General features: G+C 42.7%; 1 protein-coding gene across 1 annotated transcript; it reads left to right on the plus strand.

Annotated features, from left to right (window-relative positions):
• The first annotated feature begins 2,189 nt into the window (after window positions 1-2,189).
• On the plus strand, window positions 2,190-52,819 carry LOC124277538 (protein flp-like). Its single transcript, XM_046713247.1, has 5 exons — window positions 2,190-3,665; window positions 43,926-44,105; window positions 45,805-46,062; window positions 50,904-51,130; window positions 51,712-52,819. Exons 1-5 carry the CDS (start codon window positions 3,340-3,342, stop codon window positions 52,440-52,442), a joined length of 1,722 nt encoding a protein of 573 aa, XP_046569203.1. The 5' UTR covers window positions 2,190-3,339; the 3' UTR covers window positions 52,443-52,819.
• The last annotated feature ends 9,419 nt before the right edge of the window (window positions 52,820-62,238 follow it).

The following is a 62,238-nucleotide window of genomic DNA, read 5'->3' on the forward strand; positions in this document are numbered from 1 at the left end:
ACTCCTGTGGTATAACTGACACACTCACAAATTTTCTAACGTTCAATGATCCTACTGACACACTAATAAATTCTCCAACGTTATATTATCTCACCCCTGTGATATAACTGGCATAGTCCCTGAGCTATAACTGACACTCTCATAAATTCTCCAACGTTATAAAATCCTACCCCTGTGGTATAACTGACATACTCACAAATTATCTAGAGTTATATATTCCTGCCCCTGTAATATAACTGACACACTCACACATTCTCTAGCGTTATATAATCCTACCCCTGTGATATAACTGACACACTCACAAATTCTCTAGCGTTATATAATCCTACCCCTGTGATATAACTGACTCACTGACAAATTCTCTAGCCCCTGTGATATAACTGACACACTCACAAATTCTCTAGATTAATAATCCCCTGTGGTATAACTGAGCTACACTCACTATCTAACGTTAATAATACACTGTGGTATAACTGACACACTCACAAATTCTCTAACGTTAAATAATCCTACCCCTGTAGTATAACTGACATTCTACCACATTCTCTCAACGATAAAAAACCTTACCTTCTTCATATTACACCAACATACTTCACATTCGTCAAACGTTATAGAGTCCTACTCCTGTGGTATAACTGACACACTCACAAATTCTCTAACGTTCAATGATCCTACTGACACACTAATAAATTCTCCAACGTTATATTATCTCACCCCTGTGATATAACTGACATAGTCCCTGGGCTATAACCGACACTCTCATAAATTCTACATTGTTAAAAACCCCCACCCCTGTGGTATAACTGACACTCTCATAAATTCTACAACGTTAAAAACTCCTACCCCTGTGGTATAACTGACACTCTCATAAATTCTACATCGTTATAAAATCCTACCCATGTGGTATAACTGACACACTAACAAATTCTCCAACGTTAAAAAATCATACCCTATGGCATAACTCACATTCGTATACATTCCTCGAACGTTACAAAAGCTGTCCCTTGCAAAAACGTGGACTTACTTTAAAAAGGGCTCGTAATGAGACGTTCAAAGAACATAATGCCTTAATTAATACAGCAATAAACATCTCCCCTGTGATATAACTGAAACACTCCTCAAATTTAACGTTACATAATCCCGCCCCTGAAGGTATAACTGACACACTCACAAATTCTCCAACGTTATAAACTCCTACCCCTGTGGTATAACTGACACACTCACAAATTATCTAGAGTTATATAATCCCACCCTGTAATATAACTGACACACTCACACATTCTCTAGCGTTATACTAATCCTACCTTCTGTGATATAACTGACACACTCACAAATTCTCTAGCGTTATAAAATATTACCCCTGTGGGGTATAACTGACACACTCACAAATTCTCTAACGTTATATAATCCTACCCCTGTGATATAACTGACACACTCCTCACAAATTCTCTTAACGTTAAATAATCCTACCCTGTGGTATAACTGACACACTCTATAACCGTATAACTTCTCTAACGTTATAAAGTCCCTACTCCTGTGGTATAACTGACACACTCACAAATTCCTCTAACGTTAAATAATCCTACCCCTGTGATATAACTGACACACCTGTCACAAATTGTCTCAACGTTAAAAACCTTTACCTTCTTGGTATATTACACCAACATACTTCTACATCTGTAATATAACGTTATAGAAAGTCCTGCTCATCTGTGGTAGCAATCTGATACACTCCTACAAATTATCTAACGTTCAATGATCCTACTGACACACTAATAAATTCTCCAACGTTATATTATCTCACCCCTGTGATATAACTGATATAGTCCCTGGGCTATAACCGATACTTTCATAAATTCTACAACGTTAAAAACTCCTACCCCTGTGGTATAACTGACTCTCACAAAGTATTCTCCAACGTTAAAAATCCTACCCCTGTGATGCATAACGACACTCACAAATTCTCCAACGTTTAAAAAGTCGGCGCTACCCTCATGGCATAACTCACATTCTGCATACATTCCTCGAACGTTACAAAGTCTTGCATTAAAACGTGGACTTTTTAAAGGGCTCGTAATGAGACGTCTAAAGAACATAATGCCTTAATTAATACAGCAATAAACATCTCCGTTAGAACGTTTTAACGCATGCGTGGACTAAGTTTAACAGCAAGACAGGACACCAGAACAGGGGAGAGTCATGTCTTTACGATTGAACTACATGGCTTAATGACCTTGCCTTGAATGAAGCTAGTGTAGAGGATATGTCACTCCAAACTGAGGCTTCGTGGACCATGAGATCTCCCAGTTGACGTGTGTGGGGATGTGAAGTGCGAATATTGATTTGTGTCCTGTGTGGCGAACGGTATGGACACGAAGACGCAGAGCGATTGGACTTCACGGGTGTAGTATGGGTGGATCGCCCACTCAGCCGATTCCGCGCGTATGTCGTCCTGGAACCCCCACCTCTGTGTTTCTTTCTGTTCGTTTTTGCGGAAACAGGCGACGTTGATTACGCATTTATGTCATGCTCCTGACGTTCATTCACTCGCTATGGAGATAAATGGATTATTTTATGGGACAGTGCAGTTAAGTGTCTGATAGAGAGCTGATTGAAATATACAGTGTTGTGAAGAGTTCTGGTAGTGTTGTGTGTACCTCCACATGCAGTTGCCAGGTCTGTACAAGCTCCGGGCGTCGCGCGATGCAAGTCTGGCGGAGGAGACTTCAGCCAAACGTCCCTCATGTCGGAGGTGCAAGGCTGGTTGTGAAGCAGACGATACCAAGCGTATACAGGAAGCGTCTGAGCGGCTCGGGGATAGATATATTAGATGCGTTGCCCGCGACAGACAAGTATTGACTGTAGTAGAGGCTGAATTAACTGTAAACTCCCTCAGAGACAGACATATCCCACAGGCTTTTATATTCACCACAAATGCATTGTTTTCTTCTGTGGTGTAGCGTCGCGTTTACCCGTAGCATTGATCACCACGCGAGGGTAGTCAACCCAGGCTCTTCGACGGAGCCGGGGCTACAGAGAAGAGGCTCGGGACTGAATCGATTGGGGGAGGTGATTTGACTCAGGTGCGTGAAAATTGGAGAGGCCTGTTGTGTTAGCATGAAAACAGTGCATTGATTAGACGGGAAGATGAACAGATGAAATACGAGTGGTCATACCAAGTCAATGTCCCAGGGATAGGCATTTTTCATTGACTTGTGTCTGCCGGACTACGCTTCCCGCCCGTGATTGGAAGTAGCTCATCCGTCACACGAACAGGTAAGCGGACGGACAAAAAGCCCGCGAGTGTGTCGTCTGCTATCAGCTGTAGCAGCCGACGACATGGGCAGAAGCAGACGAGCGTTGGTTCAGCACATGTTTTTCTTGCACGTGTGTGTGGTCGTCCTGTTATCCCAGTGTGCATGTCTCTCAGAGAGAAAGTTGTCCGAGTTTGAGGAAGTTGTGAAGACGGTCCTCCATTGTAGAAATGTACCTGCTGCGTCGATATCACTTGTGCAAGATGGGAAAGTGCTGATGAAGAGATCATTTGGAAAGGCCGATCCGGAGAAGAATATTCATGCCAAGGATGACACCCAGTTTTGCATTGGATCATTAACGAAAGCATTTACTTCAACGATTTTGGCCAAGCTTGTAACGGAGCGAAAAAAGTAAGTATCTAAATTCAATGCATACTGACATCATGCTACTTTAAATCTGAATGCCTGTTAACATCATGAACATCATACGCAACTGGGATACGATGACATGTGTCAACCAAGTCAGCGAGCCTGACCACCCAATCCCGTTAGTCTTCTCTTAAGATAACTCAGTCGCCTCTTAACTTGCTGAAGACCAATTTCAACCACATCGTACTAGGTGTTTTGGGTGACTTGCTTGCTTGTGTGTGATCGTACCTGATGGCGTTTGATGCTGCTCATTATATCATTCACTGGTTTATCCGGTAATGGGTCAATAATTTAAATGCCTCCGTCATATAGCTGGTGTAGTATTTGCTATGGCGTGATAAAAAAGCATGAACATAATACAAAATGCAAATGCAAACCGTATGCTCGTCGGAACCCATACGTACGAATGTTAACAGCGAAACACACACATGGACACAAACAGGTATATGTGTTATGTGTTATGTAGGACCCATGTGGATGTGTTATTCCGATATCGCAAATGAAGCAAGACACACGTGCATGTGGCATTCAAATATAACAGATGGGGTAAAACACACGGGCAGGTGTCATTTTGATGTCACAGATGGATTAGAACGTACGTGCACGTGTCATGTTGATATAAAAGATAAAGTTCATGAGTCGCTGATATCAAAGATGTGGTAAAACGTACGTGTATGTCATTGTTTTGTGACAGATGAAGACAAAACATACGCCCATGTGTCATTTCCTTATCGTAGTTAAAGTAAAGCACACATCAACATGTGTCATTTTAATGTCACAGATGAATTAGAACGTACGTTCACGTGTCATGTTGATATAAAAGATAAAGTTCATGAGTCGCTGATATCAAAGATGTGGTAAAACGTACGTGTATGTCATTGTTTTGTGACAGATGAAGACAAAACATACGCCCATGTGTCATTTCCTTATCGTAGTTAAAGTAAAGCACACGTCAACATGTGTCATTTTAATGTCACAGATGAATTAGAACGTACGTTCACGTGTCATTATGTTATAACAGATTATAATAGATGAAGCTCATGTGTCACTGATATCAAAGACAAAGTAAAGCATACATGCACGTGTCAATCCAGTGACACAAATATATCAGAACACATACTATACTATGATTATGTTCCTTGAAACCAATAAACGCACACGTGTAATACCAATCTGCTGACGACAGCATACACCCATGCAAATGTCATTCCAGGTGTGTTGTAAACCATATTACCGAGTAGTGACAATAAAAACATAAAGCAAAGCACACGCGTGGGACGTTTCAATACAAATATTTATAGCACACCACAGAATATATCAATACTAAAATATTAATCAGTAATTCTTAATACCACTCATATATATGTCTTCCTTTGTGTCAAGGAATCTGAACTGTGGAGGAGTCCGTGGACGTCGGACACCTGCCATTCGTGCTGGAGTCATTCTATTACCATGCAGTATATAGTATTTGTAGTCTCAACCCCAGAATGTACTTTAGGCCCACGTCAATATTACTAACTTCAGCAATCAAGCGTGTGATCCCTGGAGCTATTAAGGTACCACATGTGCAGATGTTAAGTTAGACTAACAACTAGTCTCTGAAATGAACATATTTTACTGAAAAAGTCCTAACTAAAAATATACATGGAAAAGGAACGCTGAGACTTTCTTCATTTTCAGAAGCAATCACTTGCCACATTTTCGGACTTGCGTGGGCTTTCTTAGATATATTTGCTTCAGGGTCTGAGGACAGAAAATGTTCAGTATATGCTGCAGTTGAGGAAGAAAACCATACTCACACAGACCATACACATTTAATAGGCGTGCGCCATCCCTACGCTAACGGGTTTCCCCATGTTAAACGCTCCAACCTACTCCACATACGAATTTCCTACCGCATTAAGCTGGAATGCCGTAATAGAACTGTTAAAAGCGTCGTTTAACCCAGTTCAGTCACCCTACACTTGACGGATACAACGGATGCATTTGTTTGCCTCCAACACTAGATAACGCGCATCTTCGTACAAGGCTTCAAAGTGTTAACCGCGAGGTCTGCGAGACCTGCTCGAGCCCTCCCGTACGCTTGGTCTGGACAAGTCATTCGTCTCGGAACAATCCACGGAGATATAACACATGCACTGATGAGATAAAACCCTTCCTTCCTCGGAACTCTCGAGTGGGATCGCGCCTGTGATTATATCGGAGTTGTTGTGAATGGGCGAAGTAAGTCATCTGGTAGTCCAAATATTAGGGTCTGCTTATCATCTGTATCTGCTACTCTGGAGATCTGACTAGTTCTACATAGTTCGGCATGAGAATAATCAGGCAGATGGTCTGATGTAAAAGAAAGTTATTCAACAACGCTGTTGAACCTATGTAGTCGAGCGAACATAGCGTTCACTTTTCGTCACTTCTGTTATAATGAAACAACCAAATCATTTTACTGTATCATTCGTGCATGCAGCGATACTACAGACTGTAACCGCTGATGTACTGATTACTGCTTTTCTGAGTATATTCAGAATTGATGACGAGTAAGTAAGTGAGTGAGTTTAGTTTTACACCGCCTTTAGCACTAGTCTGCCCCACCGCCCCAAGGTTTCAGACTTCTGAACCGAAACTTTATATGTTTATCATCTCTATTAAGACAATATGCATAATAACCTCTTTGATACAGCTGTCACACTTGTACATCTGTATCAAAGGTGTCGAACATTCGTCATGTTACTTTGTCATCAGTCATATATACAGAATCTGAACATCTTCCAAAGATTTATGTTGTGACTACAGAACTGTAGATAAATCTACTCACTATGACGAATGTGCACGTGTTTAGTATAGACGACTACAGGTTCAAGGGTGTGTGTAGAATAGACGACTACAGGTTCAAGGGTGTGTTTAGTATAGACGACTACAGGTTCAAGGGTGTGTGTAGAATAACTACTACAGGTTCAAGGGTGTGTGTAGAATAACGACTACAGGTTCAAGGGTGTGAGTAGAATAACGACTACAGGTTCAAGGGTGTGTGTAGAATAACTACTACAGGTTCAAGGGTGTGTTAGTATAGCTACTACAGGTTCAAGGGTGTATGTAGAATAACTACTACAGGTTCAAGGGTGTGTTAGTATAGCTACTACAGGTTCAAGGGTGTGTGTAGAATAACTACTACAGGTTCAAGGGTGTGTTAGTATAGCTACTACAGGTTCAAGGGTGTGTGTAGAATAACTACTACAGGTTCAAGGGTGTGTTAGTATAGCTACTACAGGTTCAAGGGTGTGTGTAGAATAACTACTACAGGTTCAAGGGTGTGTTAGTATAGCTACTACAGGTTCAAGGGTGTGTGTAGAATAACTACTATAGGTTCAAGGGTGTGTGTAGAATAACGACTACAGGTTCAAGGGTGTGTGTAGAATAACTACTACAGGTTCAAGGGTGTGTGTAGAATAACTACTACAGGTTCAAGGGTGTGTTTAGTATAAACGACTACAGGTTCAAGGATGTGTGTAGAATAACTACTACACGTTCAAGGGTGTGTTTAGTATAAACGACTACAGGTTCAAGGGTGTGTGTAGAATAACTACTACAGGTTCAAGGGTGTGTTTAGTATAAACGACTACAGGTTCAAGGGTGTGTGTAGAATAACTACTACAGGTTCAAGAATGTGTTTAGTATAGACGACTACAGGTTCAAGGGTGTGTTTAGTATAGACGACTACAGGTTCAAGGGTGTGTGTAGAATAACTACTACAGGTTCAAGAATGTGTTTAGTATAGACGACTACAGGTTCAAGGGTGTGTTTAGTAAAGACGACTTCAGGTTCAAGGATGTGTTTAGTATAAACTAACCAAGGTTCAAGAGTATGTGTAGTATAAACTAATCAAGGTTCAAGGGTGTGTTAAGTATAGACGACTACAGGTTCAAGGGTGTGTTTAGTATAGACGACTACTGGTTCAAGGGTGTGCTTAGTATAAACTAATCAAGGTTCAAGGGTGTGTTAAGTATAGACGACTACAGGTTCAAGGATGTGTTTAGTATAGACGACTACAGGTTCAAGGGTGTGTTTAGTATAGACGACTACAGGTTCAAGGATGTGTTTAGTATAGACGACTACAGGTTCAAGGATGTGTTTAGTAAAGACGACTACAGGTTCAAGGATGTGTTTAGTAAAGACGACTACAGGTTCAAGGGTGTGTTTAGTATAGACGACTACAGGTTCAAGGATGTGTTTAGTAAAGACGACTACAGGTTCAAGGATGTGTTTAGTAAAGACGACTACAGGTTCAAGGATGTGTTTAGTAAAGACGACTACAGGTTCAAGGATGTGTTTAGTAAAGACGACTACAGGTTCAAGGGTGTGTTTAGTATAGACGACTACAGGTTCAAGGATGTGTTTAGTATAGACGACTACAGGTTCAAGGATGTGTTTAGTAAATAACGACTACAGGTTCAAGGATGTGTTTAGTATAGACGACTACAGGTTCAAGGATGTGTTTAGTAAAGACGACTACAGGTTCAAGTTGTGTTTAGTATAGACGACTACAGGTTTAAGGATGTGTTTAGTATAAACTACTTCAGGTTCAAGAGTATGTGTTTAGTAAAGACGACTACAGGTTCAAGGGTGTGTTTAGTATAGACGACTACAGGTTCAAGGGTACAGGTTTGTAGTATAAACTACTACAGGTTCAAGGGTGTGTTTAGTATAAACTACTACAGGTTCAAGGGTGTGTGTATAGAATAACTACTACAGGTTATACACTGTTCACAGGTTCAGGTTCAAATTTGTGTGCTACATTAATTGTTACAGGTGTAAGGTTGTGTGCACCATAAACTGTTACAGGTAAAACGAGTGTGTAATATAAATTGTAGCATATTCAGGTACGTGTGCAGTAAAACCGATATAGGTTAACGCGCGCGTGTACATTAAAGTGTTAGAGATTTAACTTTATGTAAAAACTGTTAAAGGTTAAATCGTTTTGGTAAATAACACCAATCTACTGAGTTACACATCCACAAGTATATCAGCTCATCTTACCGTCATTATGATTATATAGATACCTTTCCCATAAAAATACAGCCTTTTTAATTAGGGGCAAGAACATAAATATTGTGAGTCGAGAACGGTGCCAACTAAGTACTCGTATATTATTCATAATAGCCCCTTGATAATTACTGGTACCACGTGTGGTTTAAAGTCGCGTTTAGGTTTATTGCACTTTCATGTGGATGTGTGTGTGTGTGTGTGTGTGTGTGTGTGTGTGTGTGTGTGTGTGTGTGTGTGTGTGTGTGTGTGTGTGTGTGTGTGTGTGTGTGTGTGTGTGTGTGTGTGTGTGTGTGTGTGTGTGTGTGTGTGTGTGTGTGTGTGTGTGTGCACATTGTGACCCACAGACCGACTCATCGCTATCCCATACCCCTCCTTCAGGGTACAATTGGTACCATGTTATAATGTCTTTGGTATGACGTGACCTGACTTTCCGCTCTCTCGTCAGACGCTCTATCCACTGTCCATTTGACCACTGGGGCGGTCGGATTGCTTATCTACCTGTGTTCCCTTATACACAGCAACCTTACGCCTGTCGTAGCTAAGATTATGCTGAGGAATTACGATCACCTTAGTGCTAAGTCTGCTTTGTACAACGGCACACAGGTAGATAAGAGTTGAGAGACACCCCTTGTTTATACATAAGTCGAATGTGACCATAGACAATTGTTCTTGTCTTCTATTCGTGCATTGCTGTCGTGTCTTAGCATCTTGCTGTTCTTGCGTACTATTGCACAAAACATTTTGACAGGTTTATTGTTATTCTTAGGTTAGTTTATCATTCTGACAATACTTGTACTGTACGAATCTGTTATTAATACATTTCAAGTCTAGTTCAGGTATTGTACAAGTTTATTTTTCAAACATCAAACATTAACTAGTTTTGTACTTGTCTACTGGGCGATGGGGAAGCCTAGTGGTTAAAGCGTTCGCTCGTCACGCCGAAGACCCGGGTTCGATTCCCCACATGGATACAATGTGTGAAGCCCATTTCTGGTGTCCCCCCGCCGTGATGTTGCTGGAATATTGCTTAAAGGGGCGTAAAACCATACTTACTTACTCAGTCACTCACTTACTACTTGTCTATTATTAATACATTAAGATTATATTACTATTATATTCATAAATTTACAGACTTGCACTCGCAATACATATACCTAACACTATTACATTTAAACACTCACACGGCGACCCCCCTTCTCTTCATTAACGGCAGTAACAGATAACGATATACTATTAACATCGAGCCCTCGTTACAACGCTGAGACTCTATTACATCTAACCATATTTCCACTCAACAATCTTAGTGTTTTACGGGTCACGCACGTCATACTAGAAATCCGTTAACATAGTGAATCCAGCTTCCGGCGAGAGAAAAACCGATACCTACGTTGAAAGCTCCGTGTCGTTCACTTCTCCACGAGTTAAAGACATCTTGTTCGACACTTACAACACGTCCTTTCTATTAGACTACACCCTAATGTAAAGCTAATTTGATAAAGAGTCACATACGCATACGACCTATTCACACAGTCCTTTAGCTCTGCGGATGAAGTACATGTGTTCTGACAAACATTAAAACGCCTTTACAGCTATACGTCGAAGCTAATTTTCAAGTTCCTTGTCAGACTTTATGATGCAAAGGTTTTCCTGTGTGGTTAAGACATAAAATGTCCATCATTTTGTGAGAGGTTTAGGCTTGTTTACTTTACTACTGGGAATTGACTCGAATGACGTGACGTGATGACGTTGTAAGACAAGACGTGAAACAGCAATGACTCTCTGATGGAGAAGAAGGCACGGTTGGGTTGATATTATTCCCAGTTTGGGGATAAATGAGTAGCCTGGTGGTTAGAAAACACGTTTTGAAACAAAGTAATCAGTTTTACTTGTTTTAGGGGGAGTTAATGGTTTTAGACTAAATAGGGTTTGTAGGCTGACAAATCCTCACTCGGTTTTATATAAAAATGTAGGCCAGGTAACCAGGTATATGGATTAAATTAGGGTTGGGGATATGAATGCTTAGTTGCGGTGACAGTACTGACTGACTGACTGAGTTTGGTTTTACGCCACTTTTAGCAATATTCCAGCAACATCACGGCAGGGGGACACAAGAAATGGGCTTCACACATTGTGCCCATGTGGGGATTCGAACCCGGGTCTTCGGCGTGACGAGCCAACGCTTTAACCATTAGGCTACCCCACCGCCCCGGTGACAATACTGATGTCCATGGGTTATCATAATGGGTTATCACTTCGGGGTGATCGGTTTACAGATTATTCGGACCTTGGGGTCGAGGAGTATTATTGCTCCCAAAGTGTTTTGGTTTTGCTGGTTTTACAGAACACATATAAACGCATTTCTGATGTTGACCGTAGTGTGTTCGTGATGTAAGGGTGAGTGAGTTTAGTTTTACGCCGTTTTTAGCAATAATCCAGCAATATCACAGCAGGGGACACTAGAAATGGGCTTCAACATTGTACACATGTGGGAATAGAACCCTGGTCGTTGGCGTGACGAGCGAACGCTTTAACCACTAGGCTACCCCACCGCCCCGTGATGTAAGGGGTCAGTCCCTGAATCCCTCACGCACGAGTTCTCGAAGAACCTGGAAACCAAACTGTGTAGAATCTAAGATTTTAACCACAGACATAGGATTCTCACATATCTTTGCCAAGTGAATTTGAGAGCTCTGGGCGACTTGGCAAATTCATCCTCATCTGTTTTATCTGCCGAGTGTGTTCGGAAGCACCTTATCAATTAGTGGTGAAATTCGAGAGCGGTTTAACCCTTTAACGTAGCAATATCACGGCGGGGGACACCAGAAATGGGCTCCACACATTGTACCCATGTGGGGAATCGAACCCGGGTCGTCGGCGTGACGAGCGGACGCTTTAACCATTAGGCTACCCCACCGCCCCTGTTGTTGGATGAAGAAATTACAAATACAATTACAAGTACAAGTAGTTATCTAGTACAATCAAATTGATTCAATGCACTCTGTGTAGTGGTGTACCGTAGACAGGAGTCGGGCTACTTTGATTATGTGAACAGAGCCCAGTTTCGCCCTGTTAAAAATGATCTGTTTGTCAGTACAACCACATACAGTGTTTCGCTCGTATACTAATTACAATACCTGGACTAAATCAGGCGTGGGCAGCAGACAATAGCGAAAACAGACCCCCTCCGATTTAATCATGACCCCTCCCCCTGTACCCTTTATCCCCCTTCATGACGTTATCATGTTTCGATGATAACAATAGTCTATTTCTGTGTCTTCATCACGGGTGATGGGCCACGTGAAGGTAAAATAGGACATTAGTGTTACTGAGTAACCACAGACACGTTACTGTTATACGGCACCGTCACAAGTGAAGCATAGTTGTATACTAGCGTAAAACCAGTCCTTAAAATCACTTTCGAGTTTATGTCTGTCAGTTGCATTTACTTTTAAACGCTTTCATGTTTTAAGCTTATCAAAACAAGTCAAAGGGCATGTATAACTGTCTGAAAACACAAGGCAGTTTAAGAGCGTTGTGCGTTCTAGGTTAATGCTTTTAACATGAACATAGCCTTAATATTTTCAGATGTACCTGGGGTGTAATAAAGCTTTTAGCAATATTCCAGCAATATCAGGGCGGGGGACACCAGAAATGGGCTTCACACATTGTACCCATGTGGGAATCGAACCCGGGTCTTCAGCGTGACGAGCGGATGCTTTAACCACTAGGCTACTCCACCGCCCCGGGTGTAACACAGTTATAGCTTGTTCACAGACTTGCTATTGGGTTTTATCCACACTTGTATTTGGTACTGTTTTCTGTCCGTATCCTTTCAAACAGACTTGGTGGTGGTCAATATCTTTATGTTCTTATTAAAGGAAACAATCCAGCTGTTGGCGATGTGAAGGCTAGAGTCTTAAATCTGCATTATTCAACCCGACACAGCCAGTGCCAACCGTAACATATGTTATATTTGGGATTACGCTTTCTCAGTTAAGTACAGGTTCCTGTACCTTCACTGGTTGACTCCCATCCGGGATTCGAACCCACACTCTCAGAGTCGGTCGATAACCGCCAGCGCACAAAGTCAGACATCTAACCCACTCAGCCCTCGCAGCTTCCACAAAAGACGTCGGACAACTGGTAGTCGAGATCAAGTATTTTGTGTACCCCCTGACAGTGTAAAGCGGTCACGAAACCTTGCAATAACATTTTAAACGTATACATAATAATACTGCGTTGAATATGCAGCAAGAAAAAAAATTGTCCTTAAATTAAAAGCAAACAAACACGTTCACCTGACTAGATTTTTGCCTGGTTTTGTCTCAATCAAGAGATTTGAACTATACACCGTTATGATGACCTCTCGTTATTACTCACTGGTCGTTCTAGACGTGCATCCACTAAGTAAAACTGACTCAACTGTAGGCTATCATACAAAATTAAAGAAATCATATAATCGACCATTTTGTTTTTTGTCAGAAAAATATCACTTGAATGTGTTGATTCAGAAAGTAAATTCATTTTGTCATTAGATCCTTTAATTCTAGTTTTTGGTCGGTGGGGTAGCCTAGTGGTTAAAGCGTTTCGCTCGTCCCGCCAAAGAACCAGATTGGATCCCCACATGGGTACAATGTGTGAAGCCCATTTCTGGTGTCCCTCGCCGTGATATTGCTGGAATATTGCGAAAAGCGGCGTAAAACTAAACTCACTCGCTGATTCTTTCTCTGGATTGAGGGGGATCTCTCCATTACGTACGAACACTCAGTAACCTCCCCAAGTAAAAGTTCAAGCCCTAATTCTACTCTACGCCTCCGATGGAAACGATTATACTCAGTTAACAGGTCTAAACAGACAGAAAACTCATTCATGTGTCGAGATGCGCTATATGATTACGGATAAATGATACTGTTAAATTGGATTGGTCAGTTTCCAATCAAGTAATGCTTTAGATGTTGTCAGAAGCGTACTAATATCTGATAATGTAATGGTGAAATCTATAAGTGAGAACTATTTTGTTTCAGTGCTGTGGCACCAGTGATAAGAGGAGTGGTTAGGTCAACAGTCCTTGTGACCTTGACCTTCCCCATGGTCGCTTTATGAGGAGTACTACAGGTTTTCATGTGTGTTGATTCCTCCTAAAATATTTCTTCATTAAGGACAAGACTATTAAAGAAGCTTTTATTTAATATAAAATTTATACTCCTCAGTAAACCTCGGGGAACATGACAATTATTTCACAAGGGTCGTAAAGGAGCCATAATATCGAAGCTCGTTTGTAATATTCCATTACAAGATCGTCAATCCGATTCGCGTTACACCGCAGGAAGTATTGAACTGTCTTTAAGGCCAAACATCCATCGGCATAAATGAGAAATTATCCCCACAGATGTGCTTTCAATTTGTTATCGCGATTCGAAAGACCATCCCACTGCTTTTGTAATGAATTTGTGTTTTCAAACCCAACAACCTTATCTGATGCCGAAACGTTGAGTTCTCAATATGTATGGTCAAATACATAAAGAAACCTAGTCTTCTATACATGTAATTGGATTAAAGCAATCGATCTTGGCGGAAAGGCGGATTTGATAAAAACAACAAGATCTCTTCCAATCAAGGCCCAGCCTGACACCATGTACTTCATCTCTCAAGGACAATTTAAGTGTAGTAAAATCTCTTGCAAATGTGTCACATTATCCAAGAACATAAAAAAGATAAATGTAGTTCTTTTTACCACTGTCTGGAAGTCTTGAATTCCTTACAATCAGCATTTGGGGGTATTGTTTAACTTTGCTGATTGATCCGTGCTTTGTCTGCAGATAGTTGCAATCCTCTTGTAGAACGCACGTCTGACTGATCGCCAAGTCAAAGGTCCACGTTTTTCTGTCTGGCAATGTCTTTACACCAAACAATGATTCATCATTTACCACAAGAAAATAAATCACCCGAAACTACAATTGTAACGTTTCAATATAGACAATCAAATTTAAGGTGATGGATGTTGTCTGTTAGGTACAGGTACTGTTCAGAAGGACAACAACAGATAGCTTGCAGGCGCCAGACAACCCTGTGTGTGACATACTTGGTTGATGCTTCCAGGCATTCTTAGATGGGAAATCCTCAGCCTTTAGGCTCGACATATCTTTGTATGTGCACACTCGATCCGATGGCTCCAAACATCCTTGTATGTGACATACTCGACCTCTTGGCTCCACACAGCCTTGTATGTGACATACTCGACGTGTTAGCTGCAGACATCCGTGTTTGTGGCATACTCGACCTGTTGGCTCCACACACCCTTGTATGTGACATACTCGAACTGTTGGTTCCACACATCCTTGTATGTGACATACTCGACCTGTTGGTTCCACACATCCTTATATGTGAGATACTCGACGTGTTGGCTTCCTACATCCATGCGTGTGGCATACTCGACCTACTGGCTCCACACATCCTTGTATGTGACATACTCTACCTGTTGGCTCCACACATCCTTGTGACATACTCGACCTGTTGGCTTCAGACATCCATGTGTGTGACATACTCGACGTGTTGGCTTCAGACATCTTTGTATGTGACATACACGACCTGTTGGCTTCAGACATCTTTGTATGTGACATACTCGACGTGTTGGCTTCAGACATCCGTGTGTGTGACATACACGACCTGTTGGCTTCAGACATCTTTGTATGTGACATACTCGACCTGTTGCCTCCACACATCCTTGTATGTGACATACTTGACATGTAGGCTCTACATACCCTTCTGTGTGACAAAATCGACCTGTTGGCTACAGATATCCTTCTCTGTGACAACCTCGACATGTTTGCTTTAGACATTTACATATGTGGCATACTCGACATGTCATTTACATGTTGTCATGTTTACATGCAGCACTGGTTTTACATGTCGTCATGTTTACATGCAGCACTGGCTTTACATGTCGTCGTGTTTACATGCAGCACTGGTTTTACATGTCGTGTTTACATGCAGCACTGGTTTTACATGTTGTCATGTTAACATGCAGCACTGGTTTTACATGTCGTCATGTTTACATGCAGCACTGGCTTTACATGTCGTCATGTTTACATGCAGCACTGGCTTTACATGTCGTCGTGTTTACATGCAGCACTGGTTTTACATGTCGTGGTTTACATGTTTACATGCAGCACTGGTTTTACATGTCGTCATGTTTACATGCAGCACTGGCTTTACATGTCGTCATGTTTACATGCAGCACTGGCTTTACATGTCGTCGTGTTTACATGCAGCACTGGTTTTACATGTCGTGTTTACATGCAGCACTGGTTTTACATGTTGTCATGTTTACATGCAGCACTGGTTTTACATGTCGTCGTGTTTACATGAAGCACTGGTTTTACATGTCGTCGTGTTTACATGAAGCACTGGTTTTACATGTCGTCATGTTTACATGCAGCACTGGTTTTACATGTTGTCATGTTTACATGCAGCACTGGTTTTACATGTCGTCGTGTTTACATGCAGCACTGGTTTTACATGTCGTCGTGTTTACATGAAGCACTGGTTTTACATGTCGTCGTGTTTATATGCAACACTGGTTTTACATGTGTTTACATGCAGCACTAGTTCTACATCACGTGTTTACATGCAGCACTGGTTTTACATGTCGTCATGTTTACATGCAGCACTGGTTTTACATGTCGTCGTGTTTACATGAAGCACTGGTTTTACAGGTGTTTAAATGCAGCACTAGTTCTACATCACGTGTTTACATACAACACTGGTTTTACATGTCGTCATGTTTACATGCAGCACTGGTTTTACATGTCGTCGTGTTTACATGCATCACTGGTTTTACAGGTGTTTAAATGCAGCACTAGTTCTACATCACGTGTTTACATGCAGCACTGGTTTTACATGTCGTGTTTACATGCAGCACTGGTTTTAAATGACGGCGTTTTTCGTAAGACTGATAACTTTCGTGTGAAAACTGCATTCATGTATGGAAATTTGCTACAGAAACAAATTGTAATTTCATTGTAATGCGGGTCACCAGTACGCTAGCACCGAAACTGATTACTTTATTGTGACTGGGAAACCGCGATCGTGGACAAGAGAGCCGGTGATTTCCATAAATAATATAATTCTAATCAGTTAATGTTAGACATCAGAATGGAATTCAGGTCAATGGTCCAGCATTTTCCGTGCAACATAATGCGGAAGCTGGTTAATGTCGCCAAATGCTCTATTGACATATTGCTTCTCATCGTTATTGTAGCTGTAGTTGGTGTTTATGTCGTTGTCTGAGTACATTGCTTGTTACGTATGCTTGGCATATGCTTGGCGTAGGATGGGCGAAATACAGGCATATGGCATATGGGTAAAGAAAAGCATGGGGGACAATGCTGGACTGATATCGACCATGACGGGTATGGACTGTTTGTTGTTTAACGCCGCACAATATTCCAACTATATGACGGCAGCCTGTAAATAATCGAGCTTGCCCAAACAATCCAGTGATCAACATCATGAGCATCGCAATTTGGATACAATGATATGTGTCAACCAAGTCAGCGAGTCTGACCACCCGATCCCGTTAGTCGACTCTTACGACAAACATGGATTGCTGAAGAGCAATTCCAAACCGAACTGGATACAGAAAGGAGTGACATGATGGTAAAATTATGTCGACTTGAAGATGATGGACACGTAGAAATGTAATCGAGGTGGTGACCGGTAATATCGTATGATAGTGATGGGCAAAATAAACTAATGTAACAAAACGACGACGACGACGATGATGATGATGACGACGACGACAAACGGAATTATGAAGCGCAACATTGCAACGTGATGGTATTTTATCATAAGGACTCCAACAACAAAATAACGAAGAGAACCTCGGGTCACTAAAACCAACAAAAGATCCATAAGAAATCACCCGTGAAAGTCATTTGAAGAAGAAAATCAGATGGGATCTAAATTTGAGATATCCAAACACTGGCAGTACGAACTGCTGGCAGCCAGACACAACATCTAATCGTCCACAGTAATCCATTGCATAACGAGACATTAAGAACGCATTTCGTGTAAGCGATGACAAATTGGACATTAACGTATTGCGAAGGCAATGATCAATAACAATTAACACCTTTTGATGCTACCAGGAAGTGCCATGTTTCGTCGCATGTATCTGAAAAGTCTGTTAGCGGAAGAAATAGCAGCACGGCAAAGAATCAATACTCTGCCACATCGGTGTCAAGAGACATTTAATAAATTCAGATCTTATCACATAAAATGTGATTAAATTGTGGCATTGATTAATTAGAGTCTCGTTGACGCCTTAACATCCCCGATCTTCGTGTACATCACGATATGGCTGAATATTGCCGATGTGACGTTAAATAATAACTCACTCACTCACTCTTCGTGTACAAGGTAAACGTAGTTCTGAGTGAGTGGGTGAGTGAGTATGGTTTTACGCCGCTCTTAGCAATATTCCAGTAATATCATAGCGGGGGACACCAGAAATGGGCTTCACACATTGTACCTATGTGGGGAATCGAACCCGGGTCTTCGGCGTGACGAGCGAACGCTTTAACCACTAGGCTACCCCACCGTCCCGTTTTAAAGTAAAGGACATGTGACATATATTGTGTAGTAGAAGATCATTAATATGTACAAACGACCACATGTCAAAACATTGATGTGTCCAATAAGTTCATCCATGCAACATCACGCGTGTATCGATCATAAGAACAACAGCTTACAACGCAGCCTTGACATACTTCATTAATCAGACCTACTGCTTCTGGCGATGATGGATCAGTAGTTTAAGAATGTGATAGTCACGACGAACGCTTGTTTTCTCTCATTAATATAACTGCTTGAATTGGACTCTGAATGACACAGCAAGAACCAGTGACAGATGACCTCTCTGAGATAGTTCTTTATGACAACCCGCTGCCAAGGATATGTTTTAATGACCGAGCCCTCGGGGTAGGCAGGTACATATGGACGCTTCGGAATCAGTTTCGTATTTTGTAAGTTCCTCTATGGCCTATTGCCAGCGGCCTCAATTACTTGAGTGAGTGAGTGAGTTTAGTTCTCCACCGCACTCAGCAATATGCCAGCTATATGGCGGCGGTCTCGACCAGACAATCCCGTGATCAACAGCATGAGCATCGATCTACGTAATTGGGATATGATGACATGTGTCAACCAAGTCAGTGAGCCTGACCACCCGATCCCGTTAGTCGCTTCTTAGGACAAGCATGGGTTACTGAAGATACATTCTAACTCGGATCTTCACGGGTCTTAATTATTTGAATCTGTTAAGGATGCCTTGAACAGAATGATAACTTCCCTAGCAACCGCAAGTAATCCAAACCCTGACAGTGTTTAACCAAACATGAATGTAAGAGTATTTGCAGCTCGGTTCATAACTTGTATTTAACCTATATTCTTTGTGCAGCAAAGATGTAGTGTCGTGATAATGGTTTTACAGCCATTGACGTTTTTGAGAGAGAAGTGGGTGTACAATGAGGTTATTTTGAACATTTCGTGATGTTGTGGAAATTGCTGCTGATAAGTAGAACAATAAGACCTCTGTGCTGTAACAAAAGTCCAGATATAACTCTCTGGCAGCATACTTCTTACGGGTATACATTCAGTTGTAAAGTGCTCCAAAGTCATACATTTCGTTTTTACAAACCCAAAAGTTATTTTACAAACCCAAAAGTTATTTTACAAACTCCTCCTTCGGTAATAATAATAATAATAATAAGTCATCTTCTATAGCGCATAGTCTCCAAACACCAAGTGATTGCTCGCGGCGCTTAATCAGAATCTGATTCTTATTACCCCAGATAACCCAAGCTGCCTGTTAGGCGCTAGAAAGTTATAGTCACATGACGATCTCCAACCTTCCGATATTACATTCTCGAACCTTCTTATTAAAAAAAGCCGTACTTAACATGTGACTAACTTTTGAAATGAGAACTATATAACATTATCACATTCTTCATCTTCGTGTATTATACTCATGGAAACAAATAAGGGAACACCTGAAAACATACTTGTACTTTCAGGTATTCCTTTATTTGTTTTCAAGTGTTCCTTTTTGAATTTCACCCACATGCATAACACTTCCTCTTGTCTAGGTATCACATTGTTTATTTGTTTCCATGAGTATATACTGTATCTAGGTATCATATTGTTTGGTATTATTGAAAACTTCACGTAGGGTGAAGAAAGGTCGAGTATAAACTTGTTGACATAATAATATAAAAAGTGCATGTAGTAAATCCCGGTTAAAGTATTATTGACACATTGATCTCTTGTTTCTCAGCATGACAAATGCTAAATTCTTGCAACAGACACCACATGTAACATTGGGAACATATAGGTTAATTGCTACAGCGCGACATCGTCGATATTTCGTTACAAATCCTGAGATCAAGTGTACTATGTGAGTACAAGGGGAGCTAAACACCTATGCCTTCGTAATAACCAGAGTACTATGTGAGTACAAGGCCTTCGTAATAACCAGAGTACTATGTGAGTACAAGGCCTTCGTAATAACCAGCGTACTTTGTGACCACAAGGAGATCTGGACACCTATGTCTTCGTAATAACCAGAGTACGATGTGAGTACAATGCAAGTTGAACATGTATCTCTGTCTTCGTAATAACCAGAGTACAATATGAGTACAATGCAAGTTGAACATCTATCTCTGTCTTCGTAATAACCAGAGTACTAATGTGACTGCAAGGGTAGCTGACACCTGCGGGTCTTAATAATAACCAGAGACTATGTGAGCTGGACACCAATGCAAGTTGAACATATATCTCTCTGTCTTCGTAATAACCAGAGTACAATATACAGTACACGCCTAGGTCTTCGTAATAACCAGTTGAACATCTATCTCTGTCCTCGTAATAACCAGAGTACTATGTGACTACAAAGGAGATCTGGACACCTATGTCTTCGTACTCACCAATGTACTATATGACTACAATGGGAGCTCGACACCTATGTCCTCGTAATAACCAGAGTACTATGTGACTACAAGGAGATCTGGACACCTATGACATCGTAAGAACCAGATTACTATGTGACTACAATGGGAGCTGGACGCCGATCTATGTCCTTCTACTAACCAGTGTAGTATGTGACTACATGCAGATCTGGACACCTACGTGTTCGTAATAACCGGAGTACCATGTGACTACAAGGGTCTGGACGTCCTATCTGTACCAAATATCCCCGACACTGCTGATGTTACAATGACATTTACCCTCTACCGTATTGTCAGATCCGTGTGTGCTCACAGCGATTACCTCTTGCTATCACTGTCACATCGGAACTGAACGTGTAAAGAGAGGCTCACAGAGCTAAATACAGACCATCACTAGTCGGACTGACGCTTGACGTAAATAGACGTGGTTCGACAGATACAATGTGAACTGCATAATATATAGTCTCTAAACGCAGCTTCTTAACAAATCTGTCAATGAATCAGACTGGCAATGACAAAAATATATTCAATAAATTTTAAGCTTTAGATCAGAAAACAGTGGTTTGGGCTTTGTGTCTTTTGAAATACCGTTTCTGATGCTGCTGCTACGTCTACTTTGCTCCTGGACAGAGTTGTGTCCCTTTGTCTTGAAGGCATTCGAATTTGAAGGTTTGAATCCCTGATTTTCATGTAGTCAAGACATAACCTGTGATAATACTACGTGACACCCGTGAGATCCGGGTTAGAGCTGGTCTTCAGTAACCCATGCTTGTCGTAAGAGGCGACTAACGGGATCGGGTGGTCAGGGTCGCTGATTTGGTTGATAATCCCAGTTGCGCTGATCGATGATCTTTATTCACCGGATTGTCTGGTCCAGACTCGATTCTTTCTGTACCGCCGTCATATAGCTGGAATATTGCTGAGTGTGGAGTTAACCAACAAACAATATCATGTAACTAACACATATATGGAACATGATAAAAAAATAACACGCTCTTCCGCTTTCTAACTATTCTGAGAATTTGTGACTCAGAATTATTATAGGTTTTGATTTTGTTTGTTTTCTTTCTCGATCACCGTTTCGAAAACAAATAATCCATAGACCTAGCGATTAATAGCATGATCTAAATGTAAATTGTTTAGGTGTCTTTGAATGACGATTTGGCAGCGGCCACCATTTATTCATGACGTCATGCTTATTGCCCATGACATTATGATGCCGAATTTGATCAACCGAAAAGTCCCATATACATGTGTTATTTCCAAAGCGAACGAAGTCGATAATTTATATTTCCCTGCTGACTGTTTGTCTAATTAAGAAGGGGCGGTGGGGTAGTCTAGTGGTTAAAGCGTTGGCTCGTCACGCCGAAGACCCGGGTTCGAATCCCCACATAGGTACAATGAGTGAAGCCCATTTCTGGTGTCCCCCCGCTATGATATTACTGGAATATTGCTAAAAGCGGCGTAAAACCAAACTCAGTCAGTCAGTCAGTCTAAGAATGTTTAATGGTAGGATGGTGAATAATTCACTACTGAATGATAATCATAGTTAATACTACCTTTATGAATACTACAATAATGATGCTGCGATTCTGCAATCCGAAAACTACACCACCGCGGGTGGCCATATTATTACGTACAAACATGGCGGACCGATTGTTGACGACAAATTTACGCGGGAGTTCAAAGTGTCATAACTCGTTAACTATAAACAGGCTTACCTCAATATTTTGTGATGTGTCCCTTGTTCCTTATTTTTTTCAACATCCGCCTTGGAATCGATGAATATAGATTTCTGATGAAATCGAGGGGAATATTTTCCCAGATGTCCCGCACTTCGTGTTCCGAGTCGGAAGCCGACTGAATGTTTCTTCGGCGTCCCTGAAGTCTATTCTTCAGGTAGAGCCAACAGTTCTCAATAATATTTGCGTCTGGACACTTTGCAGGCCACAACATTCCATTAATGTCATTTTGTCGCTTGTAATTTTGAACGACACGGGCCCGATGTACAGGGGCGTTGTCATATTCGAAGATGTAGCGGTTTCCCGGAAAATGTCTGTCTATAAAGGGCCAAAGCATATCATCGAAGATTTCTGTGTATTTCTGAGCATTTATGTTGCCATTAACGACACAAATGGTACCAACACCATGCCAGGTGATACAACCCCACACCATCAAACTGACGCGTGGCTGTCGTCCCGGACAAAGACATTGCAGAAGGAATTCTTCACCGAGGCTGATTTTGATATTATGGTCACGAATTCGAAACAAAACGCGATTGTAGCCCCATTGTTGTTCAAATTCTCATTTATTTCACCCAAAGGTGAAATCTTATTGTGTCTGACCAACCTCAAAATTTGTCGATTGTCCCGAGGAGTTTTCTCATACGGCCTGTTCTGAGAGCATTCTGGACTGATCCGCGTGGATTAAACCGCTTTACCACAGAATATACGCTGCTTCGAGGCATTCCAAAGAATCTTGCAATGTTAGAATATTTTTCGCCACTTTGAAACTTTTTTACAAGTAATTTCTTAAGTGACTCCGACAAATCAGCCGATTTCCCCATTGTTACCGGAAATAGCCAGAATATGTAGCAGACGACAAGTGGATTAAAAATAGAGTCACGTGACAGACAGGTGACATCATGGTCAATCATATGACAAGATATTACGACGATACGTGGTGTCGTTTTTGAGAAGCAGTATTTTAAAAACGGGCATAGCTATACACGATATCAACGCCGTTATAATTGTACGTAATAATATGGCCACGCGCTGTATATCCGGAAAATTGCTTATTGTGGCGATATTCGAACAATCCACCTACTGTCTGCCCCTATCACATAATTGTTCTGTGAGTGATTTCTCCAATCGCCTTTGCGGAAATCCAATAAAATTTGTCAATGATTATTGCAACCCATATCAGGAAGAGAATAAACGTTGGGCAACGTTTGAATTTAACACATTAGGAAAGTACATGTTTCAGGAGCTTGCTATAACGGATCCTGATCACTATCAGCGTTAAGATGCGTTCTTTATGGAGCTGACCAGTTTAGGATGTAGGCCATAGACCGCTGAGCAGGACAGTCCAAGGGTCATCAATAGACCCCGGCTTACTTCCATGGCATTTTTATGCCCCAGACTGGCATGCATATACACCGCTGAGTCGGACAATCCACTCATCAATAGACCGCTGGCTTAGTTTTCGGACAATCCAAGGCTCATCAATAGACCCCGGCTTACTTCCATGGCAATTATATGCCCCAGACATGCATATAGACCGCTGAGCAGGACAATCCACTCATCAATAGACCCCGGCTTACTTTCATGGCAATTATATGCCCCAGACATGTATATAGACCGCTGAGCAGGACAGTCCACTCATCAATAGACCCCGGCTTACTTTCATGGCAATTATATGCCCCAGACATGTATATAGACCGCTGAGCAGGACAATCCACTCATCAATAGACCCCGGACTTACTTTTCATGGCAATTATATGCCCCAGACATGTATATACACCGCTGAGCCGGACAATCCACTCATCAATAGACCCTGGCTTACTTTCATGGCAATTATATGCCCCAGACATGCATATAGACCGCTGAGCCGGACAATCCACTCATCAATAGACCCCGGCTTACTTTCATGGCAATTATATGCCCCAGACATGCATATAGACCGCTGAGCCGGACAATCCACTCATCAATAGACCCCGGCTTACTTTCATGTCAATTATATGCCCCAGACATGTATATAGACCGCTGAGCCGGACAATCCACTCATCAATAGACCCCGGCTTACTTTTCATGGCAATCCACTCATCAATAGACCCTGGCTTACTTTCATGGCAATTATATGCCCCAGACATGTATATAGACCGCTGAGCCGGACAATCCACTCATCAATAGACCCCGGCTTACTTTTCATGGCAATCCACTCATCAATAGACCCTGGCTTACTTTCATGGCAATTATATGCCCCAGACATGTATATAGACCGCTGAGCCGGACAATCCACTCATCAATAGACCCCGGCTTACTTTTCATGGCAATCCACTCATCAATAGACCCTGGCTTACTTTCATGGCAATTATATGCCCCAGACATGTATATAGACCGCTGAGCCGGACAATCCACTCATCAATAGACCCCTGGCTTACCATGGCAATCCACTCATCAATAGACCCTGGCTTACTTTCATGGCAATTATATGCCCCAGACATGTATATAGACCGCTGAGCCGGACAATCCACTCATCAATAGACCCCGGCTTACTTTTCATGGCAATCCACTCATCAATAGACCCCGGCTTACTTCCATGGCAAATTATATGCCCCAGACATGCATATAGACCGCTGAGCAGGACAATCCACTCATCAATAGACCCTGGCTTACTTTCATGTCAATTATATGCCCCAGACATGCATATAGACCGCTGAGCCGGACAATCCACTCATCAATAGACCCCGGCTTACTTTCATGGCAATTATATGCCCCAGACATGCATTCCGAGCTCACATCGTCACACAGACAGGTCGTTGAGGAAGAGGTCGATATTCACCTATACATACCAGAGGGACCTCTGGTGTTCTATGGGTGGAGATAGGTGATTTCAGTCTCTCGCCACCCTCACAGAACACTTACCCCCACCTGGTAATCGTGCACATAGATATCAATAGAGATAGGAATACTCGGAACGGCTTGAAAGAGGTTGTCTGAAGGTGTTGGATACTAGATCTCCTCCTCCTCGTCTTCTTCTTCTTCTTTTTCCTCCTCCTCCTCCTCCTCCTACCACCACAACTACCACCACTACTACCATCACCACCACTGCTACTACTGCTGCTCATAAATCACACTGCTTTTCACATATCACTGTTCCTAGTCCGTGTGGTGTGGTCCCTTCGTATCCCGACAGCGCAGGTCGTTGCTCTCAATATCAATCACTGGATTTCTTGTCCCGACTCGATTATTTACAGGTCGCCGTCGTGAAGCGGTTTCTTTGTCTTTACCAATTTAGCGTTAAATGGTGGATATAGTATTTGTCGATTACGGATTAAACATATCCATCCACAACACCCACTACAATGACCACTACGACGGCGCTACTACATGTGCAACCCTGACACAAATAGATCGTCTCCATGGTCATAATGGATAGAGCGTCAGCTGGGAGAGTGGTATTTCGTTGGTTCGATCCCGGGACACGTCATACAAAAAGACGATGGTATTTGTTGTTACCCTGCCTTGTGCTCAGTATAAAGTGAGTGAGTTGAGTGAGTTTAGTTTTACGCCGCGTTTAGTAATATTCCATCAATATCACCGCGACGGACACCAGAAATGGGCCTTACACATTGTACCCATGTGGGGAATCGAACCCGGGTCTTCAGCGTGAACGCTTTAACCAGTGGGCTACCCCATCGCCCCTCAGTATAAAGTGGATAAAGCAAGGACCGCTCGTTTCGGAGTCAGTACAATGTCTCTAAGTTGGCTATTTTTGTTAAACCATGGACTAACACACACGCACGCTCCCACGTCTCACACACGCACACACAAGAACACACGCACGTACACACACGTTCATTCACGCCTTTATAGAAGTTCAATAATCTTGCACTTAACGTTATATCTTCCTTCACCCCTCAACCTCACACAGCGATTTGACCTTTAGCTGCAACACACACCGCATTCCTTTCACTTAAATATACCTTGAACGTTTGAAACATTCGGAACATTCAACTCTCCTACTTAGTAACGCTCAAGAGTAGTCATAATATTTCAATAAATAGGCCTGACATTTACATCTGATACCTCAGTGGTTAACCTCTGACCTATCCCAGGCCGCATGACTGGGGAAGTCCCCATTTCAAAGTCCTTGCAACTTGAATTTGAGGTTTAAAATGTTAGTTGGTGTAGGATCGGAGTGATAGTCTAGTGGTACTGCACCCTTCATCCATCGTTCAATTAGAGTGAGTGAGTGAGTTTACTTTTACGCCGCTTTTAGCAATATTCCAGCAATATCACGGCGGCGGACACCAGAAATGGGCTTCACACATTGTACCCATGTGGGGAATCGAACCCGGGTCTTGAGCGTGACGAGCTAACGCTTTAACCACTAGGCTACCCCACCGCCCCGTTCAATTAGAGCTGTTCTATGTGTGATTACTTGAGCCTACTGATCGACCCTATAGAAAAGTCAGACCGAATTAAACTCACTCACTTGTCGGCGTATTTAGCTATTAAGCTATATGATTGTTGTGGTGTTTGAAAGGTTTCTGGGTAGGCGAAATGAAATGTATCAATTGTCGACACCAAAGATTTGTATCAACTGAAAACAAATGAAAGTCTAGTTGTTTGACCCCCAAAGCAACTCTGTCCATCACAAAGCACTATGAATATATCTAATGACACTTGTACTACGGCCAGAGGCCAGTCATAGCTTGAGCTGATACAGTATGTCTGTCCGTCTTTCTATTGAAGAGGCATGATCTAGCGTCTCTTCGACCGATGCTGCTGTAGCATGGATTCAAATATTACACCCCCGTCGTAATTTGACAGGACTTCAAAGCTTATTTGGATGTCCGGCTTTTGCACAGGATGTGGGTCATTTAACTCGTTTTGCCTTCTGTAGTTCTATCAACACGAATCAACACATTATGAACTGAAAGGGTATCTCTTTTCAAAAGTAAAGAATGGTATGGAAGGCCCAGGGGCCCAGTCGTTGATACAGAGCTGCCCTTAGGCATGCGAGGAACCTATGAGGCATGCTTTCATTTCGCCTACATCCCAATTCGCCTACAGCCTTAAAACAACATTTCATCGTCTGTTGACTGTCGATTACGCATTGATAAATGAGTGGCACCCCTATGATCTAAAAGTGGACTCTTCTAGTTGAAGTAGTTGAAGGACATAAAAGACATTTGATAAAGAATGTATTTCTGTTATTTGTCTGTTATTTATTTACTCTGTTATTTGTCCATTTTCCGATCACAATGATATTCACATCATATAACATCATATAACATCATATCACATATGCTTAGTGTTAAGGAGGTTTACTTGTGCGGATGTCCGTTCTCACTTCATCACGAACACGTTGTCTCAGTCTGAACTTCTTAGTGGATGCACCAATCCTCTTTACTCAACTACATATCCTTATAACAACTGAGTATATTACAGTGAGAAATTAACTACATATCATCATTGCTTGTACAATTTAGCTTGTGCTATGATACTGATGTTGATCGACCTGATATATCAGAACTATAACCGTTGGCTTCGTTATCTTCTTAACCTCTTAGCTTCACTTGGTGCTATCCTCCTGCAACGATATGACACGTTGTAATATACCTTACATACTTTTAAAACTGGCATGGTACCTAGCAAACGTAAAGACGATACCAATCGGATCGTGTTATGACAAGCCCAAGACCAGCTGCTTCGTCTTACATTAAGCACACACGCCCAAGACCTGCTTCGTCTCACATTAAGCACACACGCCCAAGACCTGCTTCCTCTCACATTAAACACACTTCCCTAGAACTGCTTCGTCTCACATTAAGCACACACGCCCCAAGACCGGCTTCGTCTCTCATTAAGCGCACATGTACTAGACCGGCTTCGTCTCACATTAAACACACACGCCCTAGACCTGCTTCGTCTCACATTAAGCACATACGTCCAAGACCTGGTTCGTCTCACATTAAGCGCACATGCCCCAGACCTGCTTCATCTCACATTAAGCGCACATGCTAGACCTGCTTCGTCTAGACATGTACTAGACCGGCTTCGTCTCACATTAAGCGCACATGCCCAAGACCTGCTTCATCTCACATTAAGCACACATGCCCTAGACCTGCATCGTCTCACATTAAGCACACACGTCCAAGACCTGCTTCGTCTCACATTAAGCACACACGTCCAAGACCTGCTTCATCTCACATTAAGCGCACATGCCCAAGACCTGCTTCATCTCACATTAAGCGCAAATGCCCTAGACCTGCATCGTCTCACATTAAGCACACACGTCCAAGACCTGCTTCGTCTCACATTAAACACACACGTCCAAGACCTGCTCTGTCTCACATTAAGCACACACGCCCAAGACCTGCTTCATCTCACATTAAGCGCACATGCCCTAGACCTGCTTCATCTCACATTAAGCGCACGTGTACTAGACCTGCTTCGTCTCACATTAAGTACACATGCCCTAGACCTGCTTCGTCTCACATTAAGCACACATGTCCAAGACCTGCTTCGTCTCACATTAAGCACACATGCCCTAGACCTGCTTCGTCTCACATTAAGCGCACATGCCCCAGACCTGCTTCGTCTCACATTGAACACACATGCCCTAGACCTGCTTCGTTTCACATTCAACGCACATGTACTAGACCTGGTTCGTCTCACATTAAGCACACATGCCCTAGACCTACTTCGTCGCACATTAACTACACATGCCAAAGACCTGCTTCGTCTCACATTAAGTAGATACGCCAATGACCTCCTTCTTCTAATACTGGCACACATGCCTTAGACCTGCTTCGTCTCACATTAAGCGCACATGTACTAGACCTGCTTCGTCTCACATTAAACAAACATGCCCTAGACCTGCTTCGTCTCACATTAAACACACATGCCCCAGACCTGCTTCGTCTCACATTAAGCGCACATGTACTAGACCTGCTTCGTCTCACATTAAACACACATGCCCCAGACCTGCTTCGTCTCGCATTAATCGCACATGTACTAGACCTGGTTCGTCTCACACTAAGCACACATGCCCTAGACCTGCTTCGTCTCACATTTAGTACACACGCCCAAGAACTGCTTCGTCTCACATTAAGTAGATACGCCAATGACCTCCTTCTTCTAAGACTGGACTGTCATTTCCTTGACCTGCTTCGTCTGACATTAGGCGCACATGCCCAAGACCTGCTTCGTCTCACATTAAGCACACATGTACTAGACCTGCTTCGTCTCACATTAGGCACACACGATCAGGACCTGCTTCGTCCCAGATTAAGCACACACGCCCAAGACCTGCTTCGTCTCACATTAAGCACACACGCCCAAGACCTGCTTCATCTCACATTAAGCACACATGCCCTAGACCTGCTTCGTCTCACATTAAACGCCCAAGACCTGCTTCGTCTCACATTAAGCACACCCGCCCAAGACCGGCTTCGTCTCACATTAAGCACACACGCCCAAGACCTGCTTCGTCTCACATTAAGCACACATGCGCAAGGCGTGCTTCGTCTCATATTAAACTGACTCGCCCAAGACTTCCCAAATTAAACACACACGCAACGACTTGCTCCATTTCACATTAATCGGACACGCCCAAGACCGCTTCATCGCAAATTAAACCGACACGCAGAATTCGTTCAAAATCGTCATCCATTTGTCCCCTGTCTATAGATATCTTAATACAACCACGATGTTGAGCATTCAAACTCCAGTTAAAGCCATTACGTCTTGGTTCCATTTCTCGCCCTTCATCATCGTTACCGCCCAATTAACTACCACTTGGTCTGACTGCATCAGATAGACCTTACTTTGAAATTGTCAGAATATGTGTAAAAACATTAACAGCGCAAATTGATTCTGGTTGAGCGTAATTCTTTGGGCAGGTTAGAACACTGTTACTACCAACTGTCGCTTGTAACTATGGCTTAATGGATCTTATCGGCAATTCCACCATGTTACGTTTTTCCTTATAATTCAGTTTGAAGTTTTGGTGCTTTTTGCGACAAAGAAAGTAAACTTAATCCAGTGGGGAATACTCTTCGTGAGAACAGTGGTCGTGTATTTAATACAGTGAAGACTCGCGGCTTGTAGACCGGTTGAAGGTGACTGATGGACGTCGGCTCCTGTTCCGACAGATACGAAACGGAACGTTATGGTGGCTTGAAGGAACAAACGGTCAATACATGGAGAGGTATCCGTCGCTAACAAAGGCTTGCGAGGTCGGATTAAAATGTGAGTTAGTGAAAGGGTCGAGTGTCATGTTCCAGCGTTGGCTGATATCTACAACTACAGTGAACATCGTTTATAGCGAACTCGCTTATAACGAACTGTCGTGTAGTCTCGATCACTTGTGAACTTTAGTCCAAATTCGTATTACGAACTGCAGTTATAACGACCTGTCGTTTTGTCTCGATCACTTAGCGTGTACATTTTAATCCAAATACTTATTAGGAACTACCGTTATAACGAACGTTGTTTTGTCTCGATCACGTGTACATTTTTACTAAAATGCGTAGTACGAACTACGGTTATAACGAACTAGATTAGTTGTCTTACTGAATTATAAACGCATTTGCTGTAATTAAAGCGTGACTGTGGCAAGTTTGATTCAATCCTTTGTACACTTTTTCAACTCTTATTTAATTAATTACGTATATTCATTTATCGGGGATTAACTATCGTAATTATACAGACACACTGTCTCGATTTTGAACTAAGCATATGTTTCAGTGTCTATCCCTAGATTGGAAATTGACGTCACTTGTAGGAACGGAAGGAGGTTCGACTTGAATATTTATTCATAACATTACCGAGCAGAAAACTGTTTATGAAGTTAAACATGTCCAGTCTGACACAATGGAGCATAAAAAACCATCACTAACTGTCTTTTGTCGTATATAAGATACTTTTACTGAGTGAGTATCTCTCAATAGCCGTCTGAGCACGTCATCTGAGGTGACTTGGGGCAAATTGTAGGATCGGTGTGTAGGGTTCTAGGGCACTCGTAAAGCATTGTATACTTGGCCTTCAGTTCCCAGGAACTGGACCATCATATTTACTATGGTCAGAGGAGGACTGTTTGATCGTTGTGTAACGCCGCACTCAGCGATCGTCCTGCTGTAGGATGGGTGTGTAGGGTTCTAGGGCACTCGTAAAGCATTGTAAACCTGGCCTTCAGTTGCCAGGAACTGGACCACCATATTTACTATGGTCGGAGGAGGACTGTTTGATCGTTGTGTAACACCGCACTCAGCGATCGTCCTGCTGTAGGATCGGTGTGTAGGGTTCTAGGGCAGTCGTAAAGCATTGTAAACTTGGCCTTCAGTTGCCAGGAACTGGACCATCATCTTTACTATGGTCGGAGGAGGACTGTTTGATCGTTGTGTAACGCCGCACTCAGCGATCGTCCTGCTGTAGGGATGGTGGTCTGCAAATAATCGAGCCAAACCAGTGATCGATATCATGAGCAGCGATACACGTCGTTGCTGTAGGGACACGCCATCATCCAAGTCACCAGCCTCGATTAGGTATCCTAACGTGACCAGCATAGAGCCTTTAATATGCCTTTTAGACAGTGGTCAGATGTAACATAATTATATATTTTAGTAAAGTACTTTAGTACTTTCTTGCGTTAGAGTCCCATCTTCGATTCGAATCCACACCCTGAGCCATGTTACATTTGACCACTTCCTGAAAGGCATTGTGTATTCATAGGTTGCGGTCTTGGAGCTGTGTACCCATGTATGCAATGTGCGTGATCAAGGTGAATAGTTGTAGGGACCCATGAAGAGCCAGGGTTAGAATTAATCTTCAGCAACCCATGCTTGTCATAAGAGGTGACTAACGGGATCGGGTGGTCATGCTCGCTGATTTGGTGGACACGTCATCGTATCCCAATTGTGTAGATAGATGCTTATGCTGTTGATCACAGGATTGTCTGGTCCAGACTGAATTACCTGCAGACTGCCGCCATACAGCTGAAAATGTTTTATTGCAGCGTTACTGACTGACTGAGTTTTGGTTTTACGCCGCTTTTAGCAATATTCCAGCAACATCACGGCGGGGACACCAGAAATGGGCTTCACACATTGTACCCATGTGGGGATTCGAACCCGTGTATTCGTGACGAGCCAACGCTTTAACCACTAGACTACCCACCGCCCGCGGCGTTAAACAATAAACAACAAATAATGGTGGTCTTACTTCCATTTTGTGGAATCATGTGCTTGACCACTGTGATACCATGCCACAGTTGGATATGGATACCCAAATCAATACACTGACCCCCAAACGGCCTGTTCTCGTTTTATCCCATTAATACCGAGCGCGAGTCAGGGTAACAACAAGCACCATGTTGTATCTATTTTGGTTTGACGCGACTGCCGAGGATAAGAAATAAAAGGTACACCTCATTATCTTCCCTTTAATTTAAACGGCTGAACATTTCCAATGGGAAATGAAAATACCGAGACTTTATAAAACATGAGTGAAATGTCACGTGACAGTCGAGAAGAAAAATAACACACCTTTGAGCTTAGAGCTTTCCGGTCGTATCCGGAGCCATCTGTATTCTTATTTCGTTACATTCAATCATACAGACAGCATGCCTGTACAACACTTTTAGTTTCATCATCATACATTCATCATATAGCTTTGTGGTTAAAGCGTTCGCTCGTCACGCCAAAGACCCGGGTTCGATCCCTTACATAGGTACAATGTGTGAAGCCCATTTCTGTTGTCCACCGCCGTGACATTGTTTGAATATTGCTAAAAACGGCGTCAAACTAAAGTCCCTCACCTTATATAGCCAGCATCCCTTGTACAACACTGTTAGTTTCATTTCACCCTGCATTCCTCATCAGTGTTGCATGCGCTGCATCCCCATTCATCCATCGTTCAATTAGAGCTGTTCTATAGGTGATCACTTGGGCTTACTGATCGACCGTTCAGACAAGTCAATCTACGCTTCGAAATCTCGGGATCAGGAGGCCGCACATCATATAATATATCTCCTCCATCTCTTCCTTGATTAAAACATGTATATCTTATTTGATCGAAATTGTATTTTGCATCCGGGCTAGCGTTATATGAAAACAGACAGCTGTTTCCAGGGTCGTTATCTATTTTTCATAAATCTTCAGCGGTTTTGTTTCTGATCAGGACAAAAAGTATTCTAATTGGCGGGTCGAGAACTGATAACAAACAATGGACGGAGTGAGTGAGTGAGTAAGTTTGGTTTTACGCCGCTTTTAGCAATATTCCAGCAATATCAGGGCGGGGGACACCAGAAATGGCTTCACACATTGTACCCATGTGGTGAATCGAACTCGGGTCTTCGGCGTGACGAGCGAACGCTTTAACCACTAGGCTACCCATCGCCCCAACAATGGACGGATGTAGGGACACCGCAATCAACCATCTAAAGGCGAGATGAATGTGTAGCACACTACCTTTCTTGTCAACTACTTTCTACTGGACCCATGAGGATCCGGGCTAGAATTGGTCTTCAGTAACCAAGTCGTAAAATGCAACTAACGGGATCGGGTGGCCAGGCTCGCTCACTTGGTTGACACATGTCATCGTATCCCAACTGTGTAGATCGATGCTCATGATGTTGATCACTGGATTGTCTAGTCCAGACTCGATTATTTCCAGACCGCCGCCATATTGCTGAGTGTGGCGTAAAACTAAACTCACTCACTCACTCACTCAGTCTCTTTCTACTGAATGTCTTTACAGGGGTGTAGCTACCATTATAAAAAAACCCGGGCTTACACATGAGTGTTGATAAAAGGTTGGGTAAGCCCTCAATACTATCAAAATATAAAGCTTAGCAACCTATCGGGCTTACACGAAAAATATTGGCTTGCTACGCGCCTGCTTTATAACACATTTGTTAAGATTATAGTGTTATACATACTTCCATGATATAAGTCTGTCATCTCTGATGCTCTTCCACGCCCTCACGTACTGATAAAATTTTGAGCTTTGGTTATCTTCAATAATGGGATTTTGACATTGGGAAACCTCAAAGTATAACGTTCACGTATTCTTCCCATATTGTTTGTGAACCTCATTCAAGAGGTACTTAATGCAGCAATGCTATTTCTTTGCAATAGATCATTACACATATTTTTAAGAACCACGGTTGTTGTTTTATTAATGATTTTGTGGTTCAATGATGTCGTAACCTCATTATTAACCAATGCACACCGTATATTAGTAGTTATAAAGTATAGTGAACAGTAACGTTGGAATAATTAGTGCTGGTTCCGTCCTGATCTGGTTAACGAGCTTGCACTGTCTGCTAATTACCTGACTGTTACATTAAATATACCATGTATTAAAGAAGCTGTTCAGCGGATTTACTAGTTTCTCTCTGCTCAATATGAAGATTCGTCTGGATTTTAAGTCGATTGCCCATTTTCCGTTTCCATTTCGCTCTGTCCACTTCGCTGCTCACATTGTTTACATCCGCTGTGCTTGCTTGCTCTATGTTTACTTCACTTCTACCTACATCCGCTTTGCTTACATTGTTTCTGCTCACATTTTCTCTGCTTATATTTTCTCTGATTACTTTTTTTTCTGCTTACATTCACTCTGCTTACATCTAATCTGCTCACATCCACTTTTCTTACATCCGGTCTGGTTACACATCTTCTCTGCTTACATCTTCTCTGCTCTGCTTATTGCCTACAACCAACCTGCTTACTTTCGCTCTGTTTACATAAGCTCTCCTTACAACAACTCTGCTTACAAACTCGCTCCTTACATCCGCTCTACTTACATTTTCTCTGGTCTGCTTATTGCATACAACCGGCCTGCTTAGGTTCACTCTGCTTACATCAGCTCTCCTTACATCAACTCTGCTTACAAAATCTCTCCTTACATCCGCTCTGCTTACATCCTCCCTGCTTACATCCGCTCTGCATACATCCACCCTGCTTACATCCGCCCTGCTGCTTACATCCACTCTGCTTACATCCATCCTGCTTACATCATCCACTCTGCTGACATCCACGCTTGCATCTGCTCTGCTTACATCCATCTCACACCATGCTTACATCCACTCTGCTTACATCCATCCTGCTTACATCCACTCTGCTTACATCCACCATGCTTACATCCACCATGCTTACATCCACCCTGCTTACATCCGCTATGCTTACATCCACCCTGCTTACATCCACTCTGCTTACATCCACCCTGCCTGCTTACATCTTACACTCTGCTTACATCCCCTGCTTACATCCACCCTGCTTACATCCTTCTCTGCTTACATCCACGCCCTGCTTACATCCAGTTTAGCATCCACAAGCTTACATCACTCTGCTTACATCCACTCTGCTTACATCCACCCTGCTTACATACATCCACCCCTGCTTACATCCATCCTGCTTACATCCACTCTGCTTACATCCACCCTGCTTACATCCACCCTGCTTACATCCACCCTGCTTACATCCACCCTGCTTACATCCACCTGCTTACATCCACCCTGCTTACATCCACCCTGCTTACATCCACCCTGCTTACATCCACCCTGCTTACACCCACCCTTCTTACATCCACCCTGCTTACATCCACCCTGCTTACATCCACCCTGCTTACATCCACCCTGCTTACATCCACCCTGCTTACATCCACCCTGCTTAGACCCGCCCTGCTTACATCAGTTTAGTTGCTTACATCCACACTGCTTACATCCACTCTGCTTACATCCACCTGCTTACATCCACTCTGCTTACATCCACCCTGCTTACATCCACCTGCTTACATCCACTCTGCTTACATCCACCCTGCTTACATCCACCCTGCTTACATCCACCTGCTTACATCCACCCTTCTTACATCCACCCCTGCTTACACCCCCTGCTTACATCCCACCCTGCCTACATCACTCTGCTTACATCCAACCTGCTTAACATCACTTGTTTACATCCAACCTGCTTACATCCACTCTGATTACATCCAACCATCATATCACTCTGATTACATCCACCCTGCTTACATCACTCACCCTGCTTACATCACTCTGCTTACATCCAACCTGCTTACATCACTCACATCCAACCTGCTTACATCACTCTGATTACATCCAACCTGCTTACATCACTCTGATTACATCCAACCTGCTTACATCACTGATTGATTACATCCAACCTGCTTACATCACTCTGATTACATCCAACCTGCTTACATCACTCTGATTACATCCAACCTGCTTACATCACTCTGATTACATCCAACCTGCTTACATCACTCTGATTACATCCAACCTGCTTACATCACTCTGATTACATCCAACCTGCTTACATCACTCTGATTACATCCAACCTGCTTACATCACTCTGATTACATCCAACCTGCTTACATCACTCTGATTACATACCATCTGCTTACATCACTCTGATTACATCCAACCTGCTTACATCACTCTGATTACATCCAACCTGCTTACATCCACTCAACTAACGGATACTAACGGTGATGCAGGCTGAATGTCGTAACAGATTCAGGATTAAGGGAGTCCAGATTTACACACTAAAGGGGCAGCACTTATTTCGAGTTGCCAGATACAATCCACTGTAAAAGGAATTCCTCCACACCGACGCTATCAGTGAAGGTATCGTGCAGTATGTATTGCCTTTGTGGCGGGCCAGCTGGTCGTAATTCCAGATGTATCTCTCAGAATCCACTTGAACCAATCCCCGACTTGAAAGAAACATGTGTTACACGTGCAGATATAGTCCAACATCTCTTGCAAGGTAATTTACGATGGAATGTACTGCTTGGCAGAGATAAGACAGTTATACGAACATCTTTATACCTACACACATTTGAAACGTGTGCAACTTGTGAAGATGAGTAGGGAAGCTGGAGGCATGTCGTACTGTAACTGTCGGGGCTGGGGGTCAATACGATTGATAGTATGTGATTAAATGTACCAAGTTCTTCAAGTTTAAAATAGCATTTATTAATTTTAACGGTGCCAAAAAATTGTCATCATACTTTCTCGGTATCAAATACGCAGTGAACACATCGTTAAGATGAAACACAGGTGCAATTACGTTTACTGTATTCCAAGGGACGTTGGGGTAGCCTAGTAGTCTGGTGTCCCCCGCCGTGATATTGCTGGAATATTGCTTAAAGCGGCGTAAAACCTCACTCACTCACTCACTCACTCACTCACTCACTAACCCACTCACTCAATCACTCACTCACTCACTCACTCATTCACTCACTCCTGTATTCCATGAAGAAAGAAATGACATTTTCGTCAGAGAGACCTGTCGGCGCGATAGCTGGGAATGGCACAGGTTTATCTAACCGAAAACACCACTTCCTATAACTATTCCCGTAAAGACGGTGTAAACATCACTTTGGTTATACAAAGTTAAGCTTCAGAAATAACTCCTCTCCATAACATAGTCCCCTTAATGTTTATAACTCTAATAAATATTTCTTCACTTTACAGATACTGAAAAGCTATTAAGATGAAAATATTTTACACCATTATACTTGTGTACATACAATAGGATACAGTATCGTTCTGCAACACATGATATTTGGAAAACAAGTTTACAGATTATTGCTATCGCGTATGTGTATCATACAATATTGATAACAACTCTTCACATGGTGTCATCTTAGGATTGTCCACAATGAACACCTGGTATTATCATCCTTTGATACTTATTCATGAATACATGCTTATGATAGAGTTAGTGAGTGAGTTTAGTTGTACGCCGCGTTTTGCATTATTTTAGCAATGTCGCGGCGGGGGACACCAGAAATTGGCTTCTCACATTGAAACCATTTGGGGAATCGACCCCCGATGGTCTTCGGCGTGACGAGCGATCGTTTTAACCACTGGGCTACCCCACCGCCACGTATGACAGATATTTCTTACAATTATGGAAGTAGTTTTGTCGTTGCTTTGTTGTGCGTGTGTGTTTTAATCAGGTGCATATATTGACAATAAAACAGTTTATCAGCATCCCACTTGTTTACTGTCTGGAGCTTTTTTAGTACCTTTCGTAATGCATAATATCTTAAGCCAGGATAATGAACAAAACAAGCCGAGGCCATGGCCAACACTCGATGCTGTTTCAACATCGTAACAGCGGGTTGCCTGAAGTATTTCGGGACAAATCACACAATGGGACTTTCAGCTAGGAAGAGAGAAGCTTTCCTTTGTCGACATTCATAAAGCGACAATCTAATTTTAACATCGTATAGACCATATTTGGAGTAAAGACGTACGTTTGACGTCATTTATATCCACCGCCAATTGTTAGGCGACGTTTGACGTCAGAGCTAAACGGAAGGATGGGTAGCCATGTGGAAAGCAGTATTTTCCGAGATCTAAAACGAGTCAGTATGAGTGTGATTATCTTACAATGAAGCTGGGTAGCTTACCTTTCCTTTGTGGGAGTTTCTCGTTGATGTTGCTTTACAATGGCGGTGGATTTCTGAAAATCACCAAAACGATGGTTATCTTAAACGGTCTTCCTTGGATGTTTCACGGCTATGACATTCATTCATAGAACACACTGGGGCAGTAGTTCAGTCCAGTAAAGATGACAATCTCAATCTTATCCCCTGGGGTTACAAGTGGTCCAGTCGATAACGCGCTTCATCTGTGTACCGCTGGAAGCTAGACTTGCATCAGTTCGGACTTCACATCCACTTGCCACGAAATACTGTTCTTTGCTGTCAAATGGTGAGTGAGTGAGTTTAGTTTTACGCCGCTTTTAGCAATATTCCAGCAATATCATAGCGGGGGACACAAGAAATGGGCTTCACACATTGTGGGGATTTGATTGTACTCCATTCTTCACAGTAGATCGATGCTCGTTCTGTTGATCACTGGATTGTCTGGTCTAGGCTCGATTAATTACAAACCGCCGCCATATAGCTGGAATATTGCTGAGTGCAGCGTAAAACTAAACTCATTCACTCATTTCTCACAATCGTTTGTACCTCACCAACCCATGCTTGGCGTAAGAAGCGACTAACGGGATCGGGTGGTCAGTGCTCGCTGGCTTCGTCAGCGTATCCCAATTGCGTAGATCCATGCTCATGATGTTGATCACTGGATTGTTTGGTCCAGACATGATTATCTACAGACCGCCGTCATAACTGGAATATTGAACGGCGTTAAAGAATACAATGTCAAACGAAACAAACACAATCGTAGCATAGAGACCATTTTGTTTACGTAAAGGTAATTGAATGAAGGTACCTTTATCTTGATCATGGTAACAAATATTCTTCAAGAATCCGTGATATTGCTGGAATATTGCCAAAGGCAGCGTAAAACTAAACTCACTCACGTTAGGAAACAAGAGGCCCTGAACCAAGTTTGTCGTGGCCTTAAAGTGACGGGGTCATTTAACAGGCATGTCGTTTATCATCAACGTGATAGTCTGTGATTCGCGTTGAGACTTGTAAACTCTCTGTTTTACAATACTTTGAATATGACCGAAAACAGACACATTTATCACGTAACTGCAACAAGACCCCCCGTTGCAGTCAGTTTTGTCATATCACGTTGTATACGACGTCATTTGTGTGTAACTTTCGTTAACGTATAGATGCTTCATCGTCTTACGAAACATACACGTTTAACACCAGCGTGATTATTCGATATCCTTGTAAATAAAACGAAGGGAAAACGCATTCATTATCTGGGACGCCAGAAGCAGGATCACCTTTCCGAGGACAAACGTATCTAGTGTCAGAGAGCATCATTTAACACCCTCATGACAACAGCCGTAGTTTAGCTTTAGTTTTAGCGATATTCCAGCAATATAACGGCGGGTACACCAGAAATGGGCTTCAAACCCGGATCTTCGAACGCTTTACCCACAGGGCTACCCCATCGCCCCAAATTCAAGGATGGTAAAGGGACCGGTAGCATTGGTACTGCATTAAAATCTACGCGTTCGGGTTAATCATGAGTTAAATAGTAAACTTATTGAGGCAAGGGTCAGCATTTCATTCTGTTCGGTCTATCGTGCTCCATCAATGTTCAAGTTTGTTTGGGCGGAGTGTAGCCTAGTGGTTAAAGCGTTCGCTCGTCAAGCCGAAGACCGGCTTCGATTCCCCACATGGGCACAATGTGTGAAGCCCGTTTCTGGTGTCCCCCGTCGTGATATTGCAGGAATATTACTAAAAGCGGCGTAAAACTAAACTCACTCACCCATTTGGTTGTTCGTTGACGATAACGTACCCTTGGCCTATTTCCCGAGGCAACATGATTCAAAATGCGATCTTTTTCATTAATCTCAAACATTTCCGGGAGAGCCTTTCTTATGAGGGGATTGAATATAGAGCTGTCGACGATGAAATGTGAATAAAAAAAGGCAATTCGGAGAGATTATTTGGGTGTGTTTGACCGGAGGGCTGATAGCGGAGATTTTAGATTTGTAGGTAGACGTCATGTGACTGTTGTAGAGCGCACTCCGGTTGTACACTGACTGCAGGAGAATGGTCGCTGACTGTTGTAGAGGGCTCTCTGGTTGTACACAGACCGCAGGGGAACGATCTCTGACTGTTGTAGAGCGCTTTCTGGTTGTACACTGACTGCAGGAGAACGATCTCTGACTGTTGTAGAGCACACTCTGGTTGTACACTGACTGCAGGAGAACGATCTCTGACTGTTGTAGAGCACACTCTGGTTGTACACTGACTGCAGGAGAACGATCTCTGACTGTTGTAGAGCACACGCTGGTTGTACACTGACTGCAGGAGAACAATCTCTGACTGTTGCAGAGCACACGCTGGTTGTACACTGACTGTTGTAGAGCGCTCTCTGGTTGTACACTGACTGCAGGAGAACGATCTCTGACTGTTGTAGAGCACACTCTGGTTGTACACTGACTGCAGGAGAATGATCTCTGACTGTTGTAGAGCGCACTCTGGTTGTACACTGACTGCAGGATAACGATCTCTGACTGTTGTAGAGCACACTCTGGTTGTACATTTCCAATCACCCATAATCTGGTCCGTATACAGAATCTCCCCATCAGTAGTCGATGTAGCCCTCAAAGACGGACTCAGGTGTATACATGTACATAGCTGCCTAACTTTAACATGGGTGTTTGTTGTTGCCTGAGTATTTGACTCACTCAGCAAGCGTCCAATATAACGACGTCCTGTAAATAATCGAGATTAGACCAGACAATCCGGTGATTGATAAATTTAGTATGAGTGTGACCATTTGACGCTTCGGGTACTTCTTACGACAGTTAGAGGCTTTTGCTGGGGACCTGTTTTAAACCGGGGGGAAATCATCATCATCATCATCATCATCATCATCATCATCATCATCATCATCACCATCATCATACGACAATGTACAGGGGAAAACATACTACACTGACGTTCAGACGTTGTATCATACTGTTGACACCACCCTTACAATCCATTTAGCAGTTTAATTTTCTTTGTGTTCGCGGGTTGCTTACCCATGTACAAGAATACTGAACAGTCGTAATGCTCTTAACGTACTTCAAACATGTATCTAAAACATTAAATAAACACCACGTGGCTTTCATTGACGTCAGGCAGCTTTCATCATGGTTGACCTGTTATAACGTAAAGGAGATGCTTGTCTCTGTCATTGCGCGTCTCTGACGTCGTTGATACTATGCATTGTGTTATGTGACGATAGATGTACGCTGGATGGCTACAGTTAAGACATATTCTCTGTTAAAGTTGACGGCGCACACCGTTTCGCTGTGATAGCTTTGTATGCTCTGTCCTATCGCCATCTGAGAGCTAACAGCCGTATCAGAACCTGTTTGTTTGGACCAGAGAGCTAAGGAGCGCACATAAGTCGTTTAGGTCGACTCAGCAGTGTCTGTATCAAACGTAGATGCGGTAGTTTTCACTTGACGTCAACCGTATAGCAGCTACCGATATTCAAACAGGGGTACACCTCCGACACGCGAACACGTGCAGTTCATGTGCGTGTGCAAATTACGCTGTCATTTTTCAACAGCAAATTGGGACGGGAATGTGTTTCGCTCACACATGCAATTCTTTCTTGGTTCGGGTGAGATAAAATGGGGCGTAAATCGCGTTCAAAATTTACAGTTGGAAAGCAATGTTTTGTGTGCGTGCGTGCGTGTGCGTGAATGTGGATGTGGGAGCGACTGTACGTCGCCGGACCTATGTCCTAGTTTCATACCGTTGTTGTAGGGTGTAATGTTGTAACGTTTTTGTATGACGCGGTCGTGGATCGGACCAACTACTTTACCCCCTCCAGGAAGACACTCAATCCACTAGCGTTCCTATAACCATTCCAGTGTCCATATCAAGGTATAAAATACATTAAGAGATAGAAACAACAAGGCTCTTTTGCTCTCCTTACTATTGACGAAACAATGTCCTGGTCTGAAATCGGATCGGATTTCTTTGAGCAATTATTATGACTAATACTACAGATGGGATCAACTATACAAAGTGTTAGCCCTATCGGGGTGTGGGGTATGAGGTGAAGGTTATTGCTGGATCAGTATCAATCTAGTTTGTTGTTTAACGCCGCACTCAGCAATATCCCAGCTATATGGCGGTGGCCTGGACCAGATAGTCCAGTGATCAAAAGCAGCATCAGTAAGCAACACGCAATAAAGTATAATCTATATGTCAGCACATACCATAAATGTATTATGGCCGTTGTTGCAAAAATGTCGAGAGTGATACAGCACAAACGGTTTTACGCCGAGTAATATGCAAACATTCATGTCCAATATGGCCGTCGTGGGGCCGCCATATGAAAAAAAGGATCGGAGAGCGAACGTTTGAGACCCCATTGGTATCACATCGAGGTCCCATTTTGTTCCACTACATTTTGTGGAACACTAAAACCAATACAATGTATATTATACAGCTTAATATTTACTGTTCATCTTCTGGACGTCTTTCATTCTCAATAACAGAGACGTCCGTGACCCAGACACGATCAACAATGTATGCATCTCTGCCGTTCGGGTTTGGGTTGGGTTCTGTGAGGAATGTCGAGGTGATGCAGATCGCCGATGAACATTAGAAACACCAGGCTATTCAGCCAAAGGATGAGAGCCTAACTTTGAACACGTGATTCTGTCTCGCCCAGGGGAGACAACTCTGCACAGCGAATTGTGGCATCCAAGGACGCATCGCAGCCCTTTTCCCCACTATGGATAGATACTATTCTGAAATCTCTAAGCAACAAATCTTTGGCGATATGACAGTAAAAACAAAGGCCATCTAAGATAGAAACCTTATGACAACAAACCTTGAATATGAACCCACAAGTGTTAGCTTGTGGCACCCCAAAGGGAGGTAACTCTGCGCAACCAATTTCGGGCGAAAACTGTTCCACCCTTACCACCCTTTATGGAGATTATGCGAAGTGTTTTAAGGATTTGAGTCAAACTGATATTTGTTTGTTTCAGTGTGACATTCGACACTCCTATTCGAGACATCATCGGCGACTCCTTCAAACTTTCCGACGATGTCCGAACGAACCTCGTGAGTCTCCGTGACTTGCTGTCCCATCGAGTTGGAGTACCGGCCTACTTCAAAGCTCTGGTCGTAGGATTCCCGGAGAATGTCGACAGATCGGAAGTAGTGAGGTGAGTAGAAGAAAGTAGGACATCATGAACACCCCTCACTCTACCCAGATGATTACTGTGTTAAACGTCTAACACTTAAAAAGGATATTTACCCATCAGGGTAATCCTTATTCCGGACGAATACAGGAGACACGTTCGTTCGGATTTACGAAGATTGATTTGAGTTGAACTCTGCACTGAGTCTTAGTTATCAGATAGTGGTACGTTCAAGAATATTGCACTTCACAGTTTGCGTGTGCCGACCTACCTGGCACCTCCACCCATTCTGTGTGTACGTGTGCGTTTGCGTTTGCGTGTGCGCACATGCGTCCGAGTCATTATAAGTCATCCTCATAATACCGAGCGCCATCCAGGTAAACAAGTATCTTTTAAAGTCTTTTTGTACCCCAAATTTCCACCTTTGGGTCAAATACTCTATCCTTCCATAAACTGATATACGACAACTAACGCAAGACACAGACCACCGACTTTTAATTCATCCATCACGACCACTTATTAAAACTCTCCAGACATGAACGAATCTGACGTGTGTTGGCGGATATCAAGATTTGCAGTACAATGTACTTTTTTAAACCACCGCTCGAATGTTTATAAAGTAATTGGCATTCTTGGCATGAAAACGTGTTAAAAACACAGACTTGGCTGGAGTTATGGGGATGTATAACTAGACAGATGTGACGGCTGACGTGTGAGAGGGGGTTTATACCGCAGTCAGCACAATTTAAGCTCTATCGTGGCGTCGGGTAAGTCATAGGGCAGGGAAACCAATGGTCGATAGAAAGAGTAAAGATAAGATACGTTGAACAAGGTGTCACACTGCGAACATCACTCTCATTAGGTATGCTCTTACGACAAGCACCCGTGAATATCCGAGTTAGAATTGGTCTTCAGTGACCCATGCTTGTCGTAAGAGGCGACTAACGGGATCGGGTGGCCAGGCTCGCTGACTTGGTTGACACATGTCATCGTATCCCAGGTGCGTAGATTAATGTTCATGCTGCTGATGACTGGACTGCGACGTTAAATGACAAACAGACAAATCTTACGACAAGCTTGGACACTGCTGGCCTGTTCTAGCCGTAATCATAGGTAGACAAGTGTGGGCCTAAAACTGAGCGCCTGTTCTATCCAGAATCACCATAGAGAGACAGATATGTGTCTGGGTACAGGGGATGTAATCTACTCGGAAATTGGCAAATATGAGTCTGCGGACTCGGAACCCTTTCTGCGATCGAATCCCCGTTGTGAGATAAATTTTGCCCAGATTTTGGGTTATGTTCTACCCCAAAACGGGGACTATTTGCTCTTTGGCAAAATGGGTCACTGATTTGTCAGTTAACCAATAGGGGCTTTGGGGCAGCCAACTGGTTAAAGCGTTCGCTCGTCACTCCAAAGACCGAGGTTTGATTCCCCTAATGGGTATAATGTGTGAAGCTCATTTTTGGTGTCCCCCGCCGTGATATTGCTCGAAAAGCGGCGTCAAACAAAACTCACTCATTGTTAACAAACAAACATACAGACAAACACAGCGTCGTCTCAGTGACGATAAACATCGAGGCCATTTCTGAACCGAAACCCCCCAAGCGGTAAACGGTGACACGTTGAATATAGTCGTTAGGGATTGCACAAATACTGTATGAGAAGAAAATTATGATTTCATAAAGCTTCAGTATGCTAATATGGCGGGTGTTTGTTTCAGGAGGATCCAGTACATGCCGGCTACTGAACCCATTAGGACCAAATTCATGTACAGCAACTACATGTACACCCTAGCCGGCTACGTGGCCGAGCGGATGACGGGGAAGTCGTGGGAGACGCTGGTGGAAGACTACATCCTTAGACCCATCCACATGAGCAGCAGTGGATTCATCGACAGACTTTTCAATTTCTCGAACATGGCTTTACCAGTCGCCACCAAACACGGGAAAGTCACCAATCTGGATCCCATGTTACTGCAGTGAGTTGTCACAAATATATTCACACAAAATAGCCACTATTAAGCAAGTAATCTATACCTTTTGGATCCCATTTGATGCCGCTAGTTGTCACATGGTTACAGAGAAAAGTCACTATTAAGCGCAAAACTAAACTGTCTGGATCCCATATATTGCAGTGAGTTGCCAAAGTTTACACAGTGAAGACACTATTACAGACGAAACTAAACTGTCTGAATCCCATATATTGCAGTGAGTTGCCAAAGTTTACACAGTGCAGACACTATTACACACGAGACTAAACTGTCTGGATCCCATATATTGCAGTGAGTTGCCAAAGTTTACACAGTGCAGACACTATTACACACGAGACTAAACTGTCTGTATCCCATATGCAGTGAGTTGCAGTGAGTTGCCAAAGTTTACACAGTGCAGACACTATCACACACACGAACTAAACTGTCTGGATCCCATATATTGCAGTGAGTTGCCAAAGTTTACACAGTGCAGACACTATTACACACGAGACTAAACTGTCTGTATCCCATATATTGCAGTGAGTTGCCAAAGTTTACACAGTGCAGACACTATTACACACGAAACTAAACTGTCTGGATCCCATATATTGCAGTGAGTTGCCAAAGTTTACACAGTGCAGACACTATTACACACGAAACTAAACTGTCTGTATCCCATATATTGCAGTGAGTTGCCAAAGTTTACAGTGCAGACACTATTACACACGAAACTAAACTGTCTGTATCCCATATATTGCAGTGAGTTGCCAAAGTTTACACAGTGCAGTCACTATTACACACGAAACTAAACTGTCTGTATCCCATATATTGCAGTGAGTTGCCAAAGTTTACACAGTGCAGACACTATTACACACGAGACTAAACTGTCTGGATCCCATATATTGCAGTGAGTTGCCAAAGTTTACACAGTGCAGACACTATTACACACGAGACTAAACTGTCTGTATCCCATATATTGCAGTGAGTTGCCAAAGTTTACACAGTGCAGACACTATTACACACGAGACTAAACTGTCTGGATCCCATATATTGCAGTGAGTTGCCAAAGTTTACACAGTGCAGACACTATTACACACGAGACTAAACTGTCTGGATCCCATATATTGCAGTGAGTTGCCAAAGTTTACACAGTGCAGACACTATTACACACGAGACTAAACTGTCTGGATCCCATATATTGCAGTGAGTTGCCAAAGTTTACACAGTGCAGACACTATTACACACGAGACTAAACTGTCTGTATCCCATATATTGCAGTGAGTTGCCAAAGTTTACACAGAACAGACACTATTACACACGAGACTAAACTGTCTGAATCCCATATATTGCAGTGAGTTGCCAAAGTTTACACAGTGCAGACACTATTACACACGAAACTAAACTGTCTGTATCCCATATATTGCAGTGAGTTGCCACAGTGCAGTATTACACACGAAACTAAACTGTCTGCATCCCACACAGTGAGTTGCCAAATTACACACAGACACCATTAAACACGAAACTAAACTGTCTGGATCCCATATATTGCAGTGAGTTGCCAAAGTTTACACAGTGCAGACACTATTACACACGAGACTAAACTGTCTGGATCCCATATATTGCAGTGAGTTGCCAAAGTTTACACAGTGCAGACACTATTACACACGAAACTAAACTGTCTGGATCCCATATATTGCAGTGAGTTGCCAAAGTTTACACAGTGCAGACACACTATTATCCCACACGAGACTAAACTGTCTGATCCCATTACTACACCTAAACTGTCTGGATCCCATTATATTGCAGTGAGTTGCCAAAGTTTACACAGTACAGACACTATTACACACGAAACTAAACTGTCTGGATCCCATATATTGCTACAACGAGTTGACAAGTTTACACAGTACAGACACTATTACACACGAAACTAAACTGTCTGTATCCCATATATTGCAGTGAGTTGCCAAAGTTTACACAGTGCAGACACTATTACACACGAGACTAAACTGTCTGTATCCCATATATTGCAGTGAGTTGCCAAAGTTTACACAGTGCAGACACTATTAAACACGAAACTAAACTGTCTGGATCCCATATATTGCGAGTTGAGTTTACACAGTGCAGTTTAAACACACAGTGCAGATCCACTAGTTACACACGAGACTAAACTGTCTGTATCCCATATATTGCAGTGAGTTGCCAAAGTTTACACAGTGCAGACACTATTACACACGAAACTAAACTGTCTGGATCCCATATATTGCAGTGAGTTGCCAAAGTTTACACAGTGCAGACACTATTACACACGAGACTAAACTGTCTGTATCCCATATATTGCAGTGAGTTGCCAAAGTTTACACAGTGCAGACACTATTACACACGAGACTAAACTGTCTGGATCCCATATATTGCAGTGAGTTGCCAAAGTTTACACAGTGCAGACACTATTACACACGAAACTAAACTGTCTGTATCCCATATATTGCAGTGAGTTGCCAAAATGTTTACACAGTACAGACACTATTAAACACGAAACTAAACTGTCTGTATCCCATATATTGCAGTGAGTTGCCAAAGTTTACACAGTGCAGACACTATTACACACGAAACTAAACTGTCTGTATCCCATATATTGCAGTGAGTTGCCAAAGTTTACACAGTGCAGACACTATTACACACGAAACTAAACTGTCTGTATCCCATATATTGCAGTGAGTTGCCAAAGTTTACACAGTGCAGACACTATTACACACGAAACTAAACTGCTGTATGTATCCCATTGTTACTGCCGCTAGTTGTCACAGATGGTATATATGTTGAGCTACGAATAGGAACGTCATTGTATGCCAATTAAATTTGTTGTCAATATTCCCTAAAAGCAAAGTAAAGTTGTAGTCATTTATTAGGTTTGTATATTATGCATTTTGCATGTGTCTTTTGATTAACATCGTACTCAGCAATTTTCCAGCAATACGATACCCGGATCTTTACGGGTAGGGTGAGTGAGTGAGCGGGTACAGTGAGTGAGTTTTCATGCAGCAGCCAGGAAACTAAACTTCTATATCCCATCCATATCCCATACATATCCCAGCGGTCTGTAAACCCGTGAAGATCCGGGCAAGAATTGGTCTTCAGCAATCCATGCTTGTCGTAAGAGGCGACTAACGGGATCCGGTGGTCAGGCTCGCTGACTTGGTTGACACATGTCATCGTATCCCAATTGCGTATATCGATGTTCATGCTGTTGATCACTGGAATGTCTGGTCCAGACTCGATTAAATACAGACAGACGCCATATAGCTGGCATATTGCTGAGTGCGGTGTAGAACTAAACTAACCCACTCACTCAGGTAATTGAGGCCGCTGGCATAGGCCATAGAGGCGTAAGACTAAATTGTGTGGCGTAAGACTAAACTCACTCACCCGTGCGGTCTATAAATATTCAAGATCGATCAGTGAAACCTTTGACCGAAACCACCAGTAATCTGCACCATCGCGATAAATTAACCACCCAATCCCCATTTGTCGACTCAGGTATACGCTACAGGGGACCTATTCCTCCGGGAATCCGTTAAGGACTCCATCATTATTCCTTACACAAATACAGCATTATCTCAAACCAAAAATAACCCCAATGTTTTCGTGAAACGTTACGCAGAACCCGAGACACCAATAAAACTATTAAGCATATTTTCTCGCGATACATTTCCCAAAAATGATTAGCCACAAAAGGGATCGACGGCAGAAATAGATATCATCAGCTCTTCTCCGGATATTGCACGAAAAACTGACAATTAGCTGCACGAAATTCCTGAGTCGAATACATCAAAATTACATTGGCGTGGGAGGCTTAACGAGGCAGAATTATTCACGCCGTGTTTCCGGAAGTAACGGAACACGACACCAGACAGAGTGTTATAAAAACACGTAGAAGAAGCTGAGAAATCGGTTAGGACTGCCCATGCAGGAGGTGCCACGAGAATTGGTATTGACGTCTTATTCAAGACTGCACCAAGTCTTGTAGGGTTCCTGGAAGTCCTGCAGTGCCATTATGGGTGCAAAAACAGCATTAGTGCCTTTGTGAGTGAGTGAGTATGGTTTTACGCTGCTTTTAGCAATATTCCAGCAATATCGGGGCGGGGGAGACCAGAAATGGGCTTCACACATTGTACCCATGTGGGGAATCGAACCCGGGTCTTCAGCGTGGTGGCGAGCGAACGCTTTAACCACTAGGCTACCCCACCGCCCCAGTGCCTTTGTAGGTATATAACGAAGTTGTAAATACTTGTGTTGAAAATGCAAAAATGGCAGAGCAAGTATGAAGGCACAGCTTGAAGGCTGGTTTAAGAGGACACCTTAGGTCTCAGACGAACCCACGAAAACACGGATAAAATGTTGATATACCAATGCTCAGGCCGAGTACTGGATTTGATTCCATGTTCGCCGAATCACTCACTCACTCGTAAATCACACGGCTACATGACTCGTTATTGTGAATGAAATCGCAGCTGGATGTTTTGCAAAACTGATGTTTGTGGTAAGAGGCGACTAACCGGATCGGGTGGTCAGGCTCGCTGACTTGGTTGACTCGTTATCGTATCCCAATTGCGTAGATCGACGATCATGCTGTTCATCACTGGATTGTCTGGTCCAGATTCGATTATTTACAGACCGCCGCCATATAGCTGGAGAAATGCTGAGTGCGGCGATAAACAGAAATAATGCAAAATACGAAAAACAACAAGCCCAAAACAAGCTGACAATCATGAATCAAATATAACCAGATGGAAAGAGCGCATCCAATGAGCATAGAATATTTTACGATACTTCTTTCACTTTTTCTTCAGCGCTGTTCATCCGTGCGGTCCAGCGGGGTCCTTGTATTCCACAGCGGCGGACATGGCCAAGTGGGTGCAGATGCTTTTAAACAACGGCAAGTCCGAGCAGGGTGACCAGGTGTTTGACCCCCGTGTCATAGCCGAGACCCAGGAGCCTGGTATGGCTGCCCCGGTCCTTCAGGACAACCTCAAGCGACCAACGTTTCCTGTTGGAGATGTCCAGATGTACCAGACATGTAGGTCCTATTAGACATGGCTTGGGTGAGGTCCTCATCTAGACTGTACAGAGGTAGGTCCTCATTAGACGAATGTACAGAGGTAGGTCCTCAGACAGAACGTCCTCATTAGACGAATGCATAGAGGTAGGTCCTCAATGTACAGAGGTAGGTCCTCATCAGACGAATGTACAGAGGTAGGTCCTCATTAGACGAATGACAGAGGTAGAAGGTAGGTCCTCATTAGACGAATATTTATCCCCGTTATAAAGAGTGTTGTTACAGAAAGCATATGATATTCATTTGTATTTTCATCAATGATCTGAAACTGAATCTTTTGGAATGCCCTCTTTGCGGAGTCGACGGTGGGGTAGCCTAGTGGTTAAAGCGTTCTCTCGTCACGTCGAAGACCCGGGTTCGATTCCCCATATGGGTACAATGTGTGAAGCCCATTTCTGGTGTCTCCCACCGTGATATGCTGGAATATTGTTAAAAGCGGCGTAAAACTAAACTCATGCACTTACTCTTTGTGGAGTCGCCCTTCTAACGGCGTTCTGGATAACGCTTCTTTGCTGAATTAAAATTGTTTCCTTTTTATTTAGGTTTTAAACTGGTCTGGCACTCAGGAGGCATCATCACACACTCATCGCGCCTCTGGCTCTTCCCAGACAAGAACGTCGGCATATACGCCGTGGTCAACGGCCCCCAAACGCACACCAAGTCTCTCGCCCTCAGGGCCATCATGAGCTACGCGGCTGACATCCTGCTTGGAGAAGACCCTTGGCTCAACACATCTACCATCTGTTCCTACCCAGCTCCGTGGAAGGAAGCGTTCGAATCCGCCAGCCCCCCTACCGTCACGGACACCACCGTCGTCACTGCCAGGCCAGCACAGGACTACGTGGGGTCGTACTACCACAGAGGGTTCGGTGAAATACGGGTGGAGCTGAAGGAGGATGGGGAAGACGCTCTGCGGATGACCTTTGGGAGGTTTGGGAAACTGAACCTATATCCGCAGTCGGAGACAATGTTTCACGGCCGCTTCTATGGCCCGTTGTGGTTCATGAGCGATTCTGACGACCAGTTCCAGCCAGAGATTGTGGAATTCGTGAAAAATAAAGACAACAGGATATCTGGTTTAATATACTCCATAGATACCGAGTACAACAGCACCATGTTCAGCAAGGGGTCTTATTACCCCTTGGAGAAGCTACAAACATGGACGTTTGCTTGCCCACAATCCTCCATTTCATCAGTGAGCAGGTTTTCTCGTGTACTTTTGATCGTAACAATCTTGACAAGTCTATATTTTTATCCCAGACAGTGTGTTTGACCTGTGAGGTACCTATCCCGAGGGGGTGGATCAGGAGGGTCGAGGTAGGGAGGGGTTGGTGTGGTGGGTGTGGTCGAAACGAGTGTGGGAATGGGGATACAGATGGGTAGCTTGGGATTGGGATGAGGTGAGATGGATTCATATGTGGAATTGGCATAAAAATAGGGATAGGCTGGAATGAAGTCTGGAAAGGATGGAGGACATAAATACGAGTTGCGTTGGATTAGGATGAGGATAAGGATAGGGATTTGGTAAAATAGGCTCATATGCTGGCACGCGGATAAAGATGGGATGATTGGGATGGTTTCAGATGCAGGAATGGCATAAATGGGGATAGGGTGATATGAGAATCAGAAATGATGGAGGAAACAAAGATGTCTTTTGAATGGGGCTGGGTAAAATGGGGTCGAATGCTGGAGTCAGGATACATATAGGTTGGGATGTGGTATGGTTGTCTGGCTGGCGGTGGTTGGGTTGCGCTGATCAACAATGATATTATTTTCTCTGGAAGGAGTCACAAGTCACAAAGTCGCTATTTTTGAGAGACATATGAAAGTGTATTAGATACACCAGTCTCAACAAATACACATTACTGTGTTTGCATATGCAAGGCTGAATCCGGGTGAGGGGAAACTCGTATACACGCACATATATCGGACAGACGGGGCTCTGGCCCGTTGGACTTTACAGTACTTACAGTACTTACAGCCCTGTGTATCTAGTACTTTCTCCATTAGCCGTACGTATGCTCACAAACAATGTTTAAAATACTTGAGATGCTCCCAGTGGTGGCTTCACCGTCAAAATATCTGTGGAAAGAGTTGCGCCTCTTATCAGGGCCAGGATCCTAATGAACTTTAGTCTGTCAGCACCAATATTCATGTTCGTTGGTAACATCAGAGTTGTAAACTTGTACCAATCACGTTAGGTATTTTTCCATGGTAAGTTTTCACACCGCAGTACAATGAAAATAATGTTCAAACCGACTTTTACATCGTCGAATAGTAGTTCGATGCGTTAAATGCGAGTGTCCCCAAATTTCTTACTTAAGTCATAAAAGATATATTTTATAACCACCTCAATAACTATATATGTCTTTGTAAATTGGGATGGCCCTGCTCAACTGGCAACAAGGGCCCCGTTCCTCAAAACGACCGGAGTGCTACGACAGTCGTAAGTCTATGTTAAAGGATGGGAGTTACGATCATCGTAGCGCTACGATCGCTTTGAGGAACAAGGCCCTGAACATTCGTGTCACGTGGAATTATAATGGACAAAATAGACTTAGTCTAGACATCCAAGACCAGGCGGAGTATATATGACCATTCTAACCCTTGATAGGACGACTCACCTGGGCTCGATTCCCAGATTTTTGCCGGTGGGAAAACCTGATCGTTAAAGCGTCCGCTCGTTACGCCAGAGACCCGGGTTCGGTTCCCAACATGGGTACAATGTGTGAAATCTATTTCTGGTGTCCCTCGCCGTGATGTTGCTTGAATATTACTAAAGCGGCGTAAAACAATACTCACTATCCCCCAACATGAAGCTGAGACGCCATGGTCGACCTCTGTCCAAAGCGGTGTTGTAACAAACTCACTCGACGATACAGGGAACGTACAAGTGGAAAAACATCTTCATCAACTGTCATAAGAATTTAGCCTATTCGAAAAGAATATGCCTGAAAAAGTATGATTTTGTTAATATCTTCATCATGTTGCTGTTATGACCTCGTTTCCACATCTCGACGTCATGTTTTTCTCGAGGTTTACTCGAGATACATATCTATTGACAATTAGCATACAACTCAAAGATATCTTGAAGGTCAGTTATTGTGGATATATGCATAATAATAATTTGATATAATACTGTTCATTTATCCTTCGCTTGGTTGTACTCGGAAATGACTTGACAACTATCTCTTACTCGAACTCCGGTTCTCTCGAAGAGTTCGAGATAATGAGTTATGTACATCTTTTTTCAGCTTTTCTCATGTGTATATATCACACTTCGGAGTAGTGAACGATGCCATATTGAATGTCTGTATATATAGAGCAAAACGTTATGAAATTTTGAAATTGTGGTCTCAGTCTACTAAACAAAACGTATTTCCAAAGACATATTCATTATGCTTAACTTTATGTCTTCAGTATATGAATTTATATACATTTTTGTCGCACCTACTACCGCGCATTTCTTGTACATACGTATTGTTACGCTTGCATCTATCATGTTTTAACAGCTGTTATGGTTTGTCAGTCACCCTGTTCATTTAGAAATAAAACATACCCCATAATAAACTGATGAGTTGTTGTAGATGAGCTTGGGTGGAAGGATCGATGCTACCACAGTATCACCGACGACAAATATTGTCTCTGTTTCCACAAAGCTTATCCTGACGCATATCCTGAGTTGATATTGAAATATGCATGCATACATACATACCTACGTACGTACCTACCTACCTACCTACCTAGATTATAACCCAGCCTTGTATTTGACATCGCCGATCAACTGACAACCTTAGACTGGTAGAGTAAGTAAGTAAGTAAAGCAAGTAAGTAAAGTAAGTAAGTAAGTACACTCTCACACACAGACACTCAGCAACATAGATACACTCACTCGCTCGAAGGTCATTAGAAAATGCAGTTTTACAATTTGTGGAAAATTTGGAAATTTCAATCTTTTTCACATCTGGTAGAACATATCTAAAGTTAATAATCATTTATTCCCTGTCGGAGGCCTTTATGACCTGGCCGTCGTACCGGAACAGACAGGTACAGGTATCTGTCCATACAGACAAGTACGTGTGTGTTGATATAAACCCTTATTGATATCTGTCCATCATGGCAGACAAGTACGTGTGGGTGAGCCCAAACCCCTTATTGATATCTTCCATCATGGCAGACAAGTACATCGTTATTGTATCTGTCCATCATGGCAGACAAGTACGTGTGTGGGTTTACGGACGTGAGCCCAAACCCCTTATTGATATCTGTCCATCATGGCAGACAAGTACGTGTGTGGATTTACGGACGTGAGCCCAAAACCCTTATTGATATCTGTCCATCATGGCAGACAAGTACGTGTGTGGATTTACGGACGTGAGCCCAAACCCCTTATTGATATCTGTCCATCATGGCATATTGTGTTTTCGGACGTGAGGCCAAACCCTTTATTGATTACGTTAACAATGATTGATATCCTTGTACGTGTTATTGAAAACGTGACTCTGTTATTATTGGTGTCTCATGTGTTAAACGAAACAATGAAACAGAACATTGTTATGCTAATGTGTGAATGAACTTTGAATGAACCTGTTTATGATATTTTAAATCCTTGTTATAATATAAATGTATTTGAAAGACTATGATAAAATAATCATAGGACTTATAAACAACTCACCTGTAATCACGAATACAATTGCTACGTCTTCCATTGTTTCTGTGCATGATTAAAAGGATCCCACATATTGGAAAACCAAATAGTCATGTGTAGTGCGAAGTACATTATCCCCCCCAACCCCCCACCCACACACACAAACCGCAACCCTACTTACTACCGAGCCCGCACACACCAACCCCAACTCTAATACAATTATCGAACCGCGCTGTAGATGCATCCAGGGTACTAATGGAGAATCATCGGAACGTATACCCAGGAGATTATCGAGACATAAATACTATGGAGAATGATCTAATCATGGGTAAGACCGTGAGGACAGGACAATCACACCCACTTTCCCGAACACCTGGTGTTGTATCTGATTTTGAGTGGTTCATTCGTATACTTTGAAAAAGCTATTTCGCCATAAGATCCATAAGAACGTCATCAGAGTAAAGAATGGCTTAGAATATACATCTGTGCCGGTTTCAATGAGAGAGTGAGTGAGTGAGTTTGCTTCAAGAATGACGATGAAGGAGGGTAAAAACAGATGACAAGTCTTGGAGTGCACAAATAAAAGGTTACTGAGGCTGTTGCTATCTCAATTGAAATTGTTCAGTCCCACAATGGACAGCAATCTAGCGGCCAAAAATGCCAAAAGGCGTCTGATGGGTTCTGAAGCATACACCTTCTAATCCGAGTTTAGGCGTCTTGTCGACGTCATCACAGAGCTGAATGTCATCTGTTGGAAGGCTCCACTCCTTGCTACACGGGTTTAAGACCAATTCAAGCAAGGGTACCCTGCTGACATATCAATGATTACAATCAAAGAACATCTCTCATTGGAACAAACGACCTTGGATCCTGTTACACCTACGGGAAGCAACCATGCATATAGAACAGAACAAATGTATGTCGGCGGCAAAAATACATTCCTAGTAATCTGTTGAGTGAGGTACATGTTGAGATGAATGATGGATAAAGCTTTAATATTCCTGACCATAATGCAATGGAATGCACAAAGTCTTATTGCACATGGGGATAATTTAAAGCATTTTCTATCAAATAGGTCACCACTGCCGGATATTATTTGTGTACAGGGAACTTTTCTTTGGCCAGAGAGTCATTTTAGAATTAACGGCTATCTTGGTCTACGTCAGGACAGACTAACCGGCAATCCGAATACTAAAAATCCTCGGAGAGGTGGTTGTGCTATATTTATTAAGACTGATTTGTCGTATCAGGTTCACGAATTACCAAATACAGTGTAAGAGGCTAACGCAGTAAAAAATCACTATGAGGAAGATAAAGCCATTACTATTGTTAATATGTATAATACAGGTAAGCCAAACGTAGATGAGTATCTGAAATTAATTGATCCCAATGGAGGCCCATATTTTATATGTAGGGACTTTAACAGCCATTATATACTCAGCAGCAAAGAAACCGTCAGTCCGAATTCAAAATAAGATAGGCACTGTAATCAAATGATTACATAAATGGACATAATTAGCGGATCAAAAACATTTTGTGTGTATCATATCTTGACACATCAATGAATAGCTCAGCACAATTTCACGACATTACATAAACGTTTGCAGTCCATTCAGACTCTTGACTTCAATATCTAGTGTGACCACCACGAGCGGCAATAACTGCAGCACAGCGTCTATGCATGGAGTGCACCAATCGATTGATGAAGGCCATTGGCACCTGGAACCACACCTGGCGCAATAAATCGGCTGTGTTCGGCCTTGGTATGACATTATTTAGTCTCCTCTGAATTTCATCCCAAAGATGTTCAATTGGGTTTAAATCAGGACTAAGGGCTGGCCACTGCATGCTGGAAAATGTTAATGTTGACACCGTTCTGCTGTAGGAAATCCCGTGTAACTCTGACAGTATGGGCCCGGGCGTTATCATGCTGGAAAATGTTGTTCCGGTGACGTGCGAAATGTGGTATGACGTGGGGTCTGAGAGCTTGGTCGATGTAGCGCACCGCTGTGATGCCGCCTCCTCTCCCTGGACCAAGGTTCTGGAACACCACAGGACCCACTCTCTGGTTCAGGCCTATTCAACCCCATACCATGATGCTTGCATCTCCCCATGAGTCTGTTTCCATAACACATTGGTCTGAGTAACGCTGGCCGCGTCGTCACCATATTCTTGTTCTGCCATCTGCAGTTGATACGCAGTACCGACTCTCATCTGTGAACAGAACAGTTCTCCATTGCCTGTATCGCCAGTTTTGGTATTGTAGGGCAAACTGTAGACGTTCACGCCGATGACGAGGGGTGAGGATAGGTCCACGGTAAGGTCTACGGCAATGGGGGTTCCCGCTGTTAAGACGTCGGCGTACTGTATCAGTGCTGATTGGTCTTCCGTGTGTTCCTACTGTCTGGCGTGCTGTTTCGGCTGCCTGCATGAAGGGATTCTGTACATGCTGTCGCACAACATGGCGGTCTTGTCGTCTTGTGGTCACCCTTGGTCTGCCAGTACGGGGGCGATCATTTGTGGTGTTGGTGGCCCGGAAACGTTGCTGCAGCCTGTAGATGGTCCGAACGTTGACCTGGAAGTGATTGGCAACGGCTTGTGCAGTGTGGCCAGCTTCAAGTCTTCCTAGCGCCTGGTTCCTCTGAGCTGTTGTGAGTCGCGGCATCCTGCTGACGTTGTAATGTGAATGTTTCAGCCAGGTTTGGGGGTGCATTTTATAGGGCTGGTCCTTGTGAACAGCACGTGCAGCATGAGTTGCATGGAAAATATGAAGAACACCGTACCATCTCCGAGATCAGGTTGCGTTTTTGAGACCATTTCCTGGGTTCCATTCTGAGTTTGGGAAGGAATGTCTTTGCTCAGGTAAAGTTGGAGATGATGTCAAAAATATACAATCAAACACATTAAATGAGTTTACAGTTATCCGTTTCTGCGAAGGAAAATTCCAAACTGACGTTTCTTTTGCTGCTTAGTGTATGTTTTGGGGAAGCTACAAGACGGAATATAATGGTCAGATTGTTGAACAATTTTTAGATGAAGCAGATCTTGTCCTTTCAAACGATGATAAAATGACCCGCATGGATCTTGGCAAATGGGCTTTTTCTCCTTTAGATCTATCAGTGATATCATCACACATAGCCAGTAAGTGTAACTGGGATGTATTACAGGAAGATGCGTTAGGTAGTGACCATTTTCCTGTTTTTACTGAAATTCAGGTTCGACCATATCGTGATTCTTGTGATAATGTCCCTCGGTGGAATTCAACAAGGCTAATTGGGCACTTTTTCTAGTCTGTGTGCTGAACATATTACATCCGATCTTATAAATGGTGATGTTAATATGTCTAATGAAAATATCACAACACAATTAATAACAATTGCAGAAGAGTCCACTGAAATATTGTCTGTTAAGAAAGCGGCATTACCGCCAAAGTCCTGGTGGAATGACAGCTGTGAAAAAGCCAATATCGCAAGGAAAAAGGTATATAATAAGGTTCGCCACTCGTCATTGCCATGTGATTTGGCTGATTTTCGTAAGAAACGAGCTACGTTCCAACGTATTGTACGGAGTACAAAACGATTGAGCTGGAGGGAATATATTTCTAATATTAATAGATTTACATCATTAACTGGTATCTGGTCCAAGGTGAAAACGATCAGTGGAAATAATATTCGTTCACTTTTACCGGTAATGGGAGAAGCTGGAGAACTCATATAAAAAAGTCAGAAAGTAAATGCTTTTGTTAAACAATTTAAATCTGTTAGGAGTTCTGAAAATTATTGTCATGAATTCAGAGAATATAAACAAGTCTTTGAAACAAACTTTATGCCTGAAATGTCTTCTGCCATGTTGGAAAGTAGCTTGGAAATCAATACAGCTATCACTCATGATGAACTTAAGGCAGCCATATCAAGAACACATAATTCGGCACCAGGTGAGGATGAGTTGTGCTATGAAATGTTTAAGCATATGCCAGATTCTTCTCTAGCTGTTATTCGGGAACTGTTGAACTTAAGTTGGTGTTCTGGATCCTTACCTAGGACATGGAGACATGCAATAGTAGTTCCAGTGCCCAAACCAGGAAAAGATCCATCGCTTCCTGCATCATATAGACCGATTGCTCTCACTTCTAATTTATGTAAAATCATGGAGAGAATAGTTACTAATCGCCTGAACTATTATCTTGAACGAAATGAGCTTCTTACCCACATCCAGTCAGGATTCAGAAAGGGGCGTTCATGTATAGATCAGCATGTTCGTCTGGAAACTGAAGCACAGAAAGCTTTATGCAACCAGGAATACATGTTGTGTGTATTCCTTGATATCGAAAAGGCTTATGACATGATTTGGAGAAATGGTTTGCTTTTTAAATTGTGGAAACTTGGAATTAGAGGCAACATGTTCAAGTGGATATGGTCATTTTGTCCGAAAGAACCATTCAAGTTCGCATAAGTCAAGAACTGTCAGGCGTGCATATGATTGAAAATGGTACCCCACAAGGAAGTGTAATAAGGCCAGTTTTATTCAATATCATGATCAATGACATTATCTAGGACCTGCCTCTAAACATAAATGCAGCACACTTTGCTGATGACGGATCGTTTTGGAGACGCTTTGGTAATTTTCAGTTTGTCTTAGAATCTATACAAAACTGCTTAAGTAAAGTCAGTACATGGTGTTCAAAATGGGGTTTAATATTTCAAAATCAAAATCAGTGGCAATGATGATCACAAGACGTAAGATCCCTCATGATATCAATCTAACTCTTGGACACCATAAACTGGAAATGGTGTCAGTGTTCAAATTTCTTGGTGTGTATTTTGATCAAAGATTAACATGGTCTCACCACATCACACATTTGTATAACACATGTTACAAGATCATCAATCTATTAAAGTGTATTTCAAAAGCAAAGTCGAGTGCTGATAAGTCAACTATGTTATTGCTGTACAAGGCCCTTATCTTGTCCAGACTTGACTATGGTTGCCAGGTGTATATGTAGGCGGCTAAATGTCATCTTAATAAGCTTGATTGAACTGAGATTGTTAATGACTGTGTGGAATATTTCATGTGTGACTCATGGCAAATTACCCTTTGGCTTGAATATACAGAGATTAGCTGATCAACATGGTCTTTACAACTGTAACCCAGTTGATCCTTCTGCTCCGCCTGTCACACCTCCGTGGCTTCTGCTGAAGCCGGGATTGAATTCTGAACTCAGTTAATCGTGAATAAGAGAATGGACCAAAAGATAATAAAAGTGATAACTCAAGACTTTCTGTCTGAAAATTATTTTAATTTCACACATATATACACTGATGCATCGAAAGAACCATCCAATGATTGCACTGCTGGGCTTTTTGGATACCCAATTTATCGATCGCTAAGGTGTTCAGATTCCCTGGTTATCTTTCTGTTTTTGCAGCTGAACTTTGTCCATTTTGCAAGCATTGAGATGGGTAGATGAACATGACAATGAAGCAATTATCTTGGCAATTTGGAGACGCCTGAAAATATCGAACATTATCTAATTAGATGCCCTGGGCAAAACAACATAAGACATAAACTCAGAAGTGCTGCCTTGAGGTTGATGATATATATTTTCCTTAGAAACAGTTTTGGGTCCCAATATCATGTATGGGTCTGTGTTTTAGATTTTGTCTCGTCATCTGAAAAATATGATGTAATCTGGACAGGCTCTCGAATGGCTTAGACAGATTTGTTTCTTTGGTTTTAAATCATTTTAACACTCTGTCATCTGAACCTACTGCTTTTTTAATGAATGAGTATTTCATGTTTCAGAAATGGAAGTGATTACTTAAGGTTTTTAATCCGTAACACAAAGCAGAGGTTATTCGATATATGTATACATCTATCCAAATTAATATTATACTACCCATCAAAACTTTAGACTCACTAGTGTAAATGTAACCACGTTCTTCAGTCGACTGTTCTAAACTATACTGAACAGCAAAAGAAACGCATGTTTCGAAAAATGAGATCTCATGAAGGTAAGCGTTCATGTTTATGGAACGTTCATGGTAAAGTGACGTAATGATCCAAGATGAGATGATGTCATGCAATTTGACGTCAATACGAACCATTCGCACAAACACACCAACAGTGCAGTAAAACCATAATTTTAGCACGTGCATCGACGGTTCTGGATGAATAGCATGCATTTCACTCTGAGGTAACCTTTATAAAGGTTTGTGTCAAGAAACAGTTCAGTATTGATACTAGGAGATGTACACGCCACACAAACGATGCCTAGACTAACGACTGAGCAGAGAGGAATGGCCATTGGAAAGTTGCACGGAGGTAGCTCTGCAACCGCTGTAGCTAGACAATTGGGCTGTCATCTTACCACCATTACACGACTTGCCCAACGTCATCAGCAAACCGGGGTTGCTGCTGATCG

This window comes from Haliotis rubra, unplaced genomic scaffold, assembly GCF_003918875.1.
Source record: "Haliotis rubra isolate DU_JTF1 unplaced genomic scaffold, ASM391887v1 Scf223, whole genome shotgun sequence".
Classification (NCBI taxonomy): domain Eukaryota; kingdom Metazoa; phylum Mollusca; class Gastropoda; order Lepetellida; family Haliotidae; genus Haliotis; species Haliotis rubra.

Coding starts and splice junctions, on each gene's coding strand:
- LOC124277538 (XM_046713247.1), top strand. CDS start 3,340: ATGGGCAGAAGCAGACGAGCGTTGGTTCAGCACATGTTTTTCTTGCAC. Junction 3,666..43,925: donor CTTGTAACGGAGCGAAAAAA/GTAAGTATCTAA, acceptor TGTTTGTTTCAG/TGTGACATTCGACACTCCTA. Junction 51,131..51,711: donor TGTCCAGATGTACCAGACAT/GTAGGTCCTATT, acceptor CTTTTTATTTAG/GTTTTAAACTGGTCTGGCAC.